This window comes from Telmatherina bonti, assembly GCF_933228915.1.
Source record: "Telmatherina bonti genome assembly, chromosome: 14".
Classification (NCBI taxonomy): Eukaryota; Metazoa; Chordata; class Actinopteri; order Atheriniformes; family Telmatherinidae; genus Telmatherina; species Telmatherina bonti.
Window position 1 is genome coordinate 18,057,016 of NC_136612.1, and position 62,150 is coordinate 18,119,165.

Genomic DNA, 62,150 nt, shown 5'->3' on the forward strand with positions numbered 1-62,150 from the left:
TCTGCTTGCCGGCTGAGATACTTCATACGTCACTCAGACCTCAGCTGAAAAAAGAAGCATCCAGCTTCAGACCTGTCAAAACAGTCACTGCAGTCTGGCATTTCAGTGCTCCTGTGGTTTTGCAATCCCCTCGCCATCATGTCTCACAGCATGTTGCAATTTTACAAATATCTGACTTGTGATTGTAATTTGTCACCTGACTTCTGATAGCAGATTAGATGACTTACATGTTACTTTAATATTCACCTATGCAGAAAAGAAGAGCAAAAAGATGCGCCGTGTCTTTTATACTATGATACTCACCTTTGAAAATGTTACTTGGTTGACTTTGATCAGTTATTCCCTTTGTCTCTGATAGAACATTTAAAATGAGATTACAGCCCGAACCTTTCCATCTTATTATAAGTTTGTTTTTTTTCTTTTTAAGGAGGGAGTCTGGGTTTGTTCATATACACCTTTCATGCATTAAGAGATGCTTGATGTATTTTCCTTCTGCTCTGCAGGAATTCCAGCAGCGACAGCGATGCATCCGACTGCCTCACACGAAACTGCATGTTTACGTACCGAGAGGAAGAAAAGTGGAGAGACGGATCTTACTGTAAGTAGGTAGGATGTTGTGCAAACACACACAAACACGCGAATTATTCCAGATCAGCTCAGTGAGAACGATTGGGTGTGTCGAACATTTTTTTGCCCGGAGTTATTGGTGAATGGTCGACCTGTTATATATGAGAAAGCCTTCATATGGCAACAACACTAACTTGCCACAGCAAACCTTATATTTTGCCTATGCTGAAAATAACTATAGGAAGAAAGAGGTGTTACACAACGAATTAAATAAAACATATAGCCATGTTAACAGATTTCTGGGTCATACATCCAGATTTAGAATGACTCGTTGTATACAAGGAGAATGCAGGAGGGGGGGGGGGGGGGGGGGGGGGTTGCAGGATAGAAAAAGATGGAAAGGCAGAGAAAAATAGAAAAAGTGACTGAAGAAGCTGAACTTGCCTCCAGTATACACCATGAGTATCTCGGCATATCTTCATACTCAGCCAACATGAAACCTCCAATGAAATCAGTTATTATTACTTATCTTATCCATACAAATGACATATTATTATTATTATTATTATTATTATTATTATTGTTATCAAGCGACTGTCACGTTGCCTTGTGATGAGCTGGTGACCTGTCCAGGGTGAACCCTGCCTCTCGCCTGATGATTACTGGGATAGGCTCCAGCTTCTCCATTACCCTGAATTGGACTCAGTGATATAGAATATGAATGAATGAATAAATGAACTGTCATGGCCGTCTTCTTTGGAGGCTTTTTTCTAATATATACCATTTGCTGTTTTATTGTTTTAGATAGTAGATCATAAATTTAATTTGTTTCTCACCATAGGCCACAAACAGTGGGTTAAAAATTTTTTAAAAAAGCGGCTGCGATGGTATCGTGATGTGGTAGTTTTTTTTGCCGATAACCACTATTCTCTGAATGCTACACTATAAAGTGGAACTGGAAGTTTCCATCGCCTTTCCATTCATCTCAAATGCAATGCAACATAAAATAGATTGTAGCTGCTAAGAGTGGCTCCATCATTGAAAAAGCACAACACAGACAATCAAACACCCACTCCATCTGAGCGTCCACCCTTCCCGGAGGTCATTTATATGGATATTAGAGAGCTGGTCACAAGGTAGGCTCACACACCAACACACGCATGCATTTAGAGTTCTTTGTGACATCATCCATTCAGCTGAGCACTTCAAGCTCATCATAACTGATAATGCTGAACCTGCACTCAAAGATGGCACAATAAGATCCCACACAAATGGTGACTAAGCTCTCTCCCGGGTCTATGTTTTGTGTGTGGAGACCCTCGGCACCTTCAACAGTCGAGCAAATACACACTTACATGTAAATGCAGGTTGTCTTGTCTTGACAGACAGAAACGCGTGTAGCCTATTTAAGTGTGGGAGTGTGTGTGTGTGAGGGTGTGGTTGGATTGTTTTTCTTTTCTTTTTTTTGTGTCTGTATGTAAATCATTTCTTAATTTACACCTTTTCATGCTTGTTTTCCTCTCCAAGGGATCACATGTCTGTTTGCCTGTTTGTACTTGACTGCATACCATCTCAGATATTCCTCAACATGAGCGCATGTCAGCTGTGGGGACTAAGATGCTGTGTTTCATGTTCATTTCTTCCTGGTTTTGTAATTTCATCTTTTGTAAGTGACAAGCAACCCAGTGACAGCTTAACAAAAGTACATTTTATGTATCTGAGGTATAATAATAAGCATTTCAACAACAATGGGCTCCGGCTAGACTTCGTATAGCTCGGATCCTAACAAGAAGCTGGCGATAAGGGAAGGTGAGGAAATTCCCAATGGTTTCCCAATTTGGGGTCCTTCGAAAAGCACATGAAGTCTCTAAGGCTTTGACTCTTCAGAGCCAGTGTTTAAATTAAAGCTATGTCAACAAAGAGATGAACTGAAGGGTATTTACTTTAAAGGGGTCCTATTGTGGTATTTCAAGTTTTCTGAGCTTTCTACAGTGTTACAGTGTGAACGGCACTGTTTTTTATCACCTAAACTCATGTTTGAGTTTGATTTTAAGTTCCAGCACTCTCTCCGTTTGGTTTCCATGGCGACGAAAAACGCGTTGTTTTAGAGAGTTTTTTCTACTTGGAAATCCTTGTGACGTCCCGGGGGATAAGGTTCGGTGATTGGTTACCTTCTACTGGTTAACAAGGACATGTACAAATACATCAGGCGGGTGGAAAACGTGGGATAAAGTTATTTCCAACGATGGCTGGTGAGTTTACCAAAGAGAGACATCCTGCTGCATTCGTTGCTGTGGGTTGCTGTTTTCCACTTTGTTTTCAGGGTCTGATTCAGGTTCCAACATGTAGGGCTGTATGCTATGTGTTGACATTGTATTTTTTTATTTTTTTTTATTGAGTTCATATTAGCCTAATCCTTCTGTTTATGAGATGTTACAATGACGGCGAAAGCAGTTGCGGTGCGCGCTCCCGATGTAGTGCAGTGGCGGGAGGCGGGGCTTAATGCGGAAGAGTCTCAATCCACTCGTTTTGCCCACAGGCTGATCTGACAGCCTACGGAGAGGGTCGGTCTGAAGTAAATAAAGCGATTTGTGACAATAACTCAATCAATCCCAGCCCTTCTGGTCTCAGAAATAAAAATAAATTAGCCTGAAATGCACATAATAGTTCCACTTTAAGATTTAGATAATAAAAGAACATACTGTATACCCAGCAATATATCACAAGATCTCAAAGGGTTACTGGTTGAAGATAAAAAATAACAATGAAAATTTAATTAAAAGTAAACATTTTTAAAGGATCTCTAAAAGTAAAAAAAAGAAAAGTGTCTAAGAGGGGGGCGAGCCAAGTCTTTTTTTTAAACCATTTGTTGATTGTGGTGCCTTCAGGGTCCCTGGAACGGTATTCCACAGTTGAGGGGCAACAACACAAAATGCCCCATTTTCCAGGTCCTGAGTTTGGTTCTGGGTATCTGGAAGTGCTCTGAGCAGAGGGATCATGTTGTGCTCTGTTGGGTGTGGAGTTCTTTGAGGTAGGGGGGCATGTTTGTGAACAGAAATGTGTGAGGAGGAAAACTTTGCATTCAATCGTTGCAGCGACGGGTAGCCAGTAGGGTGAACAGAGGATGTGGCTAGTACGGTCTTGATTGTGCACTCTTACAGGACCCAAACTGCAGAGTTTTGGATGTATTGGAGCCTTTGTAGGATCTTCCCAGTGATTCCAAAGAAGAGTTTGGTTCAGTGGTCCAGTCTGGAAGAGGTGGACCAACTTTTCTGCACCTGAAAGAGAGAGAATGGGACAGAGTTTGGAAAATGTTCCCGTGGTGACAGAATGAAGGTTTGTTAAGGTGGTTGATGTGGGATTCGAGGGTGAGTTTGGGGTCCATTTTTACACCAAGATATGTGACTGCTGAGAGCTGTGAGTGATGAAAGAGGAATACTGGAGCCAGAGAAGGTGATGCTGGTTATGTGAGTGATGATTTGGCGTGCTGAGGAGCGCCGACCAGGATGAGCGAGACATGCAAGCTGTTTGTTTTCTGTTGGGTCAGTTGTGTTTTGAAACTGAAAGGAGCAGGTACAGTTTACAGCTCTTCACACAGACGCAGTATTAAGAGGACGTTGCTGATTGTAGACATAAACGGCTTTGAATGCAGCGTTAATCCCAAAGAAGAAGCGTTACAACAAAAAGAAGCCACAGGGCTCGCCCTGTTACACATTTTGCACTTAGGACAAATTGTACTGAGGACTTAGACACTGACTGCACACACCTCTGTCGCACAGTTTCCCCTGATTCTCATGAAGTCACTGTTTACATCAACTGGGAGAGTGTCCAGTAGATGGGAAGGTCTGCAGTTTGAAGATCACATGTCCTTTTTGGCTAATGCACAGTCCCTCCTGCAGGAAGAAGGACTGTTTTTTTTAAGCAGCTTCTCAGAGCCGCACCACTCCCAGGTGAATTATGTGTGTGGATCTGCTGGGAGGGAGGGTGTGTTACATATTTCACAAGGCAGTCAGGTGCACAGGCTTGTTTAAAGCATTGCCCTGATGAGAGTTTGGTGCCAGCTTTGGCTTTTGACTTAAAATATATTTTAAAAAATCCATTAAACGACTACCTTTGTTTAAGATCCACAACAAGACTAAAAGAAGGGAATAGTTTGAACCCAGTTCAAGTGAAACTGTAACATCCAATTTCTTCTAATTTCAGCAGCAGTAACTGGCATGGTGGATATATATTGTTAAACAGAAATTTAAATTGGAGCAATAGAGTCCTTTTGTCCTGTTTGTCCTGCAGAAACACACCACAGACCTCTTCTTGTAGCACTGCTAAAGGACACCTATCTTCCAAAACCAATTTTGGAAGTGAGAGAAATGGACAAATAAAGTTTGTGTCATCTCAATGGGCTGGTGTTGAATAGTATAACTAAACTAAATAACCACACAGCTCTTTTATACACTTTACACATGTTACTGGATTTGATAGATGAGCTTATGAGAGTAAAGTTTATTTCAGGTTTGTGGCTGGCTTTCCTTGGCTGTGCTTATGGCCAGATCATGTCACATGGTTATGACAGAGGATGTGGTGCTTTCTTCAAAGCTATCCTTCACATCCTTTTGAGGCAAAGATGAGTGAAAGAGAGTTTTAATTTAAGAGCTATGATTCAATAAGGTAAAAAAAAAAAAAAAAAAAAAAGTAAAAAACATCTGTCGTTTAATTAGTTGTTTTAAATACATCTTTTGTATCTGTAGCATGCTGCATGTGCTGGCCTGCGGGAGGCTAACATTTTGGCTCTAGCTCAACTCCACTTCCATTTTTGTGCATATAGCCCCTATTAATACACATGCTGTGACAAGAGACCACTGGGGCAAATTGGCAGCAAGGCTGAGTGGTGGCATCCAGCTCCCTTAATGCATCAGTGGTTTACATTTGTACATTGCAGCCTAAAACTCTCAAATGAGTACCAGTCCGCTGTGAATCATTCATGACAACATTTACTCTTCCAGCATGTCGGGAGCTGTTTTTTTTTTTTTTATTGTTGCTTTTTGTTTGTTTTGATCAATTTTTCACCTTCAGCTATTGAAAATTCAAAGGCGGTTGCTCAACTTGTTCCACTTTGGTCTTCTGCACTTATTTAGTCGCAGTGGACCTTGAATTTGGCACAGATGATGAAAAGTAGAAGGTGGCTTCTGGGAAAAACAAATCAATAAGAAGTGGCGCAGCTTTAGGGTCCAGAACGCCGTTCTCCATCCCACTTATTCCTCTGGCATCCAGCTGATTGTCAGAATGGTATTTAATCATTATGTCATAAAGGGTTAAGATAAGACTAAAGAGGAGAGGGAACAAGATTAAAGACATAAACCGAAGGGGGGACTTTGTAAATAAATCCATTTGCCAAACAGAAAAAGAATTAGTTTTACAGAAATAAGTAATCTCAGTCTTATGAAACAGCATCTGCTGTTCACACCACATTTTGACTTGTGCTGTTTGCATGCTGAAGATGTTCAGTTTAGTGGTGTAGGAGGCTGTAAATTCTACATATGTGCAGGGGTGCTTCATTATTTTACAGAATTTCTTTTCTTTGATTGTTGTTTTATAGTCGGAGCAAGAAAGTACTTGCTGTGTTTTTATTAAATGTCATAATCCAGTCCAAGAGAAAAAAAAAGTGGGGGGGGCCTTAAACTTTTAGTGCAGGTTTCTTCAGAGAAGCACAGTATGGCCAGAAGCATGTGGATTATCTAATAGATCATTTCAGGTTAAGGTTTTAAATAATACGACTTTTCACTTGACTTTACTCCCTGATTTGAGCACAACTGCTGCTGCTGGGACTGACGTGGTCTTTGCTGACCTCCCAGGGGTTGAGCAATCTGGGGTTTTTACCAGTGTCCTAAACTTGTTTCTGCATATGTAAATATCTAATACTGGGCTTCAAATCTGAGAAAAAACATGGTCAAGCTGTCATTGTTGAATGCATTTTGAGGTTAAAGACGGGGGTAGTTGAAAGGTGATCCTCATAAATCTGTTAGACGTCAGTGACAGTACAAATGTACACACAAAGGAAGCCAACACTAACACAGGACACACAAGGATGATCTGTGGCTTCCTGTGGAACTTCGCTTCTGCACTCTTTCTCACGTCAGCTCGGGGCTTTTAGATTATATACGTGGGCTCACACACTTACTCCAGACAGATACACACATTGCCATCTGCAGGCCTTTGAGTTTCATGAGTTTCTTTTAATCAGTTTATTGTAATTGATCTAATTGATCAACAGGATTTTTAAACACATGGACAAATTTGGTATTTAATAATAAAAGTAGCATTTGCTGTTGCTTCTATGTTTCCATTTCATTTAGAGGCTGTGAAATAAAGTGTTTTATTGACAACTTTAAGTTTAAACTAAAGCCCTTGTGTTTTACAGCTTTTTTTTTCCCCCATTAAAGTTTTACTTGTCTTCAAGACGAGACATCCTGCAGATTCTAGATGCTGCTTCAACAAACCTGACTCAGATCAATGGCCTCTTAACATGTTTTAGTAAAACTTGACAGCTGTTCTATCAGTTTAATTTAATCCATTTCATTTAATCAGTTTAATTAAATTTAGGCTGATTTAATTTAAATGAGGTATATTGGAGCAGAGAGACATCCCAAAGCACAGTGGCCCTTTACAACTAAAACTGAACTTCTGTTGCAGTAAGGGTTTTATATCATGGATCCCAAACTTCAGCTACCATCCTGCAGATTTGTAGGTGCTGTCCTGCTTCTGGAGTTTGGGTGGGATTATAAGTGATTTAACTGACAGATTCTGTCTCCCTCTAGTGGAAAAGATGTTGAAGTCTCTCTTCCTTTCAATAACAGGAAAGGTTTTTATGAACATTTGTAATTTATAACATATTTACCAACAAGCAGTATTTCTCGTTCTCTTCCATATGACTTTTGTGTTTGAAAATGACCGAGATTTTGAGTTTTATTCAAATAAAGGATTATAAAACAGTACAGAATAATGTGTAAACAAGGAACTTCGTAGTCGCTCTATCACTCATATGGACACATTTTGATGGCACAGTGACATTTCTGTCATACATCCTTGGAGCCATTGTTGCCCGGCAGTAGGCTTAAAAACTCCCCTTTGCCACTTTGTTGATCATTCTACAGTTAGTTTCACTTCTAGTTTCAGCTAGATATCCACTGACTGGCCATTGTGAACGTTCTCTAGGGCGAATTCACCACTGAAATGTATGATGATATTTTCAAAAGATGGGAGTCAACATTGGATTGACTTTCACTGACTGGTGAGAGCTCAGAGTAGAGGTAGGAAGCAAGATGGATCCTAAGTTAGGACGTGCCCCTCTGGGAACACTAAGTATCATGTTTTTTTGTTTTTTTTAGGAGAATAGTTCAACATTAGTTGTATAATATTGAATAACTTATGTAATGTGATTGTATAAACAATATGAATTTTTCACCTACATAAAGTGTTTTAAATTTTTTTCATACCTTTTACATTCTGCTGTTATCCATAAATGTAATAGAAATAACTTGGTAGATGTTTATAGACCCCTTTGATTTTAAGATGTCTGAGGCTTCTCATACATGTCTGTCTCAAATCCTTCCAAAGCAGTTCAGTGGCATTCCAACCTCTCGGCCAAACAAACAATAAAATCCATTCTTTTCCGAGCCAGTCCCGGTGGATCTGCTGACATTATCCTGCAGAGATGTCAGCTTTCTGTTCATCTGCAACAGATACAGAATGTTGATATGATGCAGAATTTCTTCTGGAAGCTACAAAGTCTCCTAGACAGTGAACATCTCGCAGTTAAGGTTTCTTCTCCTGAAAAGTCTTTCATTAATCCCTTCAGAGTGCATAAGCAATGAGCAAGCCCTCCAACCGAGACAGTTTGTCTTGTTTTCCAGCATGCCTTTGATGCAGGCCAGATTTGTGCAATATTTGTCTTATAGATCAACCTTAAATCAATGATAAACATTAAAGGATTTAATGACAGATCCTACTTAATCTTGTTTTAAAGAAAACAACTTTGCATTTGTCTTTCATTCAAGCTGAATGAATCCTGCGGCAGGTTGATTCGAGGCTCCATGAAATGTACTTTAATTTCAATCCCGTGTTCATACAGGTTAGTAGAAAAAAAAACCAAAAAAACAAAGGAAACAACACACAAACAAATAACTGTCAACAATGTTCTTGTGACATACTTCCTTGTTTACATGTCCAACTTGGTTGGTTCACAGCTGGTGTAATTCTTCCTCTCCCAGATGTTGGGAAGATGGGATTATAAATCAACTCCTTCTTGCAGAAATCCTTCATATTTAGGTTATTTGTGACCAAACAACAGCAGAAAACTTAAGGAGATTTTCAGCAGGTGTATTTAGTCTGAATTTGAATTAATCGTCTTCATAATATAACCAGAAGAAGTGGAAACCAGAGGTTCAAAAATCAGGCATAGTCCATATTTTTATTTATTTATTTTAATATTATCTATTTATTTTGTTTTGACTGGAAACGTTTTTCTACTTTATCTTTTGTCTTTAGGCTTTTTTTTTTTTTTTTAAATCTCGGCTTTGAAGCTTTTAGGAACTTCCAGATAGATTTGGACCATGATATTAATAACCAGTTGGATCAAATCCTCTTATGGGCCATGTGAATGACATGGACAGAGAAAAGGACCCACAGAAGGGATTTCGTTTTTTTACATGAATATATTTATTGATCTTTTTTGGGGGGGGGGGAGTGAAAGAAAGTATGTAAATTAAACAAAATTTAAAAGTACATGAAAGCCTGGTTACCTCCAAATACACACATTAACGCATTTTTAGTTTTTCTTTTGTATCCTGTACAGATCAGAGATCTAAATCAGCCTTGACGCAACTCCAACCACCCCTCCTCGACCTTCATTGTAGCCAAATGTGGGGTCATGTGGTCATAAATGTATTTCTTATGGAGAGGTATTTTAATAATCTCTGTGCCACCTAACTACAGTTTTGTGCAACAAGTAAGGCACTAAAATCGTCATCATCACCTACTTAAAAGAAACAAAAGCCGTCCATGTGTAGCACACGTTTCACAAAAAAGCGCCATGTTTTGTTTTCTCCTTTGCTTTTGCTGTTGTTACAAATAGCATGACCTCTTCCGCCACAGCACATGGGACTGCTGACCCGCTGCTCCACAAGCCAGCTCATCTCAGCACATAAAAGCAAACAAACAATTACTAACATTCACTATCTATATGCAACTCATGTGCATTATCTCAGGCTTTTTTTTAATAACAGTGGATACAACATAGGTTTATAAGAAGATTTCCACTTAAGCATGTACATGGTACAGAAAGCATCACATGATCAGATTTCTTCCATTAAAAACACCATTGCGCTTCTAAAGTTTCTTGGTTTTTCAGTTCAAGGTATGTGAAACAGCTTTGTTAAATAACTTTTTAAAACACTTTAACAGTCATGACAAAGACAAAAGTATTAACATTTGGGGTTTTTTTGTCTTAAAAAAAAAAGAGCTGCTGATACGTTAAAGCAGCCAGTGGACAGTATAACAACAGAACAGCATAGTCGCAGTAGTTAACAGCAGTGTGACACCTTGATGCTTGTTGCTGATTATTTGCAAGAATCAAGTTAGTTCCTTTGATGATGAATTACAATAAGCTGGATGTTGGCTTCTGTCATGTCTTCTGCAGACTAATCTGGGTCTAAATATAAAAAGAGAAAGGAGCAGGTGGCAGTATAAGGAGCGAGCATTGTGTAACACAAGGGCATATTTTCAAAGATAAAGCCATCACACCATGTTCAGCAATAATCCAGCAGGGGGACCCCTCGATCCAAATATCTGCAGCCATGACAAGGCATTTGCATAGCTGGTCTCTGTCCATTTACTGAATACATGTAGTAATGAACGATGCACATGAGCAGACAGTTTCAGGAGTGCAGCCTGCAGATCATGAGGATGGTTTCCAGGCAGCTGGATAACTTTGGGGAATGGATGTCACACATGAGTATCATAGAGGGAGTAAATGTCTTAGACGGTAATGTCAAGTCTTGGGTGAAAATCGGCACTGCAGTGAAGATGGAAACCCGAATTTACATGATGAATCAGGTCAACTTCAAGTACACCAGAAGGCTATATGGGACTGTGCAAAAGTTATTAGGGAGAAAAGGGTTTCTGAAGAGAGGTGGTTGTACGTCATATTGTCCTCATATTTCCATAACAACCTTTTCACAACACAATGAAATCAATTAATCTGAAAAAAAAAAAAAAAGTTTTTGTCTGCATTGGAAGTCCAATAAGTCAGTTTAGCAGAAGTTGTGGATTTGTTTTTTCTTGAGAGAATCATTTTAATGAGCAAAATGGTGGTGACACTGGAGTGATGCAATGATGATAACTGCTATATTAAAAGACTGAAATATCAAGGTTGTGTTGGTAATACACATAATTATATCCTATGTTAAAATCAAATATTACTCAATGAATGATTCTGATTAAATTTAATGTTTCATAATTTCTATAATGTCATAATAACAGTGTTGTCACAAATGTTTTTTGGCTGCAATAATCATGAAGTAAAAGCCTGATATTGTGACAACCGGGGCAGAATAAATACTACCTTTTAATTTGAGTAGAATTATGAGTGAAAAAAAACAGTGTGAGTTTATAAGACATTTTAAAATGCTCTGACACACCTCTCCGTTAGATTTAGTGGAAAATTATTGGTGTTTTTTTTTCCCCTGAAGCATGCATAAATGAATTAAATTTACTGTAAGATATCTCACAACCCTTCTGTCTGAGTTTTATCTGCTTCTTAATATTTACGTTCCCTGTAAAAAGGGAAGCTGCGGGGGTTGCCTCTTTATCGAAGGGCCCAATCCTCTGAAATCCAACTTTGAAAAAAAGCATTTCATTGGATACAAAATCAGTAAATGTCTGATGGGTTGCATACTAGCATGCAGGGGAGCTTAAAAGCTTTCATTTGGCTTCACGAGGACTTGAAAGTAAATGCCCGTGGGTGTCTCAATTATCACGTCAGAACTTCCACATTTACAACTATTTGAAAGAAAAATCCTGCAAATCCTGTGAAATTTTTCTTCACTTCAACAATATTTGGAAAGTCTAGATGAGCTGAGTGTTCCTTTTAGTTTCTTTTTTTCACATTCATATATGCTAATGTGTCCATGTTTTGGACCCAAAACTGCAGAAGCATGAATAACATCAGAGTCCCTCATGGACTTTTTTGGCTTATGCGCCACTGAGCAGCTTTCATTTCAGTGACTGAGATGCCATCTTATAATCTTCAATCCTGTTCTATCTCTCTCTCTCTCTCTCTCTCTCTCTCTCTCTCACACACACACACACACACACTGTAATTTACCCAATTTCCCAGATTTCTTCAGCTGGCCTGCCACCACACCCTAATAATTTTTGACAGTCCATAGTAGTCCCTAACTTTATTTGCATTATGATATAAGACAAGAGAATATGTGTGTTGTGTCCAGTGGAAACCAATCACTTGTGGTCCACCCCCCCTTGAGGTTCAGAAAAAGCAGCCAGAGATTATGTGTGCTCAATGGATTCAGTTGTATTGCCCTCAGTACGACAGCGATGGAGTCAACAAACCTTTTAAAAAATAAAAGCTAAAAATCCAGCACTCTGAATCCCATTAGCCAATCAGCATTCTCGATCTGACTTTCAGCAGAGGAGGTGAGTTTGTTTTCAGCATAAGCAGCAATATTCAAACAGTACGATTTCTTTCCACATTGTTGACATTCTATCTTTTTTTTTTCTTTTTAAATGAATGAATTAATTTATTTAACCATGTAAGAGCAGCTGAGTGTTGCCATGGGATGATATATCTCTGCTGCATACACACAGATGGACAGTTGTAGTGCAGCCTGAAGTAAACTGGTGTGTATGAGGAAGACAGAGAGAGAGAGAGAGAGTGCGGGAGAGAGAGGGACTGTATATATGTGTGCAAGAGTGTGGAGGGGGTACTGATGATAATGCTAACATTTGCACTCTCCTCCGCTCCAGCACACTAATGCTCATCACCACAGCAAGCGAGGAGGCCACACAGAGGAGCAAAAACACTTGTCTCCCTCTCGCTCACATTGATCCCACACCTCTCAATACGCAATGCTGACGGACCCAGTGTGAAACGGCCCTTCATCCACTGGAGTGTGCTCTAAGCAGTCTAATATGTGTTTGACACCTACTTTTGTCTGATTTAATAGAAAGAGAGAGAGAGACTTTCTGTTTAGCACCCTTGTACAGATGTAAAGCCTCATATTAAGGACACATTTGGTGCTGACGGCTCATTAACCAGTGGAAGGAGGGAGAGTACAATCTTAAATCTTAAAAAAAGAGGAGTGGGGATAATATGCACAGAAGTAGATAGCACCCCTCCCCCTAGCTAAGTGCTGCAGAGATGCAAGGGAATGTATGTGTGTGTGTGTGTGTGTGTGTGTGTGTGTGTGTGTGTGTGTGTGTGTGTGTGTGCGTGTATGTGACGATCTAAGCACAAGAAGGGTGTGTGTGTGTGTGTGTGTGTGTGTGTTGGGGGGGGTGCAAGGGAAAGTATATTTGCGTGTGAGTGGAGGCTGTTCATACAGTTGACGGACTGTGGTGAAGATGTAACCTCAGCCGGTTTCTGTTGGCAACGAAAAAGGAGGAAGAGGAGGTGAAGGAGTTTGGCTCGTTTGGGTGCTGATGTTCGCCGTGGCGAGGTCTTGTATTGTTGGGAGTTTTTTATTTATTTATTTTATTTAAAAAAAAAAAAAAACTATGGAAAGATTAAAGATCTGGTGATGTTAAATCCTCTAGAGATTTATGTCTCTTCAGTAAGAAAGCTCCTTTTTTTTTTTCTTTTTTTTTTTTTTGTTATCTAAGCTGAAGGTCAGGCGATGCTGTCAGAGTGGTGGCCCAGCAGGGGGATTGTCAGCCTGGAGTAGTACACTGGGGAGAGGGGTGTGGTTTCGACAGGAGCCTCCCAGGATAGCAAAATGTGCTTCTCTTCACATGTGCCGTGCTTATGAGGTCCGACAGCAGAATGCACAATGCACTCGTCTGCTACCGTGCTGCCAACGCTCCTCATGCACAATCTCACACATACACACACTCGAGTGCACACATACATACATAAAGATCTCTCTCCTTCTCTAGCTCTCTCTCTCTAATGCACATACACACCAGCCCTCAACATTTCTCCAAGCCTGGACCAGCCAGAAGCAAGAATATCCCTCTGTGACTTTGACCCTGAATCTAACATTGAGAGAAAGAGGGGGACAGGGGTCCACAAAAATAGGACAAGTTGTCTCTGTAGAAAAATAAAGGAATTTCCAGAGGCTGATTAAAGGTCTTTGGCACTTCTGAAAGCACAGCATACATAAAGAAACCTACAAAGAGTATAAAAGGCCAAAGTGGAAAGATTAAAGTAGTCCAAGATAAGTTCAACCACATATGAGTCTAGCCAGCCCAGGGTGGATTTGAGCCTGCACTGGCCCATATTCCACCATTTCTCCATCCACTGTGATCATGCCTTGGGGAGAGATGGGCTCCAGCCGCAAAGCCCTGACTTTCTCATACACCAAGTAGGGGCAGCCGCACGCCAAGTGGGCGCCCTTCTCCATGGCGAGGAAGAGGCGAAGGAGGGCAGGCCGGGAAATTCCCGCCGTCACATAAAACAGATGAATCACTCCATCGTCCGCCATTGCACCTGGAACCGTCCACAGGTCTTCAGCCAGGTGGGACTGGTAAATAGCCAGCACCAAGACAAAGTCCTCCTCCTTGACCACTGTCCAGCTCTCTGGGACCGGCTGGTCCAGGCCAGGAAGCAGGGAGTCCACAAGATGTGCTGTTTTGGTGTCTCTCTGTGTCTCAGATCTCTTGTTGTCAATGGCACTGCCGGAGGAGTTGGTGATGGTGTTGTGGTTCGAGTTCGTACCGATGCAATTATGGTGAGAGCTTTGCTTTGGCGAAGTGTTGGGGATGAGCCGACAGGGGAGGGAAGAGCACAGCGATGGGTGCTGAGGTGTGGAGGGTGGATGGTTTGCCTTGATGCTTCCTTTTGGAGGTTTTGGCGTCTCCTTCACAGGAAGATACGCTAACCTGCCCTGGTACACTCTGAGGGTAGCCAGACGCACCAGGGTGCCCATCAGGAAGCGGATAGCTCCCACGTGGCGGTACTTCTCACTCTCGATATCCACATCTGCCACAAATCCCCAAGCCAGGGAGAGGAAGGAGAAGAGGTGCTGTCTAGAGGCCAAGTGGATCGACACTAGGTCCATCGAACCAACCAGACCTTTACACAGCATGAAGCCACAGCTCAGTAGCAGCTCCTCGTTCCATGCTGGAGGTGACCTGATGGGTTTTTACAGAAATCAGGAGTTAGAGGTCCGTACAGCATTACACAACATCCCTTGAGCCTGCTGTAAAGTCTTGTGTCAGAGAAATACCTATAGGAAATTATTCCATCAACTATAATACACAGCTGAGGAAAAGAATTGATCAAATTGGGTGTAAATAAGGACTTTGTGCATTGAAGAGCACATGACTGGGCTGTATATTTCTTGGAACTATAGGGGCGTTTGTTTTTAAGTGCTGATTTAACCTGCACTGACCACACTGCGCTCAGCTGCTGCCGTTATAAATAATTAAAAGTCATGTGCTTTACTGTAGAACGACCCTGCTCGGAAACATTAAAGTTCTGGTTAAACAGACCAACGGAGACCATCCAGGTTGGACCAAATTTGAACTCAACTCCGATCTTGTTTGTAGCTTAGATGGAGCAATTTAGTTTCTATTAAAAGTCTATTGTGTAAACCATAACCTGTGCGTCACATGTGCATAAAGGACACACTGAAGAAAAGTTCAATTTGCAGTCCGGTGACAACAATTTAGCAGCTAATTCATATTATGAACAATATTGTGTTTTTTGTGTTTAGCATCTAAGAAGGGAGATTAAAAATGCAGTAAAACAACTTGGGAAGATCAAAGAATTGCTTGGGGACCTTATGTACAAGAATATTGTTGGGTTTGTTGAATGAAATTATAATAAAGCACACATGGAATAATTCATATACGCCCACACAGAAGTTTTGAGGGGAAGATTGAACTTCAGCATCTAATTATTTGAAATTCTTCTAATGAAACAATTGAGATGGGCATAAATAAGAAATGTTTCTATTTTTAAAATCGTCATGTTGTTTGAGTTTCGATATTTAAGTTAATGATATGGACCCCCTTCATGATCTGTTTTTGTAGCATGTTTTTCGAACTGTTTGTTAGTATATGGGGTCTATATTTGGTTTAAGTTGGTTTTCTGTTTTGTTTGTTTCTGTTTTATCTCTTAGTCTTGGCTTCTGCTTTTCCCACACATCTGGACTTAGTTTGTCTGTTAACACACCTGCCTATTATTTGCCCTTAGCTTCCTCTACATTGTGACGTTACACGGGGTCTGTTTACTCTGCAACATGAGAAATATTTAGTCTTGTTTTTCTGGGACATAAAGGACTTTTTGTGGTTGGAATACTAATAAATTATATTCCAAATTTCATATCTTTTATAATATCCATATAACAAATTTGGTTTGTTTTGTTTTTTAGGTTGGAAGGGTTTAAAAGCCTTTATTTATGGATTTCCAAACATCCAAAAATTGTTGTATTTCACACATTCATTATTTCTGACCAAAGCCAGTAATAGTTTATGAAATATATTGATTGTCCACCTCAAACTAATTGTTTTATCTTTGCCACCCTATTAAAAATTTTTTTTCATATTTGCCACTGCCTCCTCTGTATAAACATTTCCTGCTTTCCTTTGCTCTCTTTCAGATTCTCGTCACAGTTGTGTTGCTTGCTGTTACAGTCTTTTAGATTTTCTGCCACAGCAGCGTCTACAGTTTATTCGTTAGGTTACTATATTTTGCTCTCGCCTGCCTGCAGAATCTTGTCTGCATTTGGCTCCTGCACCCTTCAGCACACCGCACCACGTGACAGAACCTGGATGAAGTTCCCGCCTGTGCCTGTGGGCACTAACTGCAAAAACGAGGGCACAGATTTACAAATGGCTCCTTTTTTTCTTTTTTTTTTTTTTTCTCTCAGCTGACCTTAAAGCAGGCTCCACACAAACACAATGCAGCGTAGTTGCCATCATTTATGAACTTTAGTTAATATTTAAAGACAGCAGAGTCTACGGCTACAGCATGCTAACACACTCACAATTAATGAAACATTGATGATTAGCAGCGTAACCATGTTCCTTGCTTTTGTTCAGTGTTAACAGGGGGACACTTTCTGAGCAGCACTAAAGACAAAATGCAGCTCAGACACCAGCTTGTTGGATTAAATACAGTCGGTAGCAACACCGGGCGACAATTACATCGATGAACCAAACTGTCACGACTGCATGCATGAAGTAAATGAGGCTGATGAGCTTGTGCCAATAGCATGTGTCAAGATCTGGGATTTATTCAACACTCACTTCTCAGAGTCAGCATGGCAAGCAGAGCTGGGAGGCCAAAAGCTAAGTGAGTTTCACTACATGATAGTCATGTGATGAGAAGTACACATGACTTCTGTCTAATGTTTTATGTATCAGGACATAATATGAAAAAAAAACATAACCAGCCCTTACCAGGTTTTAGAAATATATATCCAATACAGCGGATTAATGACCACGTCACGGTTAATCTGTCATTGTTAAATGCAGAAGTATATTGTATTATTTTAGATAAGCACGTAGTATATGGCTATTTTTGTTGTACTCAGAAATATGAACTAGGACGAACAGAAAGTAGTGAGAATGACAAAAAAATTCCACTCCTTTTTTAATTGTTATTATTATATTTTTCTGCATTACCGTCTTTGACAGATTAATCTAGTATATTTTCGTATACAGATGAGTTTGATTACAGCAAGGTCTCCAGTTCCCATGGCTGCAAAACAAGTCAAAACTATCAGCTTTCCACCACCATATTTGAAAGCTGGTATGAGGTCTGATGTGTTTACACCATATGTTTACTGTGGTCTCATTTGTCCAAAAGACACTGGTCCTCATTCACCTATATCTTCTTATGAGTTCTCATAAATTTGTTCTTAAGTTGTACTTCAGAAAACGAAAACCCTCTGTCAGAGGGAAAGTTGTACGACGTGTAACATAAACTTGTATTACATAGCCAACCTTCTACAGGATGTAAAGCAAAGCTCCACCTGCTGTGAAATCTTTTTTACGATGCTCTGAGCCTACTGAAGAATCCTGCAGATGAGTCTGATATGTCTTTATTAACTAGGTAGCCAGAATATAACCTAGATTTCTTAACAAACCTATTTAGAAAAAGACATTGTATTAAGTTTTCATTTTTGATTTCAACATTCAGCAAAGTAGATCTAGGAGGTAACTTTAGATGTTGACGAATAAGGTCCACTGTTGATAACTTTGTCCTCTAGAAGTTGTATTTACTCTGTTGTAGGACCTGGTGAGGACCAAATTTCTTTATTTTCTTTCCACAAAATGTAGAAACTCTAGAAAAGGCTGCATTACAACTTGATACAGAACACTGCTAAAACATTACAGCAGCTCTACGTAGCAACATGGTTTAGTAGATGTTCTGGATTTACTTAACAAGTTGGATTGGTTATTGTTATATGTATTTATATAACACGTCTGATCTGCAGTAGATTTAATTCACAAGTTACAGGACCTGAAAAGCTTTGTTCCACAGGTTTTACTATCTTAACAGCAAATCAGATCTAACTGTTCATAACTCTACAGGTCCGACTTGTTCTGGCATCGTCCAAAGGCAAAGCAGCTTGCAAGGCAGAGGTGGTCATGATGTTTTGGCTCACCAGTACTGCTTCTTTGATGCTGTGCCAACAACCAACCAGCAGATGGAGATGATACCCTGGACATATGCTGGGTCAACATGTTCCACAGCTGCAGCCTGGACTACAATCAGTCATAACACTTTTTTTTTCTCACTAAACCCATTACATCATTCATTTGAGAGTTTAAATAACCTGAAATGACCTCTTGCCGCATCGCAAAGCAGGCACAGTCCCTTCTTTTCCTCCTGAGGAACGATGTGACCAGTCAGCCTTTAGCATAATTACACAGGAAGGAGATAAATTGTCTTTTAGGACGAAGAAGGTTCATCTTTTTGCACTGTCAGCCCATGCATTTAAATGACTCATTAATAGGCCGACTCACTGTGAGTAGTGGTGAACGGACGCAGCCAGGGCGTTACCAGAGCCACCTGGTAGGATACCCAGAGGGGTCTGGATGGCCTCTTGCCAATCTTCTCTCTCCATCAAACCATTTATCACCTGAATGAACAAATATAAAACCAGAAGCATAGGAGTAGTACTTGTACATGAGGTGCTAAAAGTATTTCTGTGATTGTGTTGTGATGAGAGCTGCTACAGCACCTGAGATCTTTTCTCATGATTTACACCACATTAAATATTCCTATTCATATTCCAAGAAGTAAAGAGAGTGATGATATGATTTAACTTTTTTTAAATCATAAACAACTGATTAGTAAGCAGATACAGGTTCTGCCAGAGGTTTCCTTACTGTTAAAAGGGAGTTTTTTCCTTCCCACTGTCGCCAGTGTGCTTTTTCAAGATGGGAGATTGAGTTGGACCCAATTCAATCTGTTGGTTTTCTTATACAGGCTATTATGAATTGGCTTTCATTATGTCTTTTTCTCTATCTGTAAAGCATCGTGAGATGGCATTGCCGTGATTAGACGCTATATAAATGAAGTTTAATTGAATTGAATACAGGCGCATTACCTCAAACAACAGCCCATCACCAGACATGATGACCAGGGCGTCCCACTGCGACAGGTCGGCTTTCCTCACCACCTCCCGGGCGTGGTTCTGGTGCTCTGAAATAACAGAAAAAGGAAGAAAAAAGTACAAGACAAAGCAGAATATGTGGCAGAATGTAGGATGAGCTGACCAAATGAATGATAAAAATGGAAAAAAATAAATAAATAAACACACAAGCGCAAGGACAGAGAACAAACTCGCTCCCATCATCACCAGCCTCTGGGGGGGGATCAGGGAGATTAGGCAGAAAAGAAATTCAATTTCCCTCTTATCGGGTCACACACATCACATTAGCCTGTCCAGTGGCTACTCAACAGCTCCAAGGCAGCTTAGTCGGCCTGCAAACATCTGTGACAGACAAATGGTTGCATGTGTGTACTCTGAGCGCGATGTGTGTGTGTGTGTGTGCAAGTGTTGGTTAATGCGCCAGCGGAGGGACAAGCTGTTTGTTCAGCCCCACTTTTATTGGCAGCATCCTCGAGTGGGTCCCTCTGCTGGGGGTCTCTGCAGGCTCTTCCCGCCAGCATTAAAACCTGCAGTCCTGCCAGCCGAGACTCCCCAGCGGAGCCACGTGGATAAAAAACAAAGAAAGAAAAACTTTAAAGGGAGGATGGGGGGGGGGGGACAGGAAGCACAGCCATTATGATGGAAATGTTTTTCCTCCAGTATTGATCAACCTCATCTCCTTGCTTTTGCTCGGCCTCTACCTGCTGCCTGATATGCTGTTTGCTGTAGAGCTGGACGTGCTGGAGGCGGTGATGCAGTGCTGTGTTGACAGACTGAGGTAGGAGAGTGAAACGGCGCTCCAAAGCTGACTCAGCTATTTGAGTCCGCCAAGGCTTGGACTGATGCTGTACTTCCCAGACACTTCCTTATTGAACGGGGTCACCAGAAAACACAAATACAAGGATTAACCTAAAGCTGCAGGCAGTGGATCTACAGTCAATACACTCCGGAGATACTCTGTAATTACTGAAAAATGGGGTGAAATCTTGAGTCTTTTTATTGAAAGCTGCAGGATCCTGAATTCATCTGAGGTTAGCCCAGGTAAAGATTAAAACTGGTACACTCAATGCTTCATACAGTATGTAAAAGGTACATGCTGACACAAGAGATGCTTCCTTGTCCTTCCTCAGGCGAAGGCAGTGCGATACACTCACGGAGGTCTGCGCTGAGTAAACTGCCTCATAGTTTCTCCTCCCTGGCTACTGTTTCTCACAGTGACCCATATTCGTCCCCCTTCATTGTGTTAATTACTCTGTATTTGTCATCCACATCTAGCTGCTGACCTTCTCTTCAGTCCCAGGAGTCTGCACAGAGAGCCTGCATGCACACCGGCATGCTTCCCACCCTGCTTCAGTTGTCATAATCTGTCTTACTTTGAGCTGAAGCGGGGAATCAGCCGCATACTGCTGAGCTAATGCTAAAAGAAGGCACTTATTCATACCTGTCAAATATTTGGTCCGGTCGAATAGGGTTGGAGTGGTGAAGGAGCACGGGAGGAGAACAGGTTATGAAATGGAGGGTAAATTATGCAATGTGTGTGAGTTTTTTTTTTCTTTTTTTTTGCATTTTTCATGAAAGCCATTCAGTGTAGTTGCTCCTTTGTATTCAGAGAGAGGTCACACAGAGAATAGCGCCTCTGATGGAAGTAACCAACACAATACTGTTAAGGTCAGCAAGAGGCTTTAGTTACTCATAGAGAATTTGAAGCAGCTGGCATGACAGAGATGAGAATTTAATGCCTCGCAGTACACACGTGCAGCTGCATGCGCACACGCTCATGTTTGCTGCGAACATGTGGCCTGTGAATCTGTGATCATAAAAACAATGCATAATTCCTGCAGAGATTAGAAGTCGCAATCACTCCAACTTGTGTGCGCAACTGGCGGGATGACCCAATTCTCAGACTGATCTTTCCATGATGTGGAAGGGGGTGGGGCGGGGTTTAATCCCATGTTTCCATATGAAGATGACACCGGGAAAGATGCCAGCTGAATGCGTGTGGGAGAACATATTCATGACTGACCTGTGATGACAAGTTCGTATGGAACAGAGGCCTCTGTGAGCATGGCCTGTATATGGCAAGTGAAGAGCTGGAGAGCCTGTCCTCGTCCGCTGTTGGGGTTAACTAGGATCATGGTTCTGCAAGGCCTACGTAGCTCCGTATACACCACACCTGAGATGAAAAGGTGAGGATGAAGAAGATGTGAGAAGGATTTTCAAAGAATGTGTAAAGAGCAGCCGTTTCCCTCGGGTCAACGTGTCATGGAAATGCTGCGGGAAACAAAAGGGAAGAAAGAGTAAAGTCAGTGGCTGCGGGAGTATTCAGACTGACAATGCTTAATTTTAATGTGGCCTTCTTTAAAAAGAGACAACTAACAGATGCTTCTCAGCTGGGATCTGGCCAATTATTAATGACCATTTTTGACATGTCATCCCCATGAGAAAATCCACCCGCTACTTATGTCTTTCAAGTAATAACAGACTGATGGAAGAAAATGCCGTTGGGAAGCTCTCAGAACACTGACCCGCAACTTCTTATGATGGTACATTATATTTCTATAGTCAGGACTGGAAAAGTCTTGGAATTCCATTTGAAACATCAAAAGACATGTCAACCTTGACAGCTGCATGACTCTCTGCTGTCTCCTGTTATTCATGCAGTATAAGCCACTGGAGTTAATTTGTTTTGTTTGTTTTTGATATACATATATATATATATATATATATATATATATATATATATATATATATACACTTCATTTTCAGCAGACCACAAGTTAGGTGTTGACATTTTGAATTGCAACAACAGCTATCCTGTTTCTAATCAAATTTAAAAGTTGCATTTTTTGGCATATATATATATAAATATATATATATATATATATATATATATATATATATATATATATATATATATATATATATATATATATGTATATATATATATATATATATATATATATACACAAATATATATATGAACAGATAGCTGTTGATGCAATTCAAAATGTCAACACCTAACTTGTGGTCTGCTGAAAATGAAGTGTGAAATCGGAAACTACAACCTATGCAACATTTTAACCATTGCTCTGTAATTATCTTTATATTTTCCAGCTTCCCATCCGAAGGGCCTAGATGCTTTTTGGATTCCTCTATATCGCTTTGGTCGCAACAATTTCTTCTTTTCTTGGCAGTTGGCATGCAGCGTTACCACTTTCAACTGGTAAGGAGAGCAGACCAGAAAGTCAGATTCATTGACTGATTGGTTAATGGGTGATTTAGATATGAGCAGTTATGAACAAACTTAATTTTTCTTTCAAGTTTTTGAATGATTATTGGATAATTTATCTCAATATCTCGAGGGAACATAGTTCTTTTTCAATGATAATGGATTATTCAACATGCAGGGTTTGAATGGGTCTGGAGCTGATTCCAGTTGTTCCTGGTGCACAGGACAAACACACAGAGAAAAACACTCAGTCAGGCTCACACTCACTCCTAGTGACAATTTAGACTCAAATCAGCCTAATGAGTGTCTTTGGACTGGAGAAAGAAGCTGGGAGAGGACTCACTCATGAGAAACTCCACACAAACACCACACAGGTTCTTCAAGAAACCTTCTCATTTTAGATATTTAACAAATAAAGAAATGAAAAAAATAGGTATTTACTTTAAAGGGATCCTATTGTGGTATTTCAAGTTTTCTGAGCTTTCTACAGTGTTACAGTGTTGAATCCTCATCAGACATGTAAACAGCACTGTTTTTTATCACCTAAATGCATGTTTGAGTTTGAGTTTGAGTTCCAGCACTTTCTCCGTTCGGTTTCCATGGTGACGAAAAACGCGTCGTTTTAGAGAGTTTTTTCTACTTGGAAATCCTTGTGACGTCCCGGGGGATAAGGTTCGGTGATTGGTTACCTTCTACTGGTTAACAAGGGCATGTACAAATTCATCAGGCGGGTGGAAAACGTGGGATAAAGTTATTTCCAACGATGGCTGGTGAGTTTACCAAAGAGAGACATCCTGCTGCATTCGTTGCTGTGGGTTGCTGTTTTCCACTTCGTTTTCAGGGTCTGATTCAGGTTCCAACATGTAGGGCTGTATGCTATGTGTTGACATTGTATTTTGTTTTTTTTGTTGAGTTTATATTAGCCTAATCCTTCTGTTTATGAGATGTTACAATGATGTTGAAAGCAGGTGCGGTGCGCGCTCCTGATGTAGTGCAGTGGCGGGAGGCGGGGCTTAATGCGGAAGAGTCTCAATCCACTCGTTTTGCCCACAGGCTGATCTGACAGCCTACGGAGAGGGTCGGTCTGAAGTAAATAAAGCGATTTGTGACAATAACTCGATCAATCCCAGCCCTTCTGGTCTCAGAAATAAAAATAAATTTGCCTGAAATGCACATAATAGTTCCACTTTAATAAATTATATTTAAATTTGAAATTTTATTGAGTGTGTTTGTGCCAGGAACTGTGAGGCTGATAGTGTTCGGGATGGGTTTGGGGCAGCCAAAGGTGAGTTCTTCAACGTGGAAAAGAGCTCAGTCATCATCATCTTCTTTCTCACAAACTCAACTGGGAAGTCGAAGTGACATCCCAGTACAGAGCTGTTCATTTCTGGAATACCCCAGTTAAACCAAGCCAGCAACTAATGCAACAACATATCAGATCAAGGAACATCTGTGACTAATTGTAATGCTTTAAAACAACTAGAATTCTTAAAAAATAAGTGATTTATGTGAAAGTGGATTCGGTTTACGGCTGTGAAAAGCACCTTCATGTCCAAAATTGGCTTAGAATGGCACATGGCCTCAACAATGGTTATGTTTGCCTCCAAGTTATGTCTGTTCAGTGTAAACCTTTGTCTTAGTCATAATCCTATTCTAGTTTTATGTCTACAAGAGCCTTACTTTGAAAATAAATAAAACCAACAGGGGAAAAAAAAAAACACACCCTGTTGGAGATCTGTAACAACAGATGCTGTTTGGTTCAAACTGTGTGAGCAGATGCAACTAATTACATTTATCATCTTCTATAAGTCAGACATCATGCTGAACAAACCAGACACCATAATGATGACAAGTTGTTGACAGAAGGATGCACCTAAGCATCACTGAGCTTCATTTAGGCTCTGGAGAAAAGTTACAATCTGCCTCTGGGTTTTGAGAGATCCATCCACTTGCAGGGCATTTGTGCAGGATGGATGTTGTCTGATAAACTGTTTCCAGGCGTAGTTACTTCTAATAATAACAACTTGAATTAATAATACCATGTATGCAAAGAAAAGAGAAGCATACGATTAGATATCAGGATACAAAAGGCCAAAAAAAGAGTCACAAACTGCACTGCAGCTAAAATGATTTGTTGTTTTTAAACGGCATTTGGAGAGAAGCTTCCTTCTATACAGTTGGATATTTGCAGCAGCTATCTGTGGCAATACGGAAAAACAAACTCATCAGTGATCATATCAAATGAGTTTTAAAGACCAAAAAAAATCAGTGAGTTTAGGAACATAGAGGGCAGACATGAGTATCAGCTTTCACCAGAAAACTGGCTGCAGATGATCCCGACTTTGGTATCAAGATACGCTCCTCTAAGCACAAAATGTGATCCGACTCATCAAACAATAAGTCTCAAGCTTTAGCTACCTTTGCTTTGACTACTGTGTGTCAATCTAAGACATCTTGGTCATTTTATTCTAGAGAGCTTATCAGTTCATTCTTTTGTTTATGATGGGACACCGCAGATGGGAAAAAACACCTCAGAGAAAGATGTTTGAACCCACCAGGAAGACTGAGGCGAGAGTGCAAAAACACACAGGCATGTGCCAAACTCTGCGTCCATTCACCCACACAGGGCTGCCATTGTTTGTCCCTCATATTCCAGCACAATGTGGCTGTCGGACACAAAAGGTCCACACACTTCCAGAATACAGTGGAAACCAGCTTTTGACAGTAAAAGGGCTTTACAACAACGTTTTGAGCTCAAGTGTGCAGAGTTATGATTAATGCCCTTAATAAATCCACTAACGTCCTTGAAGAAATCTACAGCTGGAAAGCTTTTGGCTTTGGAAATTTCTTTTTCTACTCCTTTACATGACGACTGAAACACAAAACAGAAGAGGTGGAGAATAATTGTGTCTGCGACCTCATTGCTGCCTTCTACGCTCTGTTTTTTTAGTGATTCCAATAATGTAACACACAGCGCTGTTGAAAACAAGCTGCACTTCAGTTCAGCTTTCATGCTGCTAAAGCAAACTTATGCTTGTCAAGTACGTTGATTCAAACAACTCTGAGATGAGCTACAGATGAGCCACCTTTGTTAATAGATTTTAATTGATAACTTCCATCTGTCAATGACCCGGACATCAGAGAGCTGCGGTGCCTTAACTGAAGGTTTATCAGGACGCTAACATTTGCTAATTAGCGCTTATCACAAGCTGAGTCCAGTAGGAATGTGAAAAGCTGCTCAGATGCCACAGCATGATCGCTCAAAAAAAAAGTAAGGTTATTGACTTGTGCCTTTTCCAATCAATGAAAAGTCTGAGAGGGTTTTTTTTTTCACAGCAGCCTGAGAGACATTGTATCCATCCACCCGGGAACTGGAGGCCTCGCTAGCTGGTGTTACCATAAATACACAGCCATGAATTCTCTGACCATGATTGATCAAAGCTCCAGGTAGGAGCAACAGTATGAAAGTCTAAAGTAAATGCTTCTAGTTAAGTTGGGATGGACTCAAAGCCTGTCAGCAATGAAGTAGATGGCCCAAAGCTCCATCAGAGGACTGAATAAAGTTTTTATGGAAATAAATCCACAGAAAAATCTTAAGTTTCAGTTTGGACGAAAGGTTACAGAAGCAGATGCTGTAGAAGATGCTGAATTGAGTGGTCACAGATTGGACTATTATCTGGATGAAGCTGGCCTGGATGGTTAGATTACATTTTACTGTAACAAGGTGCTGAGTAATAACAGGAAGTTAATTCAATTCAGTTTTCCATGAGTCACTTTATTCATGTAATCCCATTTCACAAGAAGTCGTATCCCAGATAAGGTGGGAGCTTCAGCCAGATGGATGGTTGGAAAAGGGAGTCTGGATGATATAAACAAAAAGTGAAGCCCAATCTCTGGAGCTTTTTATTTTATCAAGATTTTATGGGGGCCTGGGAAAAAACTTAGCATCTGGTGCAGCCAAAGTTTCAATGTTTAGTTTGTTGGCACCAGACTGGAAAGTCAGCATAGTGAAGATATTATGGATTATACAAATGGCTGCCAGGACAAAATTTAGGCAAGTGTTCACATGAAGTAAGGGAATGTTTCTAAACAGGCATAATAAATAGACTCTGTTACTCAGATATTCAACGATTAAATGCTGTGCACACCATTTTTGATACATTTCTGTTTCTAAGACCTATTGCATCACTTTGTGGAAAAAAAAAAACAAACAAAAAAAAAACGTTAACAGTTCACAGTCTGTTGTATACAGTTTAATACGTGTTTTCTGCCCCCTGGTGGATATGTTGCATACTACAACAATTTTAACCTTAACTGTAATGAATGGTGAATGTCAACATTTATTTTGATTTCTTTTCTCTTTTTTCTTTTAATAAAGTGCCAAATAAAACCTTAAGATAAAAAAAACAAAAAAAAAAAAAACCAAAACACTCATAATCTCTTGGCTCAGGCATTAAAGGGTTGACTTAAAACAATAAATAGCAGAACCTGCATGAATCTACTCCATTTATGTTACATGCCAGGACTGAAATGTCCCTGTCCAATGTTGATACTTGTTCTGCTGTTTTAAGGAACATCTTTATTTTGTCTAAATGTCAGATACAGATTTAAACATACTGACACCAAATCCTGTCACTTTAACAAAAAAAAAAAAAAGCAATTCCTGCACATTCTACTCCATCTATTAGTTGGTATATATTTGTGGCACATGTGTGTGTGTGTGTGTGTGTGTGTGTGTGTGTGTGTGTGTGTGTGTGTGTGTGTGTGTGTGTGTGTGAGAGAGAGAGAGAGAGACCTAGCGACAGCAGGATAGACACAGAAATCTATTTGAGATGTCAGACACCTGCAGGCACATCCTGCCCATCAAATTGGCAGGTCGACTTTCAGCCGCAATGTGTGTGTTTCACAGTTACACGATGGTAAATACTCTCGCATCCACCAGCAATGAGGTGACAGGCAGACTGGATATAACAATGTGTCACTGCAAACAAGTGAGGAGAGTTCCTGTCTCATTGTCACGTAACGTATCACTGCTCAGAGAAATCCTACAGTGTGCTCATAGCACCAGATGCTGCAGCCGGTGAGATTTATTAAAACGTGTTAACTGTTGGAGCAGAAACAAATATGTGGCATTTTCTTTCACTATATTCAGACTGCAAACAAGCTGCATTCCAAGGTTGGGTGAATTTGCTGGAGAGGAGAGGAAGTCCACAGGGTATAAACACCACTGCCCACCGAGGCAGCATCAGGCGGTGAGCAGGGACGGAGGAGGATCTGACAGGCCATCACATCCATGTGTCACAGAGCGCAAGATGAAAGCTCCAGTGGGACTGAGATGCTGGCTAGGGGTGAAAGGTCGTCTTGTGACGCATTTTAACTCCTCTTTTGAGGGAGCCCCCGGGGGGGAAGATCGCTCACTGACAGGCACACCTGACCCTGAGGTGTCTGAAAACAGCCAGCTGTGTGGTGGGAGGCTTAAACAGATATCCCCTCCTTTCATTCCCTTTTGCGAAGCACTTGCAATCACCATATTTCAGCATATTTAAGGGGTAGAATTGGTCAGACGGTTCCATATTTTTTGGAAAGCCCATGAAAATCCTCAAAGCCAACAATAACACCACTGCAGCAGCAGAGTCTAAAAAAGCACGTGCCATCTAAAAACATACAGTTTTGAAATCTGCAGCAGGCTTAAAAGTCCAGTCCAGTAAACATGAACTTCAATGCATGCAACTGCATAGCAGATCTTCAAGTAGCAGCACTGTATCAGAGCGTGTGCACTTCATTATTTACAGCTCCTTCAACTCAACTGCCGTGAGAATAAAACTCTTAGCGACTGCTGAGTAGATTTCCACACACAAGCTGAATGAATAGAGTTAGAACCTTGATGTCAGCAATACCGCAACATATTGAATGTTGTGTTTAATCGCTTCGTGCGCATGTGAATGTGTGTCGCCATGATAGCTCTCTGCCTAAATACCATTCTTTTGCAGCAATTGAACCTTTAATCCAACCTTTCCATCTGCAATCCCAGATGAGATGACATGCAATTAACTTGGGGGGGGGGGGGGAATACACTATGGGGGATTAGTGAATCATACTGACTTTCATGCACCCTCTATGACAAGTAAAGGGACAATTACGCTGCATTTATTAGCACGCTATTACTCATTTAGAAGGCATGATATACTCTGTGAAATGCGCATTATTGGCTGGCTTGGATCTGGAATGCTGAAACAAGCTTATAAATGAATGATACGATCACATCGTCACGGAGACGCTGTGTTCATGAGAGGCACAAGAATCTGGAAAAACAGGCAATAAACTCTTAAGATAAGAAACGTTAGAATGTGTGATGAAAAGCTGGAGCTCTTGGAGGAAGATGGTGAAAGGGAGGTGTGGCTATAGTTACCTCTCAGGCCACCATCTGCCCACCTGCCTGACACACAGGGCGGAATCTCAGACTCCTGCTGGCGTCAGACCAGAGGGGAGGCTGGATGTTCCTCCTCACACACTGCCCAGTCTCACTCTGTGTTTGCAGAGTACACCTGGAGGCTCATGCCAGAAGGCCAGCCTCATTCCTCATCCCAATACTCACACTTGCCTCCATCTTTGGCAGCAAACATTCCAAATTAGTCACTGCCAAGTCAAATATCCGCCTCTTCTCTGCACTGCTCTGGCTGACCATGAGTGTGTGCTTGCTTTATTATTATTTTTTTTAATATATAACGGCATGGCATGGAGGATTCTGAATTTAGGCCTTAATGATAAACAGATGAGCAGTGGGGATAATTAGCTGCATAAAGACTTCTTATATTCTATTCATGATAATTGCTATGTCACTGCACACTAGGATGGAGCAGAGAGGAGCTAACAAGACTGGAAGAAAAAGAACTTCAGGACAGCGCGCATTTTAAACAGTGCGAGGCATGATGAGACCTAATTAGACGCGGCTGCTGCAAAGCAGGATGGAAAACAGACGCTGTTTTGATAGGATTTTATTTTTCCAACCCATCAACAATTAATTCTCACTGGGAAATAGTTGAGCAGAGATAATGAAGCTCAAGCAATGGCTAGGCTCAGCTGCTGACAGCTTAAAAACTAACTAGTGATCTTTAAAAAAAAAAAAAAAAGAAAAGAAAGAAAACTGTGTTTTTGCACTTTCACAGCAGATAAAAATCATGCATGAGTTGTGTGCATGAATGAAGAAGCAGTTAAAGGCTGATAGTAGGAGTGCCTGCACCTTTCACCCAGCAGGTAGAGCAGGTTAACTAGAGCAGGTAGAATGCATTTCCTCTGCCAAACCTGTTGTTTTTTTAACTAGATTTTGTGTGATAAAGTTAGGGAGTTACACATGTTAGTCTACCCTCACCCAAAAGTCAGTCATTTCCACAAAAGAAAATTACAACTTTGTTGAAAATGTACATTTCATTTTGGAATAAATATGTTTTCCCTTAAAAAAAAAAAAAAAAAATCCACATTTCACAATTAGAAGTTATATTGCAGGTTTCCATGTTCCAATGGTCGTTATATCCCATAATACTCACCGTCTCTTCGAGGAGCCTGCAGCAGCGAAGCATCTCTGATGGCATGAGCCCATCTCTCAGCCTCCTGGAGGTTGGCGAGCGGGTCCTGGACCAGCGCGACCCGAAAGCACTGCTCCACTCTCTGCCGGGTCACTCCGGTGCTCATCCAGCGCCTCTTAAAAGGGTAAAAATAAGCTGTAAAGTAAGCGCCGACGTCTGAGCTGTCCGGCCCTCTGTATGCCCGACAGCCGACACAGTCCGTCAAGTTAAAAATGATCTTAGTCCGAGCGGGGGATAAGGAGATCCTTTGGATGGTCAGGGCGCTCTCCGTCAAGCTCACCGAGTACCGGACCCTGTCGTTGAGGGTGTCGGTGAACTCTCCGTACAGCACGCCCACAAACCCGTTCCGCTGTCGGGATGGGTCCGCATCTGAGGCGTCTTTCTCCATCCCGGACGGAGAGTACGACGCGTCTCCCGGAGGCCGGTGCGGATGGTGGAGGTGCGGTGCGGACTCTGAAGCTACCAGCCTGCCGTGAGACGCTTTAACACCAGCAGCCTGCCTTGTTCACAGTCTCTCCCTAGTGACTGGATGGGGAATGGCAGTGATGGAGCTTGGAGTGGAGGAGAGGGCAGGCGTCAAGACGACTGTCCTGAGTCCTACCGCTTCTCAAAATACACCTGGGAACACTTTCTGCTTTGTGTGCATGCTGTCGCGGAGCATCCAGCACACAGAGCACTTTCAACTTCAGATTTAGATGCTCATTGCATCAGTTTAAAATGAACAAGGCTGCTTTGTAGTCGGGTTAACTTTAGAGTATCCAAATATAAACGCCAGTGTGTTATGGAATACATAAAATAAAAATGTTTATCTTTATTGCTTGAATAAAAGAAAAAAAGTCAACTTATCTAATTTTTTAAAACTATCCTATAGTCTCTAGGCTAATAGTCCAAGTTCAACCAGATGAAGATGTTAAAATGCTCCTGACTCTAATATTAAATAGCGTAAATCAATGTCATTTTAATCTGATTGAATTTTGGTGTTTTTATTCATATTTATGTAAAATAAATGTTTAAAAAAAAGAAGATAAATTTCAAATTATAAAAGCATATTTATGTTTTGTAATGGCACTTGTGTTTTATGTTGGAGCAAAATTTCTCCTTACAGCCCATAAACGCCCAGAGCCAAATCACGTGGCACGTGAAACCTATAATAGTGCCATCTCGCGAGATTTGGGGTTCTTCATTTTCAGGCAGACGAGCTAGAGGTCTGAGTGAAAATGCACTATTTCGTAGTGGTTTTATTGCCCGTTATGTGTATATTTGCTAATATAAAGTGTACTACAGCGGACCCGACGTGAAGAGGCAAGTATTTCAGAAGTTAATGAGACTACGGTGAACTAAACAATCCTTAAATGTGACTTACAGATGAACCTTACTAAAGTGCAAGCTAACTATCCTTTAGCTAAGCCAACACGTGGATCAACGCCACGAGGCATTGATGTTATAATCTGGAGGCTGATCAAATGTAGAGGCTGAGCTTGAAACTCATCAACATGCAGGGTGGTTGTTATATATTTTAAAGTTGACTTGGGTCGTTTAGGTTTGTTTTTTAGAGTGACGAACCGACACGTGGCCCCAAAGAAGACTAGCTCTTGTGGTGCTTTTCACTGATCACATCATTCATCTTCAGTTTCAGGTCTCGAACTAGATGGTGACCCTCAACTTTAAAGGTAAAACGGCGTACTAGTTGTGTGTTTATCTTTTACACTTGTGTGCAGTTCATATGATGAGTTTGTTATCCCTGTCTGAAAATAATAGCTGTGGAAAGCAATGGTTTCTGATCTACTGTGAGCATTTTTACGTGAAGTCACGTGTTCCTGATTTCACATTGTTAATGGAATATGTTGATGCTTGTTTCCAGATGTGATTCTACTTAACCAAATGGTGAAGACAAAGTTACAAGGTACCGGTTGTGCAATTCTTGTGATCCAAGTTTCCAGATTCAGTGATGAAAACAGCTGCGTAGGAAGTGCCGTCTGATGCGATAACTGAAGATAAAGAGCTGTTCTGAGAAATGTAAAATGTTTTGCTTTCTGAGTTATGATTGAAGCACTTGGTGACCTCTTTTCTTTTTTTATTCTCATATGAAGATGCAGCATTAGTAAGGCAAGACTTGAAGATGATGCGTAGGTCCCAAAGATGACATGATTAGGTAAATATACATACATTTCCACGAGTTAAATAAGTATGAATTTACAGTCATGTCAGTGATGATACAAGTTATCCCTGTCTGAACTCAAGTGTGGATTCCTGGTAACCTGAGGCTTGACTGAAAACACCTCAACTGCACAGCTATGGCTATCTGATGAAGGTTGATGACATTTTGCCCTTTTTGTGACATTACAGGTGGACAGAGAAGTGGATGCAGTTTGGGCTTGGAGTAATCCAGAGGTTTTGCAAAGAAGAATATGTTTAAAAGAGAGACCAAGAAACCAAGTTTTATATTTTTTAATAAAAATATAAGAACATTTCAAGTAATTACATATTAAACAGTACTGTGAATCCAGACGTGCCAATGTTCCAGCAAGCGTGGGTCAGTCTGTGTTGAATCTGTAAGATTTCTTCTTCAGATTTTCTAGAAAGATCTGCTCCTCTTGGAGGAATTCACGATCCTATGGAAGAAGGAAAAATAGGTTGTTGGCAGAAATGTGAAAAAATCAAATGAAACATTTTCATTTACTTTGAATTGAACAGTGTGTAGCTGTAAGCACGGCAGCAGTGTGCAGGTAGTGTGAATACAGAAAAAGCTTAATTTTAACATTTATTTCAGACCCAGAAGGATCCATATCACAAAGTACAATTACATAAAACATTGCTTTCTGAAAATGATAAATTGAATGCTGTTATTTTCCTGTTTTTTTTTTTTTTTTTCCCCCTCCCTTTTTGTCTGAAGAAGGCCCTAATGACACTAACACTGCAATGTTGCTGTGGATGTAACTAGTGTCGTACTGTGAATTAATTGCAAAGCAGCTGTCTGAGTTTAATTACAAATGCAATTTATACAATAAAAGATTTTGGGGGAAAAAAGGCATTGTCCATTTGATCTAAAAAAAAAAAAAAAGTTCTGTTGAATAAACAAAAGGCTTCATAAATGTATTTTGATGAAGTTTCAGTCCTAAACGGTGGTTGTTTGGATATAAACTGATGAAATGAATAGTTAGGGTTACTGAATAAGTGCTATGTGTCCCCAAGTCTGATCATTAATGATCTGGATATGTTGGATATATGAACTATAGTGTACTTAAATCAATGCCCTGGCTGGAAGTATAATTTAAGTAAGCTTATGCAGCGTAAAAGTATTCTTTTTGTCCAGTTAAACATGTTTTCCAGGATTTGCTATTGCTGATGGGAGACTTAAAGATTGTTTTAAGTCTTTTCCAAAACCTCTTTGAAAGTGCCTGGCCTTTCAGGTTGTCAGATGTTTTTATTATGCCATGACTTCATTAAATCCAGGCAGCAAAATATTAAATGTATTTGGCCAGGTAGTGTATCTGTTTAACATGCCCCTAAAACCCACTGCGGGGTTTTTCTCAGTACAGATTCTGCAAGTCAATTACAATTTCTCAAGTGTAAGGAACAATTGCTCTGTATTTTGCCCGACAAGTTAAAACTACAATCCTGATGGGTATTTCTAAACTGGTTACCTTTTCAGCTGTGTACTTCCACAGAGCCAAGCTTGCCTCAAGCGCCATGGACTGAGAATTGGCTAAATAATTAGGAGGAGGGGCATTGAGGGATGTAGTTAGCTCAGGGACAGGTAACACAGCAGCTGGGTCTAAAGGGGGAAAAAAAATCCCAATGTGTCATTTAAGGTCAAATATATTTCAAAACCAATTTATAATATATTTGACCTTACCTGGTAACACTGGTGGAATAATTTGAGGTAAAGGTGAAAGGGAAGAGTTTTGCCTCAGCTTCTCCGTGTCATCCTGCAGATGATTTAACCGCATGCGCTCCTATAACACACCGATACATACACAACCATTTATGAGCTTTGTAAAAGCAGCCTTGCCTGAAGCTTAATGGTATCTGTAGCTGATACACACACCTTTAGGATACGTTGCTCCTGCAACCTCAGACGCTCCGTTTGAGTGTGAATACTTCTCAGTCGCACTTCATGCTCCGCCTCCACACGTTTAGCCTCCTGCATCGCTCGTTCTCCCTCCTCATACTTCTCTGCGGCGAGCTGCAAAGACCATAGTGTGGCACAAGTTAAACGTTACTGATTTGGATACTTAACAACTTGACGAGTTCAGCGTTGTGTTATGTGACCTTGCTGAAGGCTTCCACTTCCTGGGCCCGTGTTTTCAGTCTCATTGCGGTGCTGCTTATTCTCTCCTTCTCTCTGTCCAGCTCTTCTCTTAGCCTCTCCAGGGTCTCTCTCTCCTGAGCCACAGTCATCTCCTTCTGTTTCAGCTCCGCCGTACGAAGCTTCAGGTCGGCTTGTTCCTGCAGAAGGATCAGTAAATATTACAGTACATCTGTGTGTAGCTGTTAGGGCCACTGTGTTGCAAAACAAAGCGGTTAGGCTCACCTGCGCCAGACTGATGATGGAGCCTTCTCTTTTCTCCAAGAGGCTGTGAACATCCCACTCAGCTCTCTCATGCCTCTGCTTCTCCTGCGCGTGGAACTGGGCCCACTCGGCCGCCAGCTTCCTCCTTTCGTCCGCACAGTGCTGCATCACTGACTTCTGCTCCTCCAGCAACGTGCTCTGAAGAGAAAGAAAGAGATGGAAGAGAGCGGGACCTTCGAAGAGGCGCATCGGTGTGAACGTTCACCATCCTCACCTTGGCTCTCTCCAGCTCCTCTCTCTCCATGCTGATCTGCATGGTGAGGACGCGCCGCTCCTCCTCAAGGCTTCTTTGGAGGGACTCCGCTTTGGCCTGCTCTGCTGTAACTTTCCAGCGCTCCTGAAACACATTTAAAAGAAGTTTTTTGATTTTTATGGCTATAAACATTAGATCTAAATATTTCAACTTTGACATGTCGCATTTGAGGGCTTGCTGCTTTATTTCTACACCAAATTAAACTTCATGAGGCTTTCTTTCCATATTGTTTGCTCCTAAATCTTCCATCCTTGCTGCTTTGGGACAGGCGTAAGCCTCCCAACAGTTTCTGCCACTTCTAAGATCATAGCACAGCTGGAAATCTATCCATCTTAGTGAGTGCATTGTGTAAGCACTGCACAGATGGATCACCTGAATGGTGGTTTTTGTCTGCTGGCAATGCAGTTATAAAATCAAGATCTGATAGAATAATAGCAACTGGCTGGAAACGCTTTACATGACCACAATTTGACAATATGCTGCCTTTCAGTCTCAGTTTCTGGTGCAGCAGTCTAATGAAAGGAACAATATGTGAATGAGAGCGGCTTTGTCAGCAGCTTGACCGTAAAAATATGTCCAAGCAGTTCTCTTAAAAAAAAAAAAAAAAAAAAGTGCAAACACGTCTAACTCAGAAGCACATGCCTTGTAGGGCATGTTTCTGCTTCCAACCATCATATGTAGGTGTTTGTCCAGTCCTGAGTCTGTTAGTTTTGTATGATTTCAGCCAGACTAAAATATTTACGTCTGTTTCCAAAGTCTCATTTTAATCTGACAGATACAATAATTAGTTTTTCAATCTGTTGGTATGCTCATATAGAAGGACCAGTAAATGATGGAGGGAGACCGTTTTGTAAACTCGGCTTCTAAATAATAAGGTTTCTGATTCAGAATCTTTCCCTAAACCACTTACATATATTATTTTCTTTATTTATCTCAGACAGTGGTGTTCACATCGAAAACACAGGCAAAATGCAAGTCTGTCATTTTCCAACAATATTTATCTTATATTTATGAATTTATTTAGTTTTACAAACAACTGTTTAGTCTATGACTTCCCTTGGGTCCATACCTCAATATTCCTGTTTATTATAAGCAAAGTGATCTTTGCATTTAACCCTGTGATGAGGTGCTCAGTCACCTATCATCATAAGAAATGTTTGGAAATCCACAATATGTTTATTTTAAAAGTTGTTTTATCTGAAACAAGTTAAAGGCTTAGGAGGTTTGGATGGCACTGCTTCCACCTCTGATGGCAGGTATAATAATAAGCAGAGTATGCTCTTAGTAGAAGCTGTGTTTTTACCACCTCACCTTCTCAATCTGCCTCTGCTGCTCGCTGAGCTGAGCATCCATCCTGGAAATGACTTCCTTCAGGTAAGTTCTCTCCTCTGCGGTGGCTTTCTGCTGCTGGGCCAGACGGTCCTGCATTGCTGAGATGTGTAGAATGACCTTAACCCAGTTGCACAGAGAACACTTTGTCTGTTCTAGTTTGCATTTTGGCTTTTTTTTTTCTTTACAAAACGTGTGCCAGAATTACTTCGAAGCTGCTCGTCTCTGTGGCGCGCCCCTTGCTCCAGGCCGTGAGCGGTGTGTTCGTGTGTGCTCTCCACCCGAGACGACAGCTCTCCGAGCCGAGACGAGAACTGCTCCATCTGCTCAATCACCCCTGCAAGAGACCTGGACAAAGACGATGGGATTTTTTCTCTCTCTCCGTTCACAATGAGAAGCAGGCAGCATTAAATGTTTTGTCCTCTTTTTCCTCTGAAGCCAACTCACCTGGTCTGAGATGTTGCGCTGGTTACAGCATCAATCTCTTCATCCTTTAGTCTCTTCAGCCTCTGGAGCTGATCTTCATGATCTTTCTTCATCTCCAAGATAGATTTTCTGAACAGCAAGCGCAAATTTTAAAATGCATATTGCTACAGCTTTTCAATCAAAGTTTTGCTTTTATTAAAAAAAACCTTCCTGGGTTTACCTTTGGAGATCTCGAAGTCTCTCCACCTCGCGGTCTCTGTCCTCTTGAGCCTGGGCCAGTTTACGATGGTACTGAGCCTGCAGCGCTGAGCGCTCCTCCTCGGCCGAGCGTGTTAATGTGGCCATCCGTTCCATTAGGTCTTCACACTCGAGCCGCGCTCGCGTCTCCCTCTGGGCGGCTGACTCCTCCAGCAGCTTCACACGAGCTCTGAAGACACACAGAAACACTTCAGAACACACAACCATGTAATCTATGTAATAGAATTTCACACATGGATGCTGCACATATGTGTTGCCTGGGCATGAATTACTTGTGTGCGTTTTCCATTAGATCCATATCCTGTTTATGCTGCTGTTGGATGTTCTCTAGCATCATCTGGCTTTGGTCTCGCTCCAGCTGTAGTATTTTGATCTAGATGATGACACATGAATGCTTTAAAATGAGCAGATCCATCAAAGTGACAAATAAGTCCAAATATCTCACATATATATTTAAAAAAAAAAAAAAGAAGATATTCTTCCTCTCATCACCAGCTTCAGCACACACCTGCCTCTCCAACTGCATGATGCGAGCTTGTAATGCCTGATAGTCTCCAGGTTGTTGGTCACTGCCTTTAAGACCCTGCTGGTTCCCAGCATCAGCGACACCTCCTATACCCAGCAGCTGTGGCTGCAACATCTTTGGAAACAAGTGAAGTGAAAACCAAGAACTCTCAAGGTGAGTCTGGTGTAAATATCCTTAGGTTGAGAACAAATAAGTAGGTCTTCACCTGCTGTTGTAGCAGCAGCTTCTGCACGCTGTCCGCTGTGTCAGCCACCTGTTCAGAAGAAGGCAAAGGATTTGAAAGAAGCCACAGCATCGCTGGTGATGACAAGGTCTGTATTTGAAATGGTAGCAGTACCTGTTGTTGGACTGCAGCTGATGTGTTCTGTGCTTGGCTTTGATGTGGATCTGCAAGGAGGGGAAATAGGCGTGAAATACAATCATGCTACGATGCTAACAACAGATATGTAAACATAGGAAAGTGAGGCTGTCATTTATGTCTCATGTCCCTGTGAATACATACGCCACAATGTGCCAGGCTGTATAGCGGACAGAGCGGAGGGCAACGGTGGCTGTTGCAGGGTTTTATCAGAAGCCCGACTGGACTCCTTTAACCCCTCGGATTCCTTAATGGGCGACAAGTAGGGGAGGTTGGCCTGAGGCTGAAGGTAACTAATGCTAGCAGAAGGTTTTAGCATCAGGCTAGCAACCTGAGCAGGAGAATCTGAGGGATGAAGCAAACTAGGAGTTTGTTCAGAGTCTGCTTGGGTGTGTAGAGAAGTTAGCGAGGGTGGTGTCAGCGTGGACGGAAGGTAATGCTGAGCTGTCGGAGTAGATTTGCTATCGGTAAAGGGAGATAATGGCGGAGTTGAGGGGAGATGAATGGGCTCTATGTGAGAAGAGGACACCAGGAGGAACGATTTGAAGTGAGACAAGATAAAAGGTGGGATTACTGTATTGGCAGCATGATGACATGTAAAATGAGAACGGCGAAAGCAAAGTTTTGCCAAATGACTTTAAAAAACACGGATTTAGAGCAGTCTAATTTAACTCATTGGCTGCCAGCCATTGTTCTAACAGAGAGCCCCATACTGCCAGCGTTTGGGAGCAGTTTGGCTCATCTATCAGAACACAAAGCATATCGAGTTCTGGGACAACAGAAACAGCAAAAGACGTCTTTTGACGTTGTTGGCAGTGAGTGTTTGGATTGGAAAAGATGTTTATCACAGTCAGTGAGTTAATAAATGGTTTTCAAAGCAGATGATTAAGAGTTGGATTTAAATACCTTGCCTGGGCTTCTCTTCTCTGACAGGGGTGGAATGAGCTGCAGGGCTGAAAGCAAAGCGCACGTTAAGCGAACAGTTTGGAAAGTGTATTTAAATAGTTTTTATTAGAGCTACAAAACCAATCTTACCTAGCTGAGTTAATAGATGGAAACGTGTCTTCTTTGCTTCTAGAAATTTTTGATCTGTCTTGGATGCTGAAGAGATAATAGTTATAAGATCAAAGTTATTATTTACGACTGAGAAACATGTCAGTGTGTTGCCTGTTCCTCTGTGTGCTGCACCTAAGAGTTGGCTCAAGCTCGACTTGCTCTCCCCGGTATGCAGAATCCTCCTGCTTCGAAGTTTTTGACTCCGTCTTTAACATCTTCCTGCTCAGTGCCCCGACTAACCACTCATCGTCTTCCTTCTCCTGCTTGGAAGTGTTGGACAGAGCCTTCTTCCTGCTCAGCGCTCCAGATAACCAGTCTTCATCCTCCTCCTCTTTGTTCTGGCCTTTAGAAACGTCTGATTTGGCTTGTTTGACTTCAGCTTGTGTGTCTGTTGCCATTTTTGCAGCAGATGCCATTTGACTTCCATCGAAGGGAGGCTTTCTCTCCAGCAGAGGAGAGGAGGGAGGCTTCGGAGAATCTCCCGAAGCCTTCACCTCTCTGGGACCATCCTCTAGATGGTCTAGCACTTCATCTGTCTTGAGGCCGAGCCAGTTGGCTGAGTTTCGGTGTCGGCTTGAGGTGGGAACGGTGGGCTTGGATTTATTTTCTGGGGCAGAGGCGCTGTTGTCATCTGTTGAAAATCTGATCAAAAGAAGAGAAATGAACTGATCAGTTTATTAATCCCATAATTCCAAATGACAAAAAGCTATCAGGGTCGGACGGACCTGACAGACTGTCTGCGAGACTGCCGACCCTCAAGCGTGGACCCCAGCGTGGGCTGATAGGAGCCAAACGTAAGGTCCTCTTCTAGAAGTGATGGAATCATAATTCTTTTCATTTCAAGTATTTTTTTTTTTTTTCAAACCATTACTTAATCAACACAAAATGACTCAAAGGCTTTCTTTCACCTTTCACAGTAGGATTCTTCTCCAGTTTCTCTTCAGATAGAGCTTGCTCCGTCTTTTCACCCGCGGGTGGTTTCTCTAGTGGACGCGTGGAAGAGAAACCCTCAAGAATATCGTCGATTTTAGTACGAGGTCTCCGAGGGACATCGCCTCTGGAAATATTAGGAAATAAGAAATATTGGCAGGACACAAAGGCAATGAGCTATCCTAAGTCCAGGACACACAGTCATTTATTATTTGAGCGCTATAAATAAGGCCAACGATGAGAGTGAGAAGGAGGAAATGAAAACAGAGCAGGTACTTCTCCTTTGTAGACCAAAGTGGAGTCTCGTTTTTCTTCAGTTTGGCTTTATCACTGTCAAATCCCAGAGTACCCATTAGGTCGTCGTCATCATCCGTAAACGACAACAAACCTTTCTTTGATGGTTGTTCTGTAGCATAAAAAAGAAACGGGCTCAGTCAGAGTGCAGTGATTTACTTGTGAACATGAGAGAAAAGGAAAACTCTTGGAAAATCGTCATCTTACTTGTTTCGTTCTTCAGGATGGGAGACGCTGATGCTGAAGTGGATTGTGCAGATTTGTCAGGTTTGGTCTGTCTCGGTTTAGTTTCATGCTTGGTTTCATCTGGAAGCAAGTCATCGAGCAGGTCATTCAGGGGGTCATCTGCATCTGCAGAGGAAATGAGATATTTTTCCACTACTTTCAGGCTGTTTCTGCACATCAGTGATACATTATTACATCATATCTGCTCTTTTAACTGTTGACCAGTTAAAAGAGCAGAGTGGATCAACAGACGGCCTGCGACCCTGAACTGGACTACACATGGAAAATGAATGAACATATGAACTTGTAATCCCTCCCAGTTCTTGTCTCATGAATTTTCAAAAGCATGTGTTTAAAAATCCTACTCTGAAGAACTCTAAAGCTGTCATAGGTTCTAACAGAAATGCCACCGTAGGCATCCAAACTTCTGATGCACTGGAACTAGTTTTTCTTTTTTCGCTTGCCAATTTTGCCATAAACTTTTATAACCTTTTATTTGAAGTAAAACTTTTCATCTGTCCGCTTAGCCTCAGGAGAAACAGCAACCATGAAATAAAAACATCCGAGAGCTTAAACCTTTTGCTTTTATTGACAATGATTGACTTTGAAATTGTGTTTATCATTTTGTTTTATTCGTTATAATTGTTCAAGCGTCTTAACCCCTTTGTTGTCGTTTGCCACAAATTTGGCTTTTATTTTATTTCTTTTTAGCAAATTGTTTTATTGAATTTATTTGGTTCCTTTTTTTAATCCGATGCATGTATCTATTTCACTATTACATATTTATCATGATCTTATTAACTATTCTTAATTTATTCAATATTTATTGAATTTTACCAGTCTTTTTCTTTCTTTTTAATTTTTTTTCCTAGATTTTTTCCCCTGTATTTTTTTGCTTTTTATATAATTATGAATAAATTCAGGCATTAAGGGATTAAAAATTTAGAACAAAGCAACTATATGGTGTATAGGTTCATAATGGCCTAAATATGGAAATGTTAACCACTGAGGGAAAGGAAAAAGACAAAGCCAATTCTGATTGTTGCAATGAACGTCAACTTCAAAGCTGCAAGTAAAATGAAGCTAATAATTATTTATGTAAGAAGACTAGACTGAATTACCTGTCCCCACTGGATTTGCACTGCTTTCCAACACAGTAAAATCCTTCTTTGGGCCCTCATTAAGTGTTTGTGCAGGAGTTGTGCCGGGCTTCTTCTTTGATGCAAAAAGGTCTGCCTCCATGTCATCAATGTTCTGCACAAGGACGGCGCAGTTCGTGAACTTAAAATAATGCAAAAACACACAACAGTCGCATTTGCCACTCATTTGCTAACGATCTACCTCCATGTTCTTCAGCATGTCACTGGGATCAGCTGCTGAAACATCCGAGTCCTTGAATAAAAACAGAAATAATAATGAGACAACAATAAAAACGCTGAAAAAAACTGACTAAAAGCAATACATTAAACACGTCTTGCCTTTTACCTCAAAGTCCAAATTGTCCTTCTTCACCTCCTCTGCTAGCATACTGAACATTTTATCAGCATCAGCTGAACTGGAATCACAAATAGGAAAAAGGAAGTGACTGACAACTATTGAATGAATGAATGAAATGAATGAATGAATGAAAATGAATGAAAAATACTTTATTAATCCCCAAAGGGAAATTCAATAATAATAATAATAATAAATTGGGAGCATCATTCTTTGTAAATGGTAGGAAGTCTGAATCTGAAAACTTCCAACTTACCGATTTAGTGGTCTGCTGCGATTTCCTTTTGAGCGAAGTGGCTGTTCTGATGGGTCATTTTATAAAATGTTATAAATCTACCAATGTTAAAACCACACAGATAGTGCAGATATTCTTAATCACAATGTTGAAAGAACTGCAGGACTTTGCTTACTTACTTTCATCATCAAATAGACTTTCAAGAAAATCATCATCTCCAAACAGACCTTAAAGAAACAGGAGATTTAGAATGTATGACACCACAAACCTTTTTCATTAAAATGACATTTTATAACAATGCAACAAAAGATTTCTGTTATATTTACTCATATATTTACTCACTGGCCACTTTATAAGGTACACTTGCTCAATTGCTTGATTACATAAAGAGCTAATCAGCCAATCACAAGGCAGCTACTCATTGCATTAATTATTGAAATGAATATTTTCAAGGAAGGCTGCCTAGCTCTGGTCTTTGAGTGCAACAAAGCCTGCAGGTTTTTTATGTATTCCTGTTTCTGCACACCTGATTCAAACTAATCACTCATTGTGCAGAACCGTATTGGCTGCTGGATCTATTTAAAGTAAGCTAGGTGTGTTGGAAGAAGGATACGTTGAAAACCTGCAGGCCAGCGGCCTTGAGGACCGACTTTGGGCACTGTGGTGGAAAAGCACGAGGTGCAGAAGTCTAAAAGGCCACAGAGTTCTTTATTAACCAAGGTAATACATGACCAGCATGCAGAGAAGTCTCGAGAGTTCTGTAGTCTTACAGGATGTCACAGTATTTACAGGTATGCAAGGCAGCCGTGACCGCCCTGCCTGTGTGTGTGTATCTGGGAGGATTGAAATCATCATCTCAATGTATGGGAAGACTTCATTCATCATCTCAGTCATTCATCAACTCAGTGATTGTCAGTAACAACATCAGAAAAGTAAATGCTTCATCATCTCAGTGATTGTCACACAGTGTCTAGTAACAACATCAGAAGAGTTAATGCTGATTTTCCTTCACAGCACCCCTGCATTAAAGCCATGGTGCATTAAAGCCATGGTCATAAACAAGCTCATAAACAATTTGCTGAAGTTCAAACAGAACATCAGAATGAGGAACAAATTATTAAATTTATCTGGTTGACAAAACTTTGTAGATGTCAGAGGTCAGGAGAGAATGACCAGACTGGTTGAAGATGGTAGAAAGGCAAGGATAACTTAAATGTCAGTTTACAAGAAGCTATCTAAAATATTATTTCTGAAGCATAACCAAACCTTGAAACAATGATAGTAGCAGAACATCACGCTAGCTGCCACTTCTTTCGGCTATGAACAGAAAACTGAGGCTGAAATTCACGCAGGTTTACTAACATTGCCTTGTCTGACTGAGTCTCCATTTCAGCTGCAGCATTCAGATGCTAAAGTCAGAACTGGGTGTGAGTAATATAAAAGCATGGCTCCATCTGGCTTGTATCAACAGTTAAGACTGCTGGTGGTGTAATGGTGTGAATGATATTTTCCCAGGATACTTTGAGCCATTTAGCACAAACTGATCATCATCATGCCTTTTGCCCAAAAGACTGCTGGGAAAGGCTCCAGCTTCCCCACTTCCCTTCATCGGATGAAGCGGTTAGGATAATGAATGAATGAATGAATGATCATCATCATCAAAACACCACAACATACCCAGATGTAGTTGCTGACCATGTTTATCCCTTTATGATCACAGTGTACCCTTGTTTTGATGGCTACTTGAAGCAGGATAATGTGCCCTGTCACAAAGCTCATACATATCATACTGACAATGAGTTCACGGTACTCCTGTGACCTAGACAGGCACGTCGTCATGGATGTGAGGTAACAATTCAGCAGCAAATGCGTGATGCTATCATGTCAATATGGAGCAAAATGTTTCCAACACCTAACTAAATCTATGGCATGAAGTATTACGGCAATGGGGGTTCAATCCATACAAGCAAGGTGTACAAAGAAATGTAAAATGCGTCAAGGTAAGTTTTAGCACAGCTGAACATTGCACCAAAGCATGACGAGCAGTGTTACCAATATTACCTGTTACTAGTTTTAGTGTTAAAACTGATATAACTGCATTTCACCTTTATTTAACTAACCTTAAACCTTTGTTAATTTGTAGTGATTCTTATATGACAGTCATACAAAAATCAAAGTATGTTTTTAAAAAAGCCTTTCAAAGAATACAGCTGTAACTTACTTGTAGAGGATTTGCTTTTTGTTGCCTGCAAACAGAGAAAAATAATGAGGTACTTTTTAAATAACTTATATAACTAAGAGGTAAAACGTAATGGGTAAAAATCTATTATTTAAACGCCCAGATTTTTTGTTTAATGTATAATGGAAACAATTAAAGTCTAAGAAAATGATTAATATGTTTAACTATGCCAGTAGTTGAACTTACCATGTTGAATCTCTGCAGGGTTAGGGTTAGCCGGCAAGCTAACGCTAGCTAAATCTGTTTAGGCGTCTCCTGTCTCCCTTGGTAACCAGTCCGTTAAGATAGTTACCGCTAGTTTTCATGTTATAGATACAAAACCATTATAGATTATAAGTTTAATTCAAACAGGGGAGAAGAGGGGATGATTTAACATTAAGTAATGCCTTGATATTAGCTCTTTTAAAGGTTTTTCCATCTGATTTCAAGTAACCTAAAGGTGAAAATAAAATCGCCCTTATTAGACATTAAGGTAATTAAGGAAGCTACCTCAGTTTTTATGATTATCGTCAAATGTAAATGACCCATGAATAAGGAGAAAACCACGAGCTCCTATGCTACTGTCACTGGACAAGAACACCAGTCATACAAACCAGTACAACACGGACTTCCTGTTTTTTGTTTGCTTTGCATTGTGGGTAGAGTAGTTTTAATGATCTCTAAACTGAGCGACGTCTCAGAGAAATGGACAGATTTGGACAGCGTTTCAAAAAAGAACTGTATACCTAAAATAATATTGGACATCTTTTTTCTGCGTGATAGGACTTACTTTAATTTTTTACTTACGAGACCCGTTCACCAGCAGGTGGCATCAGAAATCAGAGAAATAGCTTAAGGAAATAATTACAATAAAACTTAATAATCTCCAGTGCTTACATCTGTGAGGTCTAAGACTGATGTTGAACTATCAAATCATAACTAGAAAAAATTCCCATTCAGTAACCTTGTTGTTCGTCCAACATTATCTAAAAAGTTAATGCCAGAAACATGCTTTAATGTTATTAAATAACACTCTGTGGTACAGAGATGTATTTTATTGCTTTATTCAATAACCCAAACATAGCTGTAAGGTTCACAAGTTGGCTCTACACGTTATATTCAGCACAATACATTACTTCTTCACCTCTTAGATATCAGGACACTTAAGATTTATTCCAGTAAAACATTCCTTTTCTCTTGCAAACATTTAAGAAAAATCAAGACATCTGACTACTCAAAAACAAAGAATTAACTGGAAATAGGTAGGCATTCTTACATGTTGAGGCACATTCTTATTAAAGGGCTTAAAATATGCTTATTTACAGGTTTGCTTTTTTTTTTGTGTGTGTGTGAGTTTGTTTAGTGTGATGTTGGGGGTGGGGGTGGGGATGGGGGCGGGGGGGGGGGGGGGGGGGGGTAGACTTTAATAGGTTAAATTCTTTAACTAAAAAGAAACATACATTTTAGCCTATATTTTGCCATCTTCTATTCAAATTAACTGTCTAACTCCTTTCAAGACCTTTTACACAACAGTTTCTTTTTTGTCAACCTGTGTGACCCAGTACCTGAGTCGCGGCAAAGACCTGGTTGTATTTATAAAATTCAAAGGAAAGCAACTTCAGTGTTTCCTGAGATATATCTTTATCTATAACAAACCATATTTAAAGAAAATAAGATCAGTACATCCCATGACTTTTCGTGGCCACACTGTTTTAAGTGATGGTCAAGTGTTTTGATTCAGTTGTTCTGAACAGAATTAATTTAAGCAAATATAGAGACAAGTGAAGCAATCTGTGACCATATCTTTAACATTTACATCTTTTTAACTATTATTTGAATCAGCACCTTTTATAACAAAGTAAAATACAATATGTTATGCCAGTAGTTAATAATATATATGTTGTAGTATTTACTTAGTCTATATGAAACAAATGTGAAGGCAAAATGCATCAGTTGCTTTTAGTTTTAAAAATAGATACAAGTACTTTTGAACAGATGTACATCAGATCTCGGTGTAAATGTAATCAGATTCTTTTTACAATGCGTTTTTTTTTTTTTTCCTTAACCTTATGGATATTTTACAACAAGGTCAATAAAAGGTAATGGGCTAAGGATTATAATATTATAAATAAGGACTATAAGGACATAGGCTTCAGGGAAGTGAAGGAAGACAACTATCATCCATGGAGCGCTCAGCTGAAAAATCACTTTATAAACCAAGGATTTTAAAATTATTTTTTGTGTTTTTATTTGTGAATACTGTATGTTACATAATACGTTTTATCTGCCTTCAACTTGATTAGCTTTTTTAAGTTACTTCCTAATACTTCATGTTTAAGGTGGATTGAATTTAAAATTGAACTGTATGGAGAACTGAACCAATGACACTGTGTCAGTCTAGTTAAAAAAAAAAAAAAAAATCCAAGAAAATGAAAGCTTTCTCATCTGCCCTCCTTTTCTCCTGTAAGAAATGTAGGTATAATCTTTTCTTGCAACTATGGGGTTTATTTTGCTTTAAAACATGACTGCAGTGAAACTATTTGTATCTTCATTTATTATCTAATTTACTTTTCTTTACTGCAACCAGCTGCAAGCTTTTCCTTTTTTCTAAATGTCAAATTGAATTCAGCCTTCTAGAGCAACAAGTTCAGAGTGAAGCCTGAAGGAAAAAGGGTAAAAGAAAAAAAAATCTAGAAAAAAAGATACCGCATTTCAACAGCACATGATGCTTGAGAGAACATCTCTTTCCTTTGATGTGCACTTTAAGCTTTGTAACATCGCAGACCTTTCACTTGCACATAACAGGAATATAACCCAACGAAAAATTGGGAAGAAGACAAAAACATATTTCCACATGGTAAACAGTGACCCCCCCCCACACACACACACTTTGAAGTCATATTTCATTTCTAGCAACAGACAAAAATGCTGTAAATTCAGCATTTCTTCTGTTGCATTACATTCAGTGCCTGCTGGACAGACGTGGAGAAGTCATGATCAAAACAGGCTTCTCTGTTTTTGTAGGACATTCTTTTCATTTAGTCTCCAGGCGAGAGTCTTGGCATGAGCTGTCAAATGCAGATGATTCAAAGAAGACAACAAAAGACTCCATGAGGTCTCCCTCGAAAGCTGGGAAATAGGTTCCTGAGTTCCTGTAAAAAAAACAAAAACAAACAAACAAAATAAAAAAAACACAAATTCTAATTTGTTTCTTTAAAATTTATATATAGAACTAATAAACATCTTGATATGAGGAAATAAACAGATTATCAAATCTAAAATCATCATCTGAAAGAGCAAAATTGGTGAAAACATAGTTAATGATTTTTTCATCAATGACCCTGCTGGTACGGGTGTCAGCAAAGACACACAAAACTCTACTTCAGTGAAAGAGAGAAAAAGTTGCGTTTAGCAAAATCAGCATTACTGGCCATATAACTCTGCAGAGTCATCACATGGTTTTATGACTTTTATGTCCCATTCATAAACTTTCCAGCTTGGACAATTGTTGTAATCCATGTAAGAAGCTGATACCATATGAATGCTGCATTATGAAAAAGAACATGATATTATAGTATATATTTCTCCACAAAAAGCTAACATTAAAATGAATTTGTGTTAAAAAAAAAAAAAAAAAAACTGATCTGGACTTTATATTTGAATTGTTTGTTATGTTTTGGTTTAAAGTAATGGAGGAAGGTAGAGGGATGGAGGAGGGAGCAAAGAAAAGAGAAACCGGTGAGAAGATGGACAGAAATAAGGCTTCATGGCTGATGTTGTTTCTGATTTACCCGCATTCGCCTCATACTTGTCATTTCACAAAACCAATCAGCAGATTGAAATGTTACATTTTATATGGAATGATGGAGACCAATCATATTCCATTATTATGGTGTTGCTGAGAGGAAGACTGGAATTCTGGAGGTAGAAGAAGAAAGAGGGCGCGGGATGAACTGTCAGGAAAAGACAGAAGATGACACAGGTGAAGGAGAGGAGAGCTCACATCCCAGACAACAAACTGAAGTGCAGTTGCTTAATCTTTTGGCTCCTTTCCTTCATGTCTATTCATGTTCATGATCTATGCGGCAGTATTTTTTTCACGAAGACTGTGTTTTAGTTGAACAGCTGTAAGGCAGTAGCAGAGATGCAAGGATTAGCAGAAGTTCATATAACGAATTATACTGTATTACATATTTCATACATATAAAAGGGATTATTGATCCTGTAAATCTAGTAACGTCCCTGTTGCAGTTAATGGCCCGATTGTTGGGAGGTTTATTTAAAAACAACCCTCGAAAGAGATGGCGGATTGTTGCTCGGCTTCTGAATCATTTAGTATTAGCTCTGTAGTGGTGAATACTTAAAAGCTGAATGTGGGGCAGGCATCTCCCTCATGTACTTTTATGAGGTTACTAAAACAACAAAGCTATGGCATTCCAGTGCCACTTCAACTCCATCACCACATCCAGTACATGAAACCTTCATCTCCAAGTCAAGGTGTGTCAAACCTCTGGCCTGGAATGTAATAATACGCAGGAGTATTTTGTTTCCTGAAAGCTGAATTTATGTATCGGTGGGATGTTTCTTCCTGTCATGACAAATTTAATAACTCTCCAGTTATCTTGACAGATTAAATGTCCAAAATCTAACATCTGTTGCACCATAGCTACTAATTTGTGTGTACATGTTCATGCAGGTTATCATTTGTCATAATACTCCTTTTGAAAAAGTTATCTAGGAATACCTGTTTAATTTCAATCAGGATGAATTGTTCCAAGAAAGTGCCAGAAAAGTCTAGCTTTCACATATTTAGCAGTAATAACTGACTGCAAAGTGAGAACACACAAAGTACAGATGACATTAAGATGACATTTTAAGTACTGATTGAAGGTTGGAATAAAAACACACATCCTTTTAGCATTTCACGCCTTGGCCATAAAGTAAAAATTACATTAAAAACGCTGCATTAATCCCAGATGGAAATTACAGTTGTGTCTATTCTTACAGTTGTTCTTTGTGTTATACCAGATGTAAATGTTTACCTCGGTACAACTTTTGCTTCTGGAGTAATGTATTCAGAGAAGTTGTAAGTTGCTGGGTCATGACCACAATTGAGCAATAATGATTCAGGAAGGTAGAAAAAAATCACAATGACTCAGTGAAAGATGCTTCCATAAAATAGTTCAGCAAACAAATGCAAGATGTATGGGGTTGGGTAAAGTAGTTAGTTTATAACTTCATATTAAGACCTTTTACTTCTTTGTTTAACAACATGGTTGCATGGAGGTAATGTATTTATAATAACCCTGCAAAGAGCTGAAGGATTGTTGTTCTGCCTCTAAATCATTTAGTATTAGCAGAACTTAAAAGCCAAATGTGGGGCAGGCATCGTGGTTTTTTATGCATCTGTGCCTCGGTAACGTGCTCCAATGCTCCACTTTTGCACACGCAGACAATCTCAGTTTTGATGATATAGCTTTATTCTATATTTTCTTTAAAATCATGATACAGATGCAGTCGTGTGAAAAGAAGTAAAATTTTCTTTAAACTATTAAAGTTTTACACGTGTAAACGAGGTAATAAAAAAAAGAACAGAGCTTATGCACCACCATTACGATGATACAACCTCAGATGGCTATAAATGATTAATTTAACTAAAACTAACTCAATATGCAGAAGTAGTCTGTTAAAATACGCCGTCATTTCGACAGAAATTGAAGGGTTAAGTTAGCAGTCAAGTGCTGCTCATCAAATGCTTTTGCATTAATAGATCATCAGCAGAGTCAGTACATCTAGAAAAAGCCGACATTTTGGCACTTTGCTGGTATGTAGGACTCAGGTGTGTATGAACATGTTCCAAGGAGGAAAGACATCAGCAACGATCTTAGAGAAATTATGACGCCACCCATCATTCTGTGAAGTTATAAGTAAATCCCAAAAATTATTTGGTGTTCGTTCCATAGAGATAAAGCTTAATCAAAAGGAGAAAACAGTTGAGATAGCTCTCACAGGTGTGGATGTTGCAGCAAGTTCACTCACCTCAAGGTCAGCCAATACAAAAAAATAATCTAAGAATTAAAAGTTAGACTTTACATTATTTAGGAGATTTAGGTTTTAAAATTGGCCTCAGCAGAAATAGAAAAAGCTGAATAAATATGTCTGGTTTGCAGGAGATCCCAAAGTAAAGTTTATTCTTTCTTGGGGAAATGTAAACGCTGATTTGGAAAATTGCACCTGAACAAATGACAAAACTTTTGCAACAATGTACTTTGGACGGACCAGATGAAAGTGGATGTTTCATGGGTTCATGTTTCAGCAGAATCTCCCCAGAAAATGATGATTACTAATAAGTAAGAGTAGAAAATGGATGGATGGATGTGTGACTGAGGTAAAAAATGCATGGTTATTACATGGGATTGTTTTACTGCATGTGTTTTTTTTATTTTGATTGCTGTGCTGCTACTAACCATTCCTGGAGGCCTGTCAACCATCACAATGATTGTTAAGCAGGAACAACTGTGAGCGTCCTGCAGGCCCAGGCTGTATAAGTGGAGCAACAGGTGTGACAGAGAAGGAAAAGAGGAAGAGACACGGTTGGAGAGAAGGAGAAAAACGCCCACGAAGAATGGAAGACCACGACAACGACAAAGGGACTGCGGAAGAGGGAGCAGTCAGGATGGATCCCACCACAGGCTTGGCGGTGTTGGGGCAGGAGCCTGAAGTGCAGCAGCCATTCTGGATCCTATGATGCAGCTACTCAGTCCTGGGCCTCTGGATATTCCTGGCCCAAGACCAAGTGTGAGTATGATGGCCAAGTTTAGGATCCAGAGGGTTGCAGGGCCAGGCAGGAGGGTTCCCCCTTGGAATTGTAGACTGCCGATTATCCTCTTCTCTGCAGGTAAACTGGGATCATGGGGCCGCAGGATGAGGGAAAGCAGACTGGACACGAGTCAAAAGGCGAGGAGAGGAGAGGACCACCCCAAGCCATAGCTGTGGACATTTTAGAGGACTGGGTTGGAGGATGGGGTTTTAATCTTTTATCTATCCCTTTTTTATTAAACCGGTTTTTACTATTTTAAGGTTTAGTGTGACTGACTCCTCTCCCCCTGAATTTAAAAGGACTATCATGGCTTGGAGGACTGTTCCTTTTTACATGTTTTAAAAAACATAAATAAAATATAAATAAATCCACTGATTGGATAGATGGATGGATGCATTCACACCTAATAGCCAGTTAGATTTGCAAAGATTGGGGGCTTGAGTTTGGTTTCACACTGCTCTGGCCAAAGATATTTTGAAGAATGATATCATTCTTGCGAATCAATAATTACTGAAGGAGAGGACTAACCAGAAGAGAACTGGATCATCTATGGTCATTGAAGGACAAATTCAGTTTCCACCACAAAAAACCTGGAGCTGCATCAGATCCCAGTGGCCTTTGGTTGATATTTCACCTTGTTCTCCCACATCTGACCAGACGAGCTATTCTTCTGCTACTCTGTTCTATGTATTTATGCTTTGGTTGTGTTTACCCATAATGCCTTGCTTTTACCCTCAATCCCCTTTCAAATTAGGATTTGAATGGGCTTCTTGACCACTCCAACCTGTTAGTGGGAGCTGGGCGTCAGGATGGTTGATATCAAAGCTGTCCATCAGCAGCGCTCTCTTGTGAGTTGCAGATGTAACAGATCAGCTGAAGTGGGAGCTGTGGTTAAGAGAAGATTTAATTGCTGGTCTTCCAACACCATCAGTTGTTGCTGTAACATGAGTTCAACAGACCGCACTGCACATATGTATTACATAAAGTACCTTTGTCAGATCTATTGCCATACTTCATCTGTGAGCAATATCACTCATAATTGCACCACTCATCTGCAACTCCCAGAACAACCTACTGAAGACGGTCTCCTGTTCCCCAGGAGGAGCACTGACTCCTTCACCTTACTGAATCGCTCGCAGGGAATGTGTTTTAAATGAGGGGCAGCTTTAGACATGTGCCTTATCAGGATGTATTTTGTGATAAAAAAAAAATTCTCCAATAGTTGCTCTTTGTAAAAAGATTGAGGAAACGCCCAGGCTCTTTGGTAATTACTCAACCTGCATTTAAATCGTCTTTGTTTCATTTCAGTCTGTCTGCACACAGCTTTTCAGTCTCATGTGCTTTCACGGGCATGTTGGGGCAACAACCTGCAAAGTGGAGACATCGGGCATGTCCTTTCAGTTTACTAAGAGATTGTCATTAATCAAAGAGAACATCTGTAAATGACTTGACCGTCTGACATTTTTATGAATGTGAAGTTTCCTGAGAATTCCCTGAGAAATATTGATGAGGCCCAATGCTTCTTACTTCATCCTGCTCCTTTTCGGACTCTGTAGTAACAGGTACTTTTCTCAACTGTATTGTGATTTGATATTTTCTTTTGTTCAATTAAATCAATCAATCAATGACCCCAAACACACCAACAAATCTATGACACAATGACTATAAATGGAGAGGTTCAAGGTGTTGCAGTTACAGTACAGACCTCAGCCTGATTAAAATGTGTTGGAACTTGCAGAGTTGTGCATGAACTGAAGTTGTATTTACCTCATTTGAATCACCTGGTAGGACTTTTTCCACATGATTTGACATGAATACTGCCCATCACATTGCCAAAAAGCCCCTTAGCTTTCCAGTCATGTCTTGGAGGCTATGATGCAAAGTGGAGGGGAATACTTGAGAGATAGGAGTACTATGTCAGGGGAGTGTAATCAGCCACAAGTTACATTACTAAACTGGTAAAATGCAAAGCTTTTTGTTTTCTGCTGCTTTTTTTTTTATTTTGGAAAAAAAAATCTTTAACCGCAAATATATGATAATATGCTACACTGACCATGTCTTGTGTCTATACTGATTTGATTTGTGCTCTGTCCTTACCTTGTCATGTCCACTGTTGTCATTTATGAGTTTCTGTTGCCCCATTGCTTTTTATATATGGCATTTCCTGTTCATCATTCTCCTTCTGCCTGTGATGGGAGGCACAGAACATGATAGAAACTGAGATCTGCATATTCATTTCAACAAGTCTCTTATTGCATGTTTCAAAGATAGACATAATGTCAGAGGCACATTAGAATATAGAGGAAGTGTTGCCTATTTATCATTTCTGAGTTGTGCGAGCCAGACGTTGCCATGCTCCACAGTGCTTCAGCTATGTGTCATTGTTTGCTATAACTGAGAGTGTGTAAGCAGACCCAGGGGGGGCTGAGAAGATTGCACTTTGAGTCAATTAGCAGCCATGAACTGGAAAGCTCTGACGTTTTCTCCTCCATTCATCTCTCCATTAGAAAAGCAGGGATGCATGGTTGTTATGTAGCTAGCCACTTAATCCACACACTGTTGCTCAAGGCGAACCCTAAAATAATCACATTTCAAATCAATGATATAGATAAGTCTTTTCTTTCTCTTTCACACTCTCTCCCACACATGAAACACATATGCATTTTTATGTGTTTATGTGTACGTGTGAGTATTCACAATTGAGTCTGGGTGGAAACATATTATGTAACTTACTTTGTGTGCTACTTAGGTGCTTTTCTTCCCCTATGAAATCATGCTGTTGATTCTTTTCCATTAGGGACTACTCATATAGTGATAAAAAAAATGAATTCTATTTTTAAAAAGGAGAAAACCTCACATATTTATTGGTGTTAAAAGTGAAAAGATGACTCACGGTTTAATTTTGTTGGAGAACCTCTGTCGCAGGATGAGGGCGATTGTGGTGAGGACCATCATAGTTGTACACATGATGGAGGATCTCCTAACCTTGGGTCTGCTGTGGGTTTTTGAGCACTATAACTTCCTTCCCCATTGAAAGGCTTGAATGACATGAAACAGAGTTTGTGCTGTAACAATCAGATTATTCCTGCCTTGGCTCTCACTCGTGATTGGGGAGATTAGCACAGAGGATTAGCTGGGATCAAGGAGCGGGTTGGTTCTCGCTGGCAGGGCTAGGAGGTAAACAGAGCATGCTGTGTTGCTATTCTGAAAGCAAGCCAGTCCACCACTATGTCATTAGCACAGCAAGCCAAATCAACCTCCATATTATGTTTTGTGTCAAGAAAGGGCATCATTATGGAAGGCCTAAAGCAGTATCACAACATTCATTTATATGAACTGGCTATTATTATGCTCAAGCTTATTTAGGCAAATATTAAATCTTTGTTATGTATCATGTGGCTTGTTTTATGCAAATTTAGCAGGCTCTTTGATGATATTACAGGAAGCAATGTGCAGAGTTCCTACAGTCTACTATTATTAGAAAAAATCCACAGCATAGGGTCACACGAGGTAAAAAGGAAAGCGAGGGATTGTAGTTAAGCCACTAATACTTAGCACTGCTGACTAAGGCAAAGAAAGTCCAAGAAAAAAATGTATGTTTGTCAGAATGCCAGTAAAAAAAAAGAGAAATAAAAAAGAAATAATTGGAGAATCAGTTCAGTGTGTACATTGAAAAAAAAACAAAAAAACAATGCGACTCTGGATCAAATGGCTTTCTTTGACCTTTTATTTCAAAGTATACTAAGTTACAGATAGAAATGTGAGCTGAAATGAAAAAAAAATGTACAATTATCACCATTTACTTTTAAAAACGTAGAAATATTTCAGTATTCATCATATCTAACAAAGTAAACACACGTGGATACAGACTGATAAGAGGAAACATCTGGAAAACATTCTAATGTTTAGAAAGATGCTGTTTACATTTCAGTTTCTTCACATACACATTCAGCAGAAGGCACACCCAAGTCAAATGTGACCTCTCATCCACTGTTGGGTGCATGTTTGCATTTTCTTCCTCTTTGCTCTATTCTTTTATTGGGTTTGTCTTTTACAAGAGTACAAATGCAAGGAAGGGAGCTGCGCTTTATGTCTTACACCCTCTCTTTCACAAACACACTGCTAGCCAAAATAGGGCTCCATACTTGTTCTTGTTTTTTTTTTGTTAATGTAATGTATATATTCCATATTCCATGATTATCATAGATTACACCAAACTGTGTTCCCAGATTACAGTCATTTGTTTCCTGACTTTTAAAGTTGCAGAAGATTCGATGGATCTGCATCCAAGAGCTTCAGCCAGTTGAAGTTGAGAGCTGCGTCCAGCCCACTTCTTCATAGACAGCGTTGATCCTACAGCAAACCGTAGCCAAGAGTTTGGTCCATGCCGATGCCACCTCTGGTGTCACAACTTCTGGATACTCTTCCCCCAGGACCTCCAGAATCACTCCGCTCAGAATCTGAGCAAGACACGAATAAATGCATCAAGCTGATATTGAACTGCCATTAAAGAAAACAGAAGAACATTCAGGTTCTGTGTTTTCTCTCTTTTCTTTCTTTTTAACTGATTAAGTTGATATAATTTTCCAAAATTTAATTTTATTTTAAATTTAAAAACACATTGACAATGTAACAAATCTGAAATCTGTGAAAAACGTGCTCATTTTGAATGAACATGTTTCATTTAACAGGGTAGGAGCACATCAAAGCAACACTATCTAAGTTTCTAACCATTAAACTCTTGGAGGCGCACGCTGACATACATTATGCAAATTTCAAGAGGCATCGTTGCTCTTCACCATCACACAGCGGAGAAGTTGCATTTCACAGCACTTTTGTTTTCAGCCTCAGGCATCACGTGACAGCTGCTTTTTGCTTTGCAGCACTGCATCAACACACGAGCCATACTGAACATGAATCATGGCTAGTTCAGGAAAGAAATGCAAAAGGACTTCATCAAAGGAAGTGAGCAAAAGTAAGAGAGAAAATGACAAAGAATGATAGAAGATAGAAGTCATCAGTGGACTGACTTTTAATAGCTGGAGAGAGCTCAGAAAATAGACAGGAAGCAAAGCAGATATCGAATTGGTCTTATTTGGGACACTGCAGTGTGAAAATCTGCCAACGTTCTTTCGTGTTGCTTGAAGAGGTAGAAGTGGTTTTGCATTTTTTGGTCCAGTCATACAAGGAAGCATATTTTAGGTTTGTTTCTTTGCACTTTTAAAGGTGTAGTAGTATTACAATCCATGCTTGAACTGCGTGAAGGAAAATTACTTACGAAGTCCTAACCATGAATACTTTTCTAGTCACGGTCTTGAACTTTTTAGTCTTAGTCCAACCACTTCCACAAGAAAGATCAAAGAAGAGAAGTGAAAAACAGTGGTTCTCTCCTTTAATCTGTGACATGGAAGTCTGTGAACTGATGTTTTTACTCTCCCTTTCTAAGAACCTCTTTAAATACTGAGAAAAAGTCTGTAACATTTTTAATGTTCTTTACTGCGGCAACGTACATATTACATAATCTCTGCTAAGACTGGATCGGTATTTGATCACATGTTGAGTGATGTCTTTCTGGTAGCTGCAAGAAGTCTTTTTTTTTTTTAAATGGTCAGATTGTGTGTATTATCTGAACCACTACTTTCAAATCTCATTTGATATCAATTGATGTTGATTTTTTTTTTTTAAGTGGCATTAAGAGTAAAATACACAAAAATCAGGATAATCGCCAAGGTGGAGCTGCCTTCACTAACAACTGAATATCTCTGTGGCTGATTGAGAACAGCCCAAACATTTGTAACAGTGCAAATTTAGTGCAGCTGCAATGCCTGCGCCTGTACCTCTATTCTGATAAACAACATACCAGACTAAAAAGATACGGTGGTGAAGAACAACATTGATGTTTTCAGAAGAGAGACTTTTGCAGAAAATGACTGTAATTCACACATAGACCTGCTGTAGACTGACTGCATTCCCATGGATTGAGCACATCACCAGAGCTGGCCCAACAAATAACATCTGTGCATCTGTGCAAAATCCTGAACAGTTTGCATACCTGGACATGGCAGGGATGTAGCTGTAACCCCATGATGTGCATAGTATGACAGTCAGAACATCTGCTTTCTCATAGAATCAGTTTTTTTAGAAAAGCAAAGTCTCTGAACTGCAGGGTTTTAAAACGTGAGTGGTTCTGTCCAACTTTTATGCGCTGTCTGTAAATGACTGATTCCATAAAGAATGAAACCTTTTTCACCCAGTAGTTGCCTTATATCCAGGTAAAAAAAAAAAAAGACATCCTTATTAAAACTGCCTAGACCCCCTTTGGTCATTCATAGACCACAAACAGCTAGCCATATGTTAATATGCTTACGGATTGGAAGATACAATCAGCTGAGCCACCAAAGTGGCATGAAACAATGATGTGTCACACTCAAGGCAGGATTTTCCAATGGACATTATGGGCACGGGCCCAGGGGCCCACGCCCACTTGGGGCCCACGTAGGGCAAACACCAGCAGTTTGGACATGAAACAAAATGTACATAAAAGCCAGATAGTTACACCACTACCAACAGTGTATTGCTACTGGTACCATTGTCTGAGAGATGTTAGAAATGTTGTTTCACACTTTTTACAATGTTGCGGTGGGGAAAGGGGCCCCTGGAACATTCTGGGCCCAGGGGCCTGTGCACTTTCAATCCGGCCCTGGCCACACTGCTGTGCTTTCTGCTGAACACATTCACATTAGTTTAATCTTTACCCTCCTTTACTGGCTCAAAGGTAAACATACGTCAAACTTATCTCTGTCTTACAAACAGCATGATGAAAGACAAAAAATGTGAAGCAATTTTTGCTTATGCACCTTGTTAAGTCTAAGCTGTGAAGCATTAAAGATTGACCGGTGAGTGTAGCTCTCCTATTAAAGTCTCTCTTCTTACATGCAGCTATTTTATGCATCTTTTACCGTTTTGTGAACATTCTCAGTTTACCTTGAAGTAGACAGGATCCACCTTGTGTCGAAGAGCATGGGCCGTGCCCACCAGCTTCAGCACTGATGCCTGCTTTTCTGAGTTGTCAATGCTCTCCACCAACGTATTGATGGCACTCATGACCCTGCGAGCATGTTTTCTTAGCTGGGAACTCTGCTCCAGCTCCTCTGTGTCCTCAATGTGCTTGAATTGGCTGAAGTATTGCTTAGATGAAGGGAAGTTCACAAACAGCCTGCAACAAGAAGAGCCACGGAGATAAATAAGAGCTATAACATTGAGCGTGAGTGTTCAACTGTTATCAAGCTTCAGCCTGAAACCATCTTGATCCTGTAAAACCTCATTCATTTTCCATATGGGCAAGATAGCATAGGTCAACACAGGCTTGCACGTGAGAATGCGGCACGTTTCCATGGAAAATGTTTCCCTCCAGCTGTTACTGCACGGTATGGTTTACACACATGCACGTGAGAAATATTATATTCAAGCTCCTCAGTACACATTGTGCACAGTATCTGCTTAGTTATGCTAAACAGTTATTACTATATCTGACCTGTAGCTTCATAAATTTTTCATCCACCCCAACGATTTACCCAGCCTGTCGGCTCAGGTGAGCTCAGGCTTTGCCAGCTTTACACGGTGGCTGTGCTCCGGCACAGTTTCTAATAAAAGGTGCAAAAAAGGCAAGATTCATATCAAATTCAGTATCAAATTTCAGTCCTTAATAAGGCCATCATAAGCGCATTGGATTCCTGTCTCTGACTACGAGTGTGATGATTATTATTGCAAAGACAGCTAATATTTCATGTTTCATGTTCATAACTATTCCTCTCATTCGAACCGAAGCAGAGGGTTTTAATTTTCCTTTGCATGCACCGATTCAAAATTGGCTTTTGCTGGGAACCAAAAAGTCAGTTTGATTTTATCGGCGCTTGACCCTCAGAGGTATAGAATTAGCAAAAAGGAACCTAAGGCTCACCCCCTCCCTACAGTCTGGGAAGAGGGCCAAAGCATCTGGGTGCTGGATATCAAATCAAGATGTCCCATCTCCCTCTGACTCTGCAACAACTAAGAACAAAAAGAAACCATTTATTCTGTCTGTTAGATCTGAAGTGTACAGTATGCCTGAATGCCAGAGTTTACGTGTGAAAAAAGGGAGACTATTAGAGAGAGTGTGTCTGAGTTGAGAGCTTTCAAAAGTGCTGGAGCTATAAATTTCTAAGTTTCATGGCAAACTAATGAGGAGCCAGAGTTTAATCTTTCTGTCTTGTAATTGCATGACCTGTGGTTGCATATAAATAGCCTAATTAGACTTTTATATGGTCAGTGGATTCTTAATCCTTCCTTATCTTATTTCAGGAATAATTGAAGAGCTGAACGGAGAGACAGCTTCTAATTTCAGAGACAGAGCACCGTGATTTACCCGTGTGGATCTCATCTGTGACCTGTAGACAGTTTGGTTGAAGGATTAATGTTTTTTTAACTGAGTGACAGGATTGATTGTTACTGCCTGATGGCAAATATCTCAGGGTTAAGTTTTTGATCACACACCATTCCATACATTCCTGAAGTCCGTAGGGTCTTTGCGATGGAATGCATGAAGAACGAATTAGGGGAGATGGATTTTTTTTTTTTCACTTTCAGTAAGTTTTTAGAAAGAAATGAAATGTGCTTTATGAATAAATAAATAAATAGATAAATAAATAAAACAAAACCATGTGTTGCATTCAAATAAATTCATTTAGTTACAGTATCTGTGAAAAAGCACATAGCACATCAGTGATGACTGTGCATGTATAATGGCCCCCTACCCATCACATGTAACCTCCTGCAATCAGAGGGGGGGGGGGGGCTTATAAAGGCAGGCTGTATCCTGCCGAGAATCTCGTCTCACATGAAAAACCGTCAAAGCCTTCACATATCGCTGCAGATGGCTGACTTGAGCAACAGTTTCCTCTCTTGGATTTTTTGGCATGAATTTTTTTAAGACTGTGACAACAGTGAGCGCGGCGATCATCGCACAGCAGTGCAAGGTCACACTCATTAGCCATGGCTATTGTTTATACTATTGAGGAGAAAAGAAATTCAAACATGCTTGGTCTCAGAGCAAAGTCTTTTAAAGGTCTTCCTATTTGTGAAGGAGTCATGCTGCTGCGGGTTGCCTGGTCCTCTGTGCAGGCATTCGTAACATGACCCACTCTGTGAAGGAAGGACCCTCGCCAAAGATGTCTGAGTGATGGATTATAATGTTTATCCTTTGCATTTATCATTTGATAAATAGGATTATGGTAATACGCTGAAGTGAGAACATTGCATGGACAGCATGCTTGTTAAAGTTCGTTTTAAGCAGCATTCTTGGTGAGGAGGTTTCTCACAGTTTAGACTGTTTAGATGTATGTGTTTACTGTTAAAAAAAAAAAAAAATCCATCTGGAACCAGCAGGTACATTAATAGCGTTGAGATGAAGTGAATTCGATAAGTAGAGGAAAAGTCTCAAAACAGGAATTAAAACCTACACAAATGTATCACATCTTTGCCATGGAGCAGCATCTCGATTCATAAAGCAACAACCAACAAGAGTAAACAAGCAGATTAAAATACCTGACCAGTATGGCCACTCCAACATCATCACAGTTCTGGAAGACTTTTCCCCATGAGTCCTGGATCATCACCTTCTCCTTGTCAGTCAGAGGGCTTGGTCGCTCCAGGTGGTCCACCTCTCCCTGCTTCCTCTCCATCTGGAAACACAGTGTGCAGCGAGCTGAGCACACGCAGCAGGCAGAGATGAAAACACTGCTCCTCCCACAGAATAAACACAATCACTACCTTTTCCCCCCTGTTTGTGTCTCTTTCTTAGTGAGAAAAGGGAGTAATTCAGTTTTGCTTTGCTACCTTTTCCCTGGAAGAGCCTTTGCTCTGTACCTCTGAATCTCTGCAAAGCAAGAATGTGAGTGAGGAGCAGACTGGGAAAACACAAGAAATACACACAGCGCGTGAGGAGGAGCCTCTGTACGTTCTCTTTCACACTCTCCCTCTCCCCCCCCCACCAGCCTCCCCACCTTCTCCCTCTGTCCACTTTACCTTTGGTAGGTGGTATTTGATGAAAACTTAATGAGATCACACATAAATCCTGGATAAGCGAGCCAGATATGTTATATATCCTGGGTATAAAGATGGATGCGAAATAATATCATGGCGTTATAATAAGATAAAGAAGCATTCTTTGAACTTTTCCTCAACAGCAATCAAAGCTGACAATGCGAGAGATTAACCTGTGGTGATCCTCAATTTCTCACACGTAAATATGAAAACACTTTGCTGACGTATTTGTCATGTAAATCCCATCAGAAACAAAGCAGATATCTATTCATTTTGGATCATGTTGGTTCATTTTTCAGTTCACATTTCTCTTTTTTTTTTTTTTTTATTACATGCACATACCCTTAGTTCACCCACTCATACACACAACTTCCAGCTTTGTGATGGCGGTTATTATAAGTAGGAAGGCAAATTTCATTTGTGTTATCACAGCTTTGTAAAGTTGTTTTTTCTACTCCAGTTTCATAATAATCTGGGTGAAAAAGGATTCACTGTGAAAAGACAAGCATGATACATTGTATATCATTAAAAAAAAAAAAAAGAGGCTAAGACTGAGGTGATATGATCAGCCTCACAGGGCTGGTGCAATGTACACACCTGTGTTAAACATTGACAAGTATTCTTGACAGTGTGCCATAAAGTCCTGTAGGTGAAAGGCTTGGCATGTGATCTGTGATAATGCAGGATCTCAAACATCTCAGCAAAGTCACATAAAAAAAAACAGCACTGTCACCCTCCTCAGCAGCAATATAGCAAAGTTATAGAAAATGATTATATAAGCAAGTGCTATTGTACACATTATATATTACAGCAATACCCTGTTGGGTAAATAAATGTCTATATAATACAATGATGTT

General features: G+C 40.2%; 3 protein-coding genes across 3 annotated transcripts; all 3 read right to left on the reverse strand.

The window, feature by feature from the left end:
- Window positions 1-14,018: 14,018 nt before the first annotated feature.
- LOC306765921 (sphingosine kinase 1-like) lies at window positions 14,019-30,606 on the reverse strand (the record flags this gene model as incomplete). The annotated part of the gene is made up of 5 exons (XM_079253461.1): window positions 14,019-14,928; window positions 18,775-18,890; window positions 19,362-19,456; window positions 21,430-21,579; window positions 30,180-30,606. 5 exons carry the CDS (start codon window positions 30,604-30,606, stop codon window positions 14,019-14,021), a joined length of 1,698 nt encoding a protein of 565 aa, XP_079109587.1.
- A 1,967-nt stretch (window positions 30,607-32,573) lies between these two features.
- On the reverse strand, window positions 32,574-44,962 carry fbf1 (Fas binding factor 1). Its single transcript, XM_079253034.1, has 29 exons — window positions 44,601-44,962; window positions 44,397-44,421; window positions 42,355-42,402; window positions 42,197-42,242; window positions 41,932-42,001; window positions 41,788-41,838; window positions 41,568-41,700; window positions 40,429-40,572; window positions 40,204-40,333; window positions 39,906-40,054; window positions 39,723-39,804; window positions 39,130-39,639; window positions 38,977-39,042; window positions 38,848-38,894; window positions 37,921-37,970; window positions 37,789-37,836; window positions 37,566-37,697; window positions 37,330-37,430; window positions 37,020-37,226; window positions 36,821-36,928; window positions 36,582-36,721; window positions 36,356-36,474; window positions 35,006-35,128; window positions 34,753-34,929; window positions 34,491-34,667; window positions 34,267-34,404; window positions 34,075-34,174; window positions 33,863-33,993; window positions 32,574-32,830 (listed from the first exon to the last, which is right to left on the reverse strand). Exons 1-29 carry the CDS (start codon window positions 44,601-44,603, stop codon window positions 32,753-32,755), a joined length of 3,333 nt encoding a protein of 1,110 aa, XP_079109160.1. The 5' UTR covers window positions 44,604-44,962; the 3' UTR covers window positions 32,574-32,752.
- Window positions 44,963-55,508: 10,546 nt separating this feature from the next.
- Window positions 55,509-60,932, reverse strand: LOC306764906 (cytoglobin-1-like; the record flags this gene model as incomplete). The annotated part of the gene is made up of 3 exons (XM_079252204.1): window positions 55,509-55,673; window positions 58,198-58,429; window positions 60,796-60,932. 3 exons carry the CDS (start codon window positions 60,930-60,932, stop codon window positions 55,509-55,511), a joined length of 534 nt encoding a protein of 177 aa, XP_079108330.1.
- Between the last annotated feature and the right edge of the window lie 1,218 nt (window positions 60,933-62,150).

Bases quoted from the DNA above. Each gene is read 5' to 3' on its own strand.
- fbf1 (XM_079253034.1), bottom strand. The intron at 40,573-41,567 runs GTAATTCAGTCT...TTTCCTCTGCAG, and splicing joins TGCAAATCCAGTGGGGACAG to ATGCAGATGACCCCCTGAAT. The intron at 36,475-36,581 runs GTAATTCTGGCA...TACACATCTCAG, and splicing joins CAGAGACGAGCAGCTTCGAA to CAATGCAGGACCGTCTGGCC.